This window comes from Panthera tigris, chromosome B1 (assembly GCF_018350195.1).
Source record: "Panthera tigris isolate Pti1 chromosome B1, P.tigris_Pti1_mat1.1, whole genome shotgun sequence".
NCBI lineage: Eukaryota > Metazoa > Chordata > Mammalia > Carnivora > Felidae > Panthera > Panthera tigris.
Genome location: NC_056663.1, coordinates 6,925,517 through 6,986,464, shown reverse-complemented (window position 1 = coordinate 6,986,464; position 60,948 = coordinate 6,925,517). Strand labels below are relative to the sequence as shown.

Genomic DNA, 60,948 nt, shown 5'->3' with positions numbered 1-60,948 from the left:
AGGACAGGGGCTCAAGCTCTGGGGAAAGGCGCTTTCCTTGCAAAGGCATGTGACTCTGTGAGTCCCAGATGCCAACAGACGTGGGTGTGCGAGCAGAGGAAATCACACTCACCAGGAATGCTGATACTTGGGTTCTAGACCCGACTCTAGTCAATAATTGTGTTGACGCTTTGTGCAACTCCTGATGAGTACAGGGGGCAAACGTGTCCTTCTAAACCCAAGCTCTTTGTGACAATCAATGAACTGTATTTGTAAGAACAAAAGTTAAAATTAGAATGTTCACATGAAGGGAAACCGAGAGCTATTTCTGTAAGTATAGTACCTCAGTAGACAAAGATGTGATTGCAGGAGGTTGGTCTCTCTCCTGTGATGAATTTATGGTGAGCCTGGAAAAGAAAAAAAGACCTATGAAGTCAACAAGATGAGAGTTTGGTGTAGGACTCTGGGAAAATGATGAATGTTCTCCCTGTCTTAGCCAAGGATCTGAGATTGTTAGCTGCACAGAGGGCTCTAATATAGAGGATCATAGGAAGTAAGTAAATAATTGATTTAGGACAATGGAAATAAATCCCCAAAGGAGTTGCTAGTGCCAGAAGGAAAGGAGGCTGGTGATGCTGATCAATCATCTTTTCTCTTTATTTGAAGCTACAGGAATAAAGACAAAAGGAAGACACGTGAGGAAGAGCCCATGAGGATTCTTGGATAAGAGGAAGTCAGTGGGAAGATCATTTCAAGGGGGTACTGTGGTAAGAATCATTAACCAAAGAATAAGAACCATTACCCCAGCCCAAATCGGGTGGTGGAGACCCCACTTATTTTTTCCCTTGGTCTAAACCCAAGGGCTGGGTTGACATTCAAGTGGTTGGAAACCAGGCACTTGGTGAGGCCTCTGATGAACAGTGATCCCAAATTGGACAATCAAGACACTCCCCTATTGCTTTTAGGGGAGCATGAGATGATCCCACTGGGATAGTGGAGGCTGAAAATTCTGTTTTATATCTCCAGGAATAAAAAGGAGGACATGAATCACAGTACATGGTTAAACAGACACATGGAGAGGAAGAAATGCTTCTATAAAGGTAAGGAGCCTGTCTGGTCCAAGGAAACATTAAGTACGAACATAAGTACAACTTTGAGAGGGGAAGGTGAATCAGCCAACTGCTGTCTGCTCTTCGCTAGGGGATGGAACTTCTGGAATCCACAGAATTGCAAAGACATAGAGTCTTGACCTTTAAAGGGCACAGCCATGCTTTGGCCCCCAGGACATATGAACATGGGTCTGAACACAGCAAATTGAAAGGAAGAAACTGACATCTGCCATTCCTCTTGGGGAAAAAAAAGGCAAAGTAGTACGGAAACAAACGTAAATTTTATCATCTTTTCAGGACCAGCATTTGGATGAAATATTTTCTGACTCCCTGAATATTTCAGGGTGATTTTCTCCTTTTCCCACGCAAGATAATCAGCCATGAAACCAAATCCTTTCAACACAGTTTTTCCCTTAAAATCTCAAAGGTGTCTTTCCCCGTCTGACATCTAGTGTGGACTAAAATACACGAGACAGGTCTGTTTTTGTTCTTTTGCAGGATGCCTGCTTTTTTGTAGTTTTTTTTTCCCTTTATTCCTCAAACATTTTATTTAAAAATGCAATTCTCATTTCATCTGAAAACTTCGTAAGCCCTACTAACTGGCTTATTCTGATAATTTTCTAATTTATAAACAATTTTAAAATTGTATTTTAACATTAGTTCTTTTAAAGAAGGGGAAGGTGGGTGGGGGGATGGGACAAATAGGCAAAGGAATTAAGAGTTCACTTATCACGATGAACATATGGGATTGCTGAATCACCTGCACACGAAACTATTATAACACTATATGTTAACTATACTGGAATTAAAATATTTTTAAATAAAAATATCAAGAATTTTTTTTTTATTTTAAAAATAAAGCTATGGAAAGTGGTGAACCATATGGTCAAAATCAATTGTAAATGTACTGAGGCAGGAAAGAATTTGACGATAAGACACTAACAATTGTTAGGGAATAAAACATTGAGCCCAGGGCTAAGCAAGCATGCAATAATAATTCAGTAAGAGTCACTTCATTCTGCTGGTTTCCCCCATATATTTCTCACTAAAAATTAATTTGCCTTTAAAAATCTTTTAATCAGGGGTGCCTGTGGCTCAGTCGGTTAGGCGTCTGACTCTTGGTTTTGGCTCAGGTCATGATCTCATGGTTCATGAGTTTGAGCCCCATGTAGGCTCCATGCTGACAGAACAGATCCTGCTTGGGATTCTCTCTCTCTCTCTCTCTCTCTCTCTCTCTCTCTCTCTCTCTCTCTCTCTCTGCCCCTCTCCTGCTTGCGTGCTCTGTCTCTTGCAAAAATAAACATTAAAAACATAAGTTAAAAAAATTTTTAATTATATTGTCATACGAACACTTCACATGCCTCTCAACAAATTTTAAGAGTACATTAATGTTGACTCTAGGTATAACGTTGTACAGCAGATCTCTAGAGTTGATTTATCGTGCTTAACCAAAACTTCATACCTATTGATCATTAATTAACCCCCATTTCTCCCTCCCTCCAACCTCCCATAGTTACCATTCCACATAATTTCTTCTTTGAAAAATTTCTGTTTTCCTTTCAGGGATCACATAGCCATGAGGTCGGCCCATTTGCCTTTCTGTGGTGCCTCATCTCCTCTGATAGCTTTCCTGCCTGTCTTTTTTCCCCCTCTGCCTGGAATGCCAACTCACATTTGACTCTCACACCATTAATTCAACTTCCAAAGTATCAACTTTGCGTTGCCACCATAAACTTTTCTTTACTCTTCCAATTCATTTTTTTTTTTTCATCTTAGCCTGCCATTCTATTTCACCTTGTTTGGTCCCTAGAGACCCTTGCTTCTAATTAGTAGATGCTAAGGCTTTTTGTTTTTTTTTTCAATATATGAGACAGAAATGTCATCTGATTCCTGCAGTGAATCTTTTCCTGAAACGGCTGTCTTGCTTATCTTCCCAATAATATTCCCATATCTTTATTTTGTAGGTTTTTTTTTCTTACACTTTGTGTTGATTTCAATTCTCTCTCTCCTGGAAAACAGGGGAATTCATTCAACAGCAATTCACTGAGCTTCTATTGTATGACAACACCATTCTAGGTCCTAAAAATAAAGAACCAACTGCACAAAACCCTGCCTGAATGAAACTTACACTCTCATGGGATAAATAAGTCAGTGCAAAGAGTAAACAGCGTCACTCACTATTCGAGAGCAGTGGAACCCTATTTCAGAGTCACCTGGATGGCCAATGGATGGGATTCCTGGCCGAATTCTATCTAGTACTTTGTTTCGTGAAATAGACTGAAATGGTAAATCCAAACTCTACGACTCGTCAGGAAGCAACACCACTTTGCCATGGTTATCATTATTATTATTATTATTATTATTATTATTATTATTGTTATTATTATTTTCAGTGGCCATCCTAGTGCATGGGAAGTGGCGTCTCTGTGGTTCGGATTGCATTTCCCTAATGATTAATGACGGTGAGCATTTTCCATGTGTTTGTTGGACATTTGCACTTTCCTCTCTGGAGAAATGTTTATTCAAGTTCTCTGCCCATTTTTATATTTGATGGTTTGTCTAATCATTATGCAATTGTATCAAGGTTTTTAATAGATAAAAATGTTTTACCACTCTCAAATGTTTTCAAATCCATGAGCAACTTTCATCTGTCCTTAAGGCCATCTTCTATTATGTGGGTACCATGCACGCCAGAATAATTATCTTCTGTATTGGGACAAACTGACATTCACTTCCTTTCAACCCTATGATTATAAGAACCAATGAGCCTATGACCAGATTAATGAGATTGTTCAATGAGCTTGATTTTCTAGTTGGTCTTCTGTTGGAATGGCATGTCTGATTCTCCAACGCTATTCACAAAATTCTTCCTTAAAGGTTGCATCCGAGTCTGTGACTTGGAAAACACAGATCTACATATAAAGGAAGAGGTGGGTAATAAACTCTGATACCATTCATTTATTTCTCTCCAAAATGAGCTAACTTTCCAACATAGCTCATAAAAGTTCCGAACTATACAGAAAACAATTTCCAAACTATAATTTCACGGCAATTTGAAAGCTGGCCGGGCTGCTAGAAAAAATATACCATCCACGTACCTTAAATCTTTTCTAAATCAGGTAAACCTCAACAGCAAAAAGAAAACATACTTTTCATGGTTTCACCTACCAAGGTGACTTTTAAAAAATGACCCATACATTTGGATATATACATGATAGAATCTGTATTAAACAGTAATTCTTGTATCTTGTAGCTACACTTTGTCCATCCACAGAGGTGGATTCAGAATTACAATCATTCATTGGAAGTCTTCAACTTAGCCTGTGTTCTTGGTGTGGAAGCCAGTCTTCTCAAGGATCAAATTGAGATGCTTGTGCTTTTTTTACAATGGGAAAATCCAGAGATGTGTTCAGAACAAATGCTCCAGAGAAAAAGTATTACAGATTTTGACAGATTTCTTATTTATGTTTGACCCTCACACATACCCATCTTGGTATCTCTTTCATGATTGCTTCAGTCAGTCAGCTATAGGGTGACCCTTTTGTTGGCAAAGACAGAAAAGGACCTTTTAGCTCCCAAATAATTCCTCCTTAACTCCTATTTTCATAGGTGTTTTTACAAGGTACAGAAAGGCCAGTGAATCAGGGTATCCTTTGTCAGGACCCACTGTACTGTCTTTGCTTAATCTTTCTAGTTCTGGAATGTCCAAAGTGACCTCCGGGTCCTCACCTCTTCTGTGCACCTACATGGCTCACTGGTACCCTTGCTCACGTCTAGAAGTCCCAGGCCACCACCTGACTTCTCATCAAAATCCATTTTCTGAGTAAGATGCGTGTTCAGATATTGTGGTGAATGGCTTAAGTCAGGTGGGAGGCCACCTAAATGAAATCATACATGCAGCTGTTATAAAAAAAATCAGGAAACTCTCCACACACCTAGTTAAAAAAAATCTCCAAGGTACATCATATAGAAAAGGCAAGTGCAGAGTAAAAAGTATAGTCTGTCATGATGTTTATCCAAGAAGGGGCATATAGACGCATCTCTGTTTATGTATACATGCAACATCTCTGGAAGGGTGGAGAAGAAACTGGTAACAGCTGTCATGAAAACCTGGGAGGGGGAAGAAGATGGGAAGACTTCCTTTTCATTTCTTGGTAAGTGAATTTTAAGGGAAATAAGCCCAAGTGATACTGGGACCTAAGTCAAGTAGGTGCAGAATGAGTGGTTGCAGGGATGCCTGGGGCGGGGGGTTGGGGGGGGTGGGGCTCAGTCAGTTAAGCGTCCGACTTCAGTTCAGGTCATGGTCTTGTGGTTGGTGAGTTCAAGCACCGCGTCAGGCTCTGTGCCGACAGCTACCTGGAGCCTGCTTCGGATTCTGTGTCTCCCTCTCTCTCTGCCCCTCCCCCATTCACACTCTATCTTTCTCTTTCTCTTTCAAAAATCAATAAACATTCAAAAAAGTTTTTTTTAAATGTTGAGGATTCCAAAAAGCATTAAAAAGAAAAAAAGAATTAGTAGCTGCGGTAACTGGACATTTTAGCATCATCGGTTACAAAAAGCTGTGTGGAGAGCTGTCCTTCAGGGCCGCCTCTAATGCTATCCTCCTTATAAAGACTCCCCTCAGGTGAGGCACAGCTTCCCCGCACAGGCCAGTATAGCCATCGGCAGCGGGGGGAGTCCCTGTGTCTCCTGCTAGGCTGCCCCCTCTTTTTTTTAAGTTTGTTTGAGAGAGAGAGAGAGAGAGAGAGAGAGAGAGAGAGAGAGAGAGAGAAAGGGGAGGAGGGAGGGGCAGAGAGAGAAAGACAGAGAGAGAGAATCCCAGGCAGGCCCCGTGCTGTTGGTCCACAGCCACAGCCCGATGCGGGGCTGGAACTCACCAACCTTGAGATCATGACCCGAGCCTGTATCAAGAGTCGGATGCTTAACCGACTGAGCCACCCGGGTGACCCTAGGATGCTTGCTCTTCAAGTCAAGACAGCTTCGCGGAATGAGAAAAGAGTCTACCCTCTTTACCCAGGGTAGACAACTTCCTGACTTTTAACACATCAGTTAGACTTGCCCCATTTAAAACAACAATACCGTACGTGGTATCTGGCTTAATTTTTTTTCATTCAGCACGTTTGTGAGGCACATCCATGTTGTAATCATCTGTGGGTGTTGTATGCTCGTCGCTGTGAGGGAATGCAGTATTTGCTTTATTACTGCACTGTAATACACTATTTGGGTTGTCTTCTGTCAATATTGACAACATTGACAACATTGTCTTCTGTCAACATTGACAGTTGCAATGATGAGGCTACACTGAACGTTCTCGTACGTGTCTCTCGGTGCACACGGGGCTGCGTCTGTTGGGGATACGCCTGGGAGTGCATTCGTGTGTCCAACTCACGCGTCCACACCGCCCAGACAAAAGCTTCTCAAAGGCAGGAAACGTGTTCGCACATCCCCACCTCTGTCACCCGGCGCAGCACCTGCTGCCTAGTAACCGCTCGCCACTCGTGATTCTCTTTCCAGGGCACCCTCGGTGTACCAGGTCATTGGTCAAGCCCCGCTTCTCCCAATACCAAGAAGCCTGTCTACTTTTAGGCAGAAAGAAAGAGTATCCAGTACCCTCTGCCCACAGCTTTACTCAGTAGACCAGATAAATGTGCTCATTCCTGATAAGCATTGTTCCCCCAAACCTATAAATGTCCCATTTTTGTGTCCTCTCCCCTCCACTCCACTGTTTCATCGGCTTTGCTTTCCTGCAGAGGAGAGGTGGGAGAGCCGAGGGAACCTCAGAACATGAAGGTCCTCTTTCTTTTTGCTGTTCTCTTCTATCTGGTCCAAGTTAACTCAGGTAAATGTCTCCTGGCCAGTGCAGAAGGCTGCTCCAGGCTAGTAGAGGGGACCAGGGAAGGTAGGGCAGGAATCCCGTGGATGAGTGTCCGTGTGGAGGGCTGGTGTGTCGGTGGGTTGTTAATGGGTGCAGGTGCGCCCCCTGGGGCTCAGCTCTGGATGTTTGGATCCTCCCTGTACAATACGGGTCCTATCACACAAGACAAAGGGGCACCTTTGCTCTGATACGAACTGGAAGCATTCACTGCAGTCTGGGGAAGGTTTCCAGAAGGAAATGACAGCCACATGAATTCACAGCTGGAAGGGACTGTGGATCTTCCGTGGCAGGACTGCACTCCACAGGGAGGGGAAAGCGAGCACCCAGGAAAGCCACAGAGTGTGGCTGTGCCCTCACCAGCTACGGTCTGGGCCGTCACTCACACCCATGCCAGTGTCCCTCCTGCTTCCCCAGGGCCTGTTCTCCATGACGACACTGACACAGAGCTGGTCAAGCACACACTCCTGGGAGAAATAATCAGTTACTGGAGCAGGTGAGACTAGAATGCACATCTCCAGCTCCCTAGGCTCATGGTTCTTCTAACCTTCACTGATGTGGGGCCCCTCTCTTCACCACGACAGAGCTGAGGCGACACAGGGTGGTGGGGTGGGCCCCCATTGTTGCTGAGATATTGCACCAGGCTGATTTGTAAATCGTGCAACACTGTGGGCATGTTGTGGGTTTTGTTTGGTTTTTTTAGTCATGACAAGCAGTATCTAATAAGAACTTTCCTTCAACCACTTGTTCCCAAATAAGAAGTGCTTCCTTTTTTTTTTTTTATTGAGATACAATTGATACGTGATGAGATACGAGTTTCGGGTGTACTGTACAATGAGTCCTTGTTTATATATGTTGTGAAATGACCACCGCCAGAAGCCTAGTTAACATCCCTCACTGCACACACTTACAATTTGTTTTTCTTGTGACAAAGAGAAAAAACTTTCCATACGGGGTGGTGGTGCTTAATGTACAAGTTCACAAGTCGTGGTGAAGAAAAAGGCTTTTTTTCCTTTTTTTCATTGGAAAATACGAAACTAAAAACGGGGCCACAAGCTGAGCATCAGAACTATTCTGCTCTTCCGAGAGGCCAAGACCCATGCCTCCATTATTCCATTCTGTTTTCTGAAGCTTCCTTTCCTTTCTCCGAATGTGCTACTCCTATCTGTCACCAGGAAGCTTGAGAGCCCTTTTATAAGAATAGAGGATAAAACACACACCCTCCTGGAAACATTCCGAGGTGTAGGTAGACTGTTCCTGTTTTAAAGCTAAGAAACCAAAACTCCATTAAACTGCCATTTGTCCAAAGACACTTCACTTTGGAAAAATACAGTAAATATTCAGGGTTGGGCTGTGGGCTGGGGTCTTCTTTTATTCTCTGGCTTATATGAATTCCATGTCTATTCTATTTACCACTAGGGGATATTCCACCTGGAATTAGAGATGTTATCTGCCTTACACAACACGGAACCTGCAGACTTTTTTTCTGCCATTTTGGTGAGAAAAAGGCCGAGATCTGCTCCAATCCCTGGAACAGGTGCTGTGTACCAAGTACAGGGGCAGAAATAAGTAATAAACCGGAGACGGTTGGCAAAAAAAGAGAACCCTGAGACCTCATGTGTCAGCTTCTGGAAGGCAGGAGGGCTCTTGAAGTATCTCAAGGGCTCAGAAGAATGTGTGGCTTATCGAAGGTGCTCAATAAAAGTTTGTTGAATGAATCCAGCAGCAAGGGTGAAGGTCTGATAAAAGAATTTTCCTAAAATCTTGTCCACTTTACCTTCTCTTGTTTTTTTCTTAAAGAGTCTCAGAAATTTGTCCTAGCATACCTCCTGCTTCTCTTCCCGGGAGTGTCTCTCACTGACCCACAGACAAGGGTGAACCAGAAACCATGCTCCAACTGATCTCATCCTCAGAGGGACAGGAATGCAGTCAACCTACTGGCCTCTTTCCCACCAAAGGCCATGTGCCTTCTCATCAAACCCAGCACCTGCCTCAACTTACATATTCCCAGGCCCTGACAAGCCTCATCCCCTTCTCCTAACCTCAAGTAATAATCACAACAGGTGATATGTAAATAGGAGTTTAGTTTGCAAGAACTAAACTCAACACTTACCCTTAGGTTATCCCACTTGATTAACCAACAACCTTACGGACTTATGTATGAGCAGCTCCATTTGGGGGATGGAAGGGAAATGAAAGCCAGAAGGTTAAGCAGATTGCCCAGGTCGGCATTTCCTAAGAGGGATTCTGACATGCCCAGCCCAGCAAACGCTCACTGCGCCGTGTTACTTCTAAAGAACCTATTTCTGAGCACCTGCGGCAAGGTAGAGCTTCTGTCCGCGAAGATTCCTACAACTCACAGCCCTTCGCTCTTCTCTGGATCCTGCTCACACGCGTTGTCTATACCACATCTCTGAGCCAGCCATCCCAAGAGTAGTGACTATTAATTACACGCAGGAAATGTCAGAAGATAATAAAGACAAATGTGCTGGTGTAGGAGACCCTGTGCCAAGCTTTTCCAGACTAATAGCTTAACAAGTTCCTTTGTTTGGGATTTCCTGCTCACAGCCTGAATCCAGTCTGCTCATGAATACACAGAACTTGAAGAGTTGCCTGGAAAATAAACTTAGGGGTTCCTTTCTCGATTCCCCGGTCAAGTTCCCATGAACATTTCATGTAATGCCTCGGGCCTCTCCCCAGGCTCTTCTAAACTCACCAGACAGACTTGTAGGAACCTCTCTTGACTACAGGCATCTCTTGACTCAGGGGGGACTGAGGACCTTTCTCCCCAGGGGGCTGAGGACCTTTTCCAGGCCTGGTGTCAATGCCTGCCTAGGAAGGATGTGGACTCCACAGTTAGATTTTGCTCCCGTGAAACACAGCAAAGCTTCATGCTTCAGAAGACGCACTCTGCCAAGAGCACCATCACTCTGTGCCCAAAACTTGGCCACCAGAGAGCACCCAAATAATAAATACATAAATGAAGGAACGGGCCAGTGCCCAGAACACTGGGGAACTGGGGTCTGGTTCCACCCCACGCACTGAGCAAGTACCATTAGCCAGCTAGTTTCTTTTCTTGGTCTCCTTTCCCTCAAAAATAAAATAAAGGAGCTGCCATAGACCTCTGAGACCCCATCACATCTCACCCCTGTCTGAGGGTAGAATTGTTACTTCACCCATGATCCTGGGGCGCGGGGTCTCCATCAAGTGAAGGACAGAGGACCCACCTCCCCTAACTTCCTCTGCAGTATTGTCACCGCAGAGCCTGATGGGAACCCACAGACGAGTCCAGGACTGGCCAGCAGGGGGGTTGCCCAAAGCCCTAAACCGGGCTGTTAACATTTTCCTAATGGAAACATTTTCTAGTGGACATTGGGCCTGGTCTGGCCTTCGGTGTGAAAAACGTTATCTTTTTTTTTTTTTTTAATTTATTTATTTTGAGAGAGAGAGAGAGAGAGAGAGAGAGCCCCAGAAGGGGAGGAGCACAGAGAGGGGGAGAGAGAATCCCAAGCAGGCTCTGCATCCTCAGCGTGGAGCCCCAGGTGGGCCTCTGAAATGTTGAACAAACTGCCTCATCTCCGCGGTACTTTTTGAAATTGAAATTGTTGTACACGCGCCTAAAGAGCTCTGGAATCGTTCTAGGATGATGTGAACCCCCACCAAACGCTATTTCGCAAAGCCAGAACCGGCCTTGGCAAGGCGGGCAGCCTGTCGATACCAGGACTGACCGCTAGAGGGCGCGCCGCCGCCCTCAAGGCGAGAGCAAACCCGGTTTTGATCAGGGGTCTGAGCTGCTCCAACAAAGCAGCAGGTGGGAATCCAACCCGGGCTGAGAACAAAGGGAGCCTGGATTGCCAACGCTTCTAGCCTGCATTTCTTGGCATTAAGTAATTATAGTGCCTCATGCATTTCTGCCCTAGAGTGCCACTGCAGGTCTGTGGGAGGCCTGCTCCGAGACTGCCTCCCCCAGGGTTTATAGGAGCCACTCGGGTAGGATTGTAAATGCACATACAAATAGAAAGGGGTGCTGGACTTCACTGCATCCTGCCTCTGGGTTCCAGATCTATTGCAACCTGGGGATTCACCTGCCCCGGCCTTGCTCTGAGGCACCTGCATCACACAGCCAGGGGCAGCCTGGAGGAGGTGTGGGCAGACCCAAGACGTTGGCATGCCTTTTCTCTTGGTGAAACTGGTGTTGGAAGCATGAACCCTCTACCCACACAAGGGGGAACTGAGTTTCCTGGTGGTTGGGGGCCCCAGGGAGCCAGCGGAAGGCAGAGGAACCAGCCTGTGTTGAACAGGGTCCAGTGTTTTATACTTGGCAGTTTTTTTGTTTTTTTGTTTTTTTTGTTTTTTTTTTTTGAGAGGGGAGAGAGAGAGTGTGAGCAGGGTAGGGGGAGGGAGGGGGTGGGGGAGAGAGGGAGAGAGGGAGAGAGGGAGAGAGGGAGGGAGAGAGGGAGAGAGAGAGACAGAGAGAGACAGAGAGAGACAGAGAGAGAGAGAGAGAGAGAGAGAGAGAGAGAGAGAGAGAGAGAGTCTTAAGCAGGCTCCACGCCCGGCACAGAGCCTGGATAAATGAATCCACGTGTCCAACACAGGTCATCTTCCGTCCACTGCCACCATCCTTTCTGATCCATGGGCTGAACGTGGGGCCACCAGGGGACCTGGACACCCACTGTGTTGCCACACCCTCCTCAGAGCCTGAAGTCTGCATCCTTGTCTCTTTTATCACCCCCCCCCCCCGGCTGGGGAGTGGCAAAGCCCTCACTGGCCCTGGAGCACGCTACATCACACATGTCCCCCTGGGGGGCAGCAGGAGTAAAGCAGCAGGGGTTGGAGGGGCAGAGTCCTCCTGGATCCTGAGTCTCCACAAGGAGCATTTGTCTACTGTCCCCTGTTCCTCGGTCATGGAATCTTAGACCAGAGATGTTGCCCAAGAGATCGTTTAACAAAAACCACGTCCTCTGAAAGGCAGCATGCTGGCATGGAAAGACTCCGGAATGAAGAATCAAGACAGCCGAGCTTGGTTTAGTTCAAGATATAGGCAGACTCTGAGCTCACCTCCTCCATGGAACACACCAAATTAATGTTGGGACCCGGAACAGATCCTTCTGCCTTGGGCACAGAAAAAAAAATAAAAAAGAAGAAGGAGGAGAAGGAGGAGAAGGAGGAGAAGGAGGAGAAGGAGGAGGAGGAGAAGGAGGAGAAGGAGAGGAAGAGGAAGAGGAAGAGGAAGCAGCAGCAGCAGCAGCAGCAGCAGCAGCAGCAGCAGCCATGGTTTAAAAGGGCAACTAGCAGGGCCCCTGGGTGGCTCAGTCAGTTAAGCAACCCATTCTTGATTTCGGCTCACGTTATGATCTCACAGTTTGTGAGTTCGAGCCCCATGTGGGGCTCTGTGCTGACAGCGTGGAGCCTGCTTGGAATTCTGTCTCCTCCTCTCTCTACCCCTCCCCAGCTCACTCTCTCTCTTTCTCAAAATAAATAAATAAACATTTAAAAAAAAAAAAAGCCACTAGCATAGAAAAGCACTAGAACTCTGCCAAGCAGTGCAGATAAGCTGCAGAGAAAGGTGAGAAGATTGTCTTATCACTACCTCTGGAGGTGAGAGACTGCCACCAGGTCTTGTGCTGTGACGTTACCATGCAGGGGGCGATGAGCATGCAAATGTCATTAAAAGTTTCTCAGACCAAACCCCCCACCCTCCCCCTGGGCAGAGTCAGGCAGCACAGCTCCTACGGATTGATTATCTACCATCCAAATATCACCTCCAGGGGAGGCACTGCAACATAAAGGATGGAACGGTTTTTACGGAACAAACAAAAACATCCTTTAAAATAGCCCTTTTGGAAAGCCACAGGCCATACAGTTAAGCAATAGTGTTGCAATAGCTCAACATATTAACATTCCTCTTTGGGGACTGCCTCCGGAATCCTCCAAAAAAAAAACTCAGAAAGAATCCAGTGCAGCACAATCATGAACTGAAGCAGCCAAGGAAACCCAAACCCCAGGGTTGGGGGGTGTCAGAAACCAGCCCGTGGTCCTGGGCTCCGTCCCTCACTGCCGGAGAAGGAAGCATCCGCCAGACTCAGACGCCCTGAAAGGCAGGCACGTCTACAAAGCCACCGGTGCTCAACACGGCCGGACACCAGGTGAACCTGTGCTTTCCAGGCTTCCTCCTCGCGGGACACCAGGTACGCAGTACCTGCGGGTTATTCCCTAGATGACGACACAGGAGACCATCACGGGTCTCACCTACAGGAAACACGTGCCCGCCCCAGCTAAGTCTGAGAATTCACCCAGGGGAGGGGCCCGTCTGGGAGGTGGAGATCACTCACGGCGGTCACCCAGACGAGGCCTCTGGGAGGGTACATAGAGCACCAGCTTGGGGCCTGGGGCATGCACAACTCGGGCTAGGTCTGCCTGGGATCCAGGTCCAGAATTCTAGTGCTAAATGCCAAGGAAGCCAGGTTTGTTCTCAAGGTCGGCCTGGCAGCACTTGGTGCTGGGTGCTCCCCGGGCTCCAGCTCCTGTGCTGAGTGCTTCACATGCTCTATCTCTGTTCATCTACCAGCAGGCTTCAGTGTGTTCATCAAACAGATGAGACGCTTACAGCTCAGAGGTGTGAAGCTACTCACCCAGAGCCACACAGCTCTAAGGGAGGAGGTTCTGCTCAGATCTGCCCGGGAGGCAGCAGGAGGAGGTAAATGCTCCCCACTTGAACGTCTCGGAGGCTTGCCTGAGGTCATGTAGCAAGTTGATGACGGGTTGATGGTGACCCTTTCCCCGCCCATTTTATAGGACGGAGGAAAGGATATCCTATAAAATATAGAGGAAGCAGCGTCCACACACAGTGCCCTTCTAGGGCTCCCTAACTTAATAAATAGTTGTGAGGATCAGGGTGGCCGTAGCAGTGACAGCAGAAGACCACGCGTTACCAAGGGCCTTTTAGAGTCGACGCTCGAGATTACCCGGGTTTTACAGAGGAAGAAACGGAAACTCGCCTGAGTGAAGACAACAGCCCAAGACCACACAGCTAGCGACGGGGCGGGAAGGGACGACAGCCCCTGCCTTGTCTCCTGCCCTTGGGGTGACTGTGAGGAAGGAGTCCGGGGCTCTGCCCGGGCTCCCGTATCTCTAGACGCGGGTAGAGGAGGAAGTGAGTCCTGGGCTTGACCCTGAACCGCCTCCCGCTCCCTGTCCCGTGGTAGCAGGAGGGCCCTCACCCTTCCACCCGAGCCCGGGGGAGGTTCGAATCCGGTGTTCGTGGCTCTCCGCTTGGAGCCCTGAACGGCGCTAGAGACGCGGAGACTGTGGCTCGAGCCGGCAGCAGAGGCCGTCGGAGGCCTTCTCTTACCTTGGGACCCCACGGGTGTGGGTGTCAGTGCAGGGGGAGGGTGGGGCTGATCACAAGGACCACCCGCCAGGGCAGCCCAGGCAGGGCTGCAGCTCTAGGGCGCCACCTGGCGGGTGGGAGGGGCCAGCCAGGTGAGCAGGGGGATGGGGCCTCCCACAGCTCCGGAAGCAGAGGGAAGGCAGTGACAGGAAATGACAGGAATTGAATGAGAGAAGGTGTCCGGTGCACGGGGAGGAAGGAAACGGAGGATGGACCCACCTCGTGGCCTCTGGAAGGCGGACTGGACCAGCCCGTACTGGAAGGTGGGGCGGGCTCAGGGGCGCTGTCCCCATTCCCGCATCCAGCCGGCTCTTTCCCTGCGGCACAGGTGGGCCACCGGCTACCCAGGACCCTCAGGCTCCCACAGGGTGGCCCCCTGAAGGCAGGGGGATTGCTGGAGCTGACGAAGCCCTGGAAGACTTTCCCTCATGGCTGTGCTTCCCCGTCCTTCTTGCTCTAATGAGCAGCTGCCCCTCTCCACCATCCCCTGCAGGTGAGCCAAGCCCGCAGGTGCCAGCAGGACCGGGAGGAGTGGCGGCAGGGTAACCGAGGCACCAGGGATGCGAATTCACACGGTGCCCTGTGCCCGGGAGCAGAGGCCAAGCCCTTTCCCAGCAGGCGGGGCCACGCGGGGAGGCGGGGAGGCTGGTGCCCGCCCAGAGCTCTGGGAATTCCCACCCTCCTGACCCACCGGGGGCAGAGTCACGGTGACTCACACACCCAGGTGTTCCGGGTGATGCTTCATGCTGGGTGTGGGGCCTGTCACAGGTGAGCTTGACTGAAGGAGCTGGAAAAGCCGCATATTTCACTTGATTCTTGTCACTGTCTTGCCCCAGGGAGGGCTGTGCAGATGGCCAGCAGTCACCAGGCGAGGTCTGTCCCTAAGGCAAGTGGGTGTCCGCACCCGCAAGAGATCATCTTGCTCTAGAGCTGTGCTTCCCAGCGCTGTGTCGGCAGCTTTTCAGACTTACTCACTGTGCCCCGGGCGCCCCCGGGAGCTGACTGGATCCCTGGCTGTTTCTGTGAAGGGACTGAGTGAAACCATTGTGCATTCAGAGCCGGGACCACCGCGGCCTCAAGCACGGGGGTCACGGCCGAGTCCTCCCAGCACACAGCTCTTCTGTGGCACATGGCCCCTGCTGCCGTCACCTGCACGCAGTAGGTGATGTCCCCTCTCTACAGGCACACAGAGAGGGGTGGTCGTGGACCCAAGGACCCTCCCCTTCACTGACGGTCCTGCAAACTCCCTAACACTCTCGCACAGGATTTTTTACCGATGTTTCTGGAAATCTTACCAGCGAAGGGCAAAAAATTAAAGTCTGGCAAATGAATGTTTTCCCCAGATTCCAGAAGGAAAGTCCCTCTGCTTAGATCCTTTAAAGAGCTGGTCCTTCCCCAGTGTGTTCTTCCCTTTCCAGCCTCAGGATCCTGCACCCAGGACGTCCTCCTTCAGCCCACCCTCATGCTCGCCTACAAGCCTACCTGCTCTCCACCCACCACCTCCTTCCATTCACTGAACACGCTGGAGCCACGCCCCAGCCCCCACCCCGGGCAGCCGGATGACAACCAGGAGTGTCCGGGAAGCTGGGAGGGGCTGGGATTTCCAGGGATGGTGTGGGTGGTCCCACACCTCAGGCTTGCTTCGTGTGCACCTGCAGGGTGAGAGCTCACAAGCTATCTCCTGGGATCCTGAACCAGTTAGATGGAATATCTGTGCAGGTCCCCCGGACAGGTGTGAGGTTTTGACGACAGTGCGGCCTTCACTCAGAGTGAGGAAGGAAATAGTTCCCTAATTGCTAAGATGTTTCTCATTTCCAGAAGAGTCAGGAACTCGTTGTTCAACAAAGGAGCATTTGGTTTCTGTCCTGAGGCTTGCTGGGATCCTGAAGGAGCACCACCACTCCCTTTGTGTCCCAGGAGGTAAAGCTAGATTCTTCCAGTGAAGATCCAATCAAATGGTCATGTCTTCCTGGAGCAGGGGAGGACAGTGGGCTGGAGAAGTTGGGAACTTCAAGAACAGCAAATAAAGTAGGGGATAGGAAAATGGTCAGCCGTCCAGCTTACTTGCCCATGTGGAAATAAAAATAGAAATAGGTTTCTCACACTAGAGAAAGAGATTTTCTCTTTGAAAGAGACTGTTTCCAAAGGATGAAGAAATGCCAATAACCATCTGTGAGCTCATACTTGTGTGCCAGATGGATAGAGCTGGAGGGATAAAAAAGAGAAGGTTGATTCATATCTCTGTTACATTATTCTTCATGAATCTTCCATGGATGTATCACTACAGAGCTATGTGGCCAGGTTTTTTGACAGAAGCAGGGCTGGGTGTTCTGGTCATACTGTCCCACGATAACCTTGGAGGCACCTGATGGCCGAAGAGGAAGGGTTTCCTGCCAGAAAATCCCCCTAGCTGGCTATAGGGGGTGGTCCTAAGAGTTAGAAACACCACAGCCTGTCAGGAAGAGACCTCTGATATGGAGAGACCCTGAGACACAAGACCACTGCATTGCCCTCAAAAGCAGAGGTAGAGAAACCACCAGGCAGGACAGACACACAGTGATAAAAACCAAGAACACAGTAACAGACAGATAATGGCAGACACAAGAACTCAGAGACAGAGATAAGAAGAGGCAGAGAGCCCTCTCTCTCTGCCCCTCCCCTGTTCACGCTCTGTTTCTCTCTGTCTCAGAAATAAATAAACGTTAAAAAAAATTTTTAAAGAAGAGGCAGAGAGAAAGTGAGAGCAAAGCAGAGGACTGAACTCAATCCTCAGAAACAGGGAAAAGAGATGAGGGAAAGATATAGGTGTTAGGGGACGGTATTAGGAAAACAGACAATTCCAGTTAGGCTGAAATGAAGGGTATTATCAGGGTACTCGTAATCGTTTTTGCTGGTTGAGAAAACGGGTGGCTTTGCAGTGGGTCTGCAGGCTGATACTTGGAGCGTCCACATCTCCCTGGGAAGAGGCCAATATTAACAGTCAGTAAAGTGATACTTTTAATAGAAACTTCAGGCAACCAAACAAGGCAGCCTGTGACACTGAGCACCAATTCTCTTGAAGAAAATCTAGTTCCAAAGAGGCTACATAACCAACTGGACAGAAGCAAATGTCGCCTCTTCGGAAAGCAGTGCACGCCTTCCTGCCCCACCCCCCCTCCGCCCCAGGGGCCTCTCCTGTTCATTATGAACACAATGGGCATGTGGTCCCCAAATATCAGTCTCCAGGAGAATTAAAATCCAGGCCATCATCAAAGTTACTTTTCTAAAATACGTACTGTGTGTGAAACCATCTAGATATTTTTGTTAATTCCCCTCCCCCTTTCCCCCACCGTTTTTATAGTTTGTTGTTGGGTGGACAAGTTCCGTAGCTGGGTGTGCAGGTCTGAGCAGGTGTCGTGAGCTATGCGTATGTGTGCATAAGTAGCGTGCTAAAGCCAAGAGCTGGCCCCAGGCCAGAGTGTTTCTTAAAGCATATATCTTGTGAAATGCTTAAAACAAAACACAAATATGATAAGTTTTGAGTCATGGTAGTTCAAATCAGAGGGCACATACATCCATGTCTTAGACTGTTTTTCCTGAGCTGGTAATGCCTTGCACTCGAAAGAATGAGAATCCAAACGCAGGCAATATAGAAAAACAGAAACCATGGGTACAGCAACCGTGAGAGGGTGGAGAGGGAGGGGACGGATGGAGAAAAGGAAGGAGAATCAAGGGGTCACAGAGATTGTGTCAGAGATGAGTTCCACCGGGTAAGAAGGGGTAGTGAGGCCCTGCACGCAGTAGAAAAAGGGAACGCTTTTCCAGCCATTATGTATATGGAACTGAGGAAATGTAAGACAAGTGTAGCTTCTATCTGAGCTAGAGAGAATTCTGTGTGTGTGTGTGTGCGTGTGTGCACGCATGCGTGCGTGCACACGAGTGTGCATGGGAGTATGCAAAGTGTGTTTTTCTGTAAAGGTTGTGGGAGGGAGGTGAGGTCTTCCAGATGTGTGGCAGAGAGAGGGAAGAACCCAGGCTTTGTTGCAAAGCACTGGTACCGCCTGTCCAGGCTCTAAGCTGGGGCTTTCGCGAGGTCCATACAGCAGAACTTGCAGGTACAGACTATGACACAGCATTTCACAAAGGGCACAGGGAGCCAAAAAAGGGCCAGTGTCCTTGACTCAAAACATAACCGAAGGTAAAAGAAGACCTTTGCTCTGTTATAGGAAACATCTCAAGGCAAGCTCAGACATAACTTAAGTGACTCCTTAAAGCCCATCCAAGCCAGGCATTTTGAAGAGGTGAGACAGGCCAGTGAAAGATAATGAATGCAGGTTCTGATTTAGGGGGCTTGTATTCTCCATAAAGAGATCTTTGGATACACCTTGATGTTCCCATGTAGCATTGTGGGCCCTAGTGGTTACATCATCGAATTTCTCTGGAGAAGTCAGGGATATGGATTTTTATACAGAATCTTTACTCCTTTAGATGTTGACAATTAATTGTCAGAACAAGTTGGGAGACTGTATTTCACCCATGGGTTTCCAATTCATTCGATGCAGATATCACTGTGACTCAGTTCAATGAGCTATGAAGATTTAGACTTGTAATAACCTCAGAAATTCATGATTCCCATGCCCTTGGCAGGCAGAGGGGAGGTGGAGGGTCCAGATGGGTAAACAACTAACCTAAACTTGCACAAAGCCTGGCACCAGAGCACAGGTCTCCAAAGTCTTGTATTGTTTATACTGTACCACACGGTAGTAGTTATCCATTGCACAACAGCACATGTCGAGTATCTGTGGGTTTCTGTGGGTTGTGGGAACTGTGTACAGTGTGGCTGGTTGCTTCTGGATCAGGACACTCAGGAAGTTGGGGTCAAGCTGTGAGTTCATCTGAAAGCTCATCAGAGAAGGATCCCCTTCTTCAGGCTCACTCACGTGGTTGTTGGCAGAAGTAAATTCCTTGAAAGCTGTGAGATTGAGGGTCTCTTGAGCTCCTCACTGGGTTGGCCAAAAGTTTCCCTCAGTTTCTTGCCAAATGGGCCTCTCTGTAGGGCAGCTGTAAATATGGCACCTGGCTTCCCTCAAAGTCAGAGAGAAGAGGGCACCCCAAATTCAACCCACAGTCTTTTTATAACCTGATCCCAGAAGTGGCATCCATCACTACTGCCTTATTCTGTGTGTTAGAAATGAGTCAACAAGGACAACCCACAAGGAAAGGGAAAGGATGACACAAGAGCATGAATTCTAGAAGGTAGGGAGGATTAGGGGCCTGCTGAGAGGCTGCCCACACCCTCATTGTCTCCCAAACGCATGCCAGGGGTCCACAAGCCATGGCCCACTGGCTAAATCCAGCTGCTACCTACCTGTTTTTGGAAATAAAGTTTTATTGGAACAAATCCACGCCCATCTGTTCGCATGTTGCTTATGGCGGCTTTTGCCCCACACCTGCAGAGCTGAGCAACTACCATAGAAACTGTATGATCAGCAAAACCTAATATTTTTTTTGTACTTTATAGCCCTTCACAGAAAAAGTTTTCTGTTTCCTAGTGTATGCAAGCATAAAACCTTTTTTTAAATATGGAAGAAGAGATTGATAGAGAGATGCCAACGTCATCATTAGCTTGAATTTCTCTCGATGCCCTGGCATCGTAAATGCCGCGGTGAACACTTCCACGAGGCACTTATCTGGGAATTCTCCAAACAGAAGCAGTCCTGTAGTCTGGGTCAAGCAGATGTGAAGTATGGCTTCCGTCACCCGGTCCTGTGGCATTCTTTTCCACCCCATGTATCAGCATACACCTTTCCATTGGAAACCCTCCTCATGAAACCTTTGGCCAAAAACACGGATATAAAACATAGTTATGTGTAAGTGCTGAATCACTAAACTGTACACCCGAAACTAACATTACGCTGTGTGTTAACCAACTGGAATTGGTGTGTTAACCAACCAACTTGAAAAACTCAAACAAACGTAGTGATAAGGACGTCAAGTAGTAGAGTGGCATAGTCATAATTCAGCATAATCCGTGAACCTGACCGATCTGGGCTCCAAACTTGAATTTTACCAAGTTACTTCATTCCTCTTAGCCCCACTTTCCTTATCCTTAAAATCTAGATTGTAATACTGACCTCACACGTTTTTCTCACAGAAAGGCATGAAAGCACCAGTCACAGTGTTAAGCACAAATAACAGTTCGATAGATGCCAATCGTTATGTGTGAAAACATTTGATGGTTTCCCATCGCCTCTTGCAATAGTTGTTAATAGATTTATTTCAAGTATCAGTTGTGATTAAATAATAGTGGCAGAAGTCCTATGTGTTTTTTTTCTTTTTTCTTTTTCTTTTATCTTTTTTTTTTTGTCAGCACAGAGCCTGACGTGGGGCTCGAACTCACAAAACCTGGAGATTATGACCTGAGCCAAAACCAAGAGTTAGACGCTTAACCAACTGAGCCACCCAGGTGCTCCAGGAGTCCTGTGTTTTTAAAAAAATTTCCATGGGGTCCCATCTCTTGCCTTTGGGGACATCTCTTCCTCCACCCCAGCCCCCAACACACTGAGGAGTTATAAGAGCCACCTACAACCTGAAAGTCCTTCCCGAGTCAGCGGCCAGCAGACCGTGTAGGCTGGTGGCAAGGGTTGGTATATGATGAGTTTTCAGTGGGGCTGAGCATGAAATGCAGTGAAAGAATCTGATTAGAGTGTAAAAGTATAAACAGAAAGTAATGCATCATCCACACTGCATTCCATTTGGAAAGAAAATATTGCTGTCAGATGGTAGGAGGGTAGGGTAGAGTCTTACATATGAATATTTGTGTACTTATTCCCTTCCTGATTTTGCCCTCAGGAGCCGGGAGACTCATCCCTCACCATGTTAGCTGTGATTTTAGACTCTGGGAAAGTCACACGGCGCCACATCACTGCTCAGGCTCCAAATTCCTGAACGAGTTTCAACCTGCTAAAAGGGTCATTATCTCTAGAGCCTGGCTCTCTCTCCAGAACGCGTCTCCCTTAATTCTCTCTGCTCGCAACTCAGGTAAACAGTGGCACCGATCACACTTCATTCTATGTGGAAAGAATTTCTTGAGACAGATGCCAGGAAGCAATAAATTAGGGAGCGATGGGTTGAGGGAATAGGAGGTCACGTGAACGTCGACCACCCGTTTGAGAAATTCGGTAATGAATGAAAGAAGAGGTAAGGTAATGGTTTAAGGAGAAAAGAAGGGTCAAATACAGGTTATTTTTAAATAAAGAATTGAGTGCAAGTGTGGACCATATGAAGGAGCCAGTGGAAAAGGAGAGGAAGAGAGTGGCATAAGAGAAAAAGGGTTTATGCAATAGTCTATGGCTAAAAGAGGTAGAATTCAGAGAACAGAGAAAGAAAGTGCCACGGAAGAGAGAAACCCTTCCTCTTAAACAAGGTAGAGAAGCCAGAATAAGTGAAGATACAAAAATTTGAGGGAAAGTCTAGAACGTGGTGACCCGTTGAAGAGAGGATTGGTCCCCGTGTCCTTCTACCCCCGTATGTTGAAACACTTGGTGAAAGAGAGAATTAATTTGTAGAGCCCTGTATATGTCTTCTCCATTGTTTACTAAAAGCGTGCCCCCTGAACCATCTGGGTGTTTTCTTAGGCAGAAAGGATATCATCCAGTCATCTAAACTGCCAGGAGGAATATGAGCAAAACCCAAACAAAACAAGAACACGCGGCATCCATTCAGAAAACATATTTTTTTTCCCTTTGCTGGCAGGAGTCGATGTGGGAGCATCCACAAGTGGGAAGAGCCCACCCATCAAGCCCCAGCCTGAACTTAAGGCGAAGGTGCGTTCGGTGAGCCAGAGAACTTGCCTGCAGCGAACCTCCAGCACCGCACGCAGGAGGTGCTGCAGGAGGGCTCACCTTTGGAGGCAACGTCACCTTCTGACTCTACTCTCCAGAGACATCCCACCGCACCACACAGTGCCTCTCATCTTTCCCGTTTTCTTCCTGTAATATTCTCAGACAGAGTCAGGTAAACCTGACACTCACTCGCAGGAATTTCCATAGAGCCCCTGGGCAGAGAAAAGAAGCAGTGCTCTGCTGAGACCTTCCTCTGGACTGCATCTGGTTTCTCGAGAACCACTCTGTCACTGGGGTGTAGAGGAGCAAGGGACCTGGGGAAGGTCCCCTGGACATCAGGAGGCTCATCTCACAGTGGCTGAGCTCCCACAGCCATCACATGACACCATTTGCGAGTAGATGATGTAAATGGTTTCAACACCCAAGGTTTTTAGGGAGTCACCCCGGCCCATTGGCCCTATTGTATGCACGGCATTCTCCGCCTTTCCCCCCAGCCTTTATTGAAGGAGCTACGGGGTGGTCAGCACGTTTGAGACTTTAAATCTGAGATCTAGTCTTTCATGAATTCATGGCATGTCTGCCAAATCAAATGCAAAACTGTCCACAGACACATCCACTTGACTTTGACCAGACTAGACTATTCACTGCTCCCTGGCTTACTCTATGCTTTGCTGCCTCTGTGGTGGCTCCTGGGGAGAAGAGTTGTGTCTGAGTCTCTGCTCCAGCCCATGAACCCGATGGAGTCCTGTGACTCCTGGGGAGTCCCTCAGGCCCAACTCTTATCCCTTCTTGGCCCCTTTGCTTTTCTACCGATATCCCCCCTTTTTTCCTATAGTGGATGAAGTACAATATCAAATAAAGTGTTCACAATACAGGGGTGTTTGTAGGAAGCTACACAGTGTTTGTTCATGTCTGGGAAATGCAAAAATGCCAAGAACACTTGTTGGCTGAAGATGATACAAAATATTTGTCCACACCCAAGTGGTTTGGTGAAGACAAGTCAGTTAGCCTGTGTGAAATAAAGCCCGAGCTTCCCCTGGCCCACTTCCTGGTGGTGAGAAGTAGCTCTCTGACTTGGGTTTGGAGGGGAGACAGTAAAGCTGGAGGCAAAGCTCAGATACCCTCAGGTGCTCTGCAAACGTATCAAGGCACAAAGCAGGGGAAATGAGACTTCATTCTAAGCTGACCTCCCTGGGGGCCTAATTCACTGGCAAAACAAAGTACTTCCATGGATGGTCTCCAACTGGAGGCCTACAGTTTGCTACCTTTCTGGAAAGAAAGGTAACCTATGGTCACATAGTTGGGAAAAGGTTTTATTTTTCCTGGTTCCGTGTTCACATTATTTTAGGATAATCAAGCTAAAATTGCAGCAATGAATTGGAATGCTAGAAACCATCTCACGTACACCTATTGTAAGGGTTAAATTGTAGTGTAGGGCTAATGCTTAGCTTGAGAAATAACAGCTTTGTTCTGACACTGAAGGTCAAAAGATAACAGCCTTGCTTTTACTCTTATAAATCAGGCTTTACCAATGAAGGAAACAAAAGTTCAAAGAAAAGAGCATCAAAGGCAAGGTCAAGGAGATCCACTGGTTGTAACTTAGAGGCAGAAAGTCTAAAATAATCACCTCATTAGGCAACTGTTTCTAACTCACCTGGGAACTGTTTCTCTCTTTTGTTCCCAGGTAATGATAAAATGATGTGATCGGCTTTAAAAACTCTGTACTCCTGCTGTTCAGAGCCTCACTCTTATCAGGAGTGTTGGTCTGATTGGCCGGCCTTGCCTCTCATTGTAATAAACTTTGTTGTGACTGTCACTGTGCCCGTAGCATTCTGTTTCAGGAGTCGTGTGGATACAACACTATCATGGAAGCATACATGAACATGAGAACTGTTAGGATGTCCTTGGAACCACAGTAGAGGGGATGGCCATCTTGCCAGCACAACCCAACAAAAAGCCCCTAGTAGCGTGCCAGAACGAATTGGAGGTCAACCAATCACCGAGTGACAGCGCGACCTGACACGAAAAAGGCCCACCCGGACCTAAACCCGAAACTGCTGCAGCTTAAAAACCCCACCCCACCACACCTGGGGGCGACTCCCCTGACTCCTCTCTCTCTCTCCCTGAGTCACGGAACCTCACCCGAGACCTTAGTTCCCAAATAAAGCCTTTGACTGCTAAAATTTTTCAGCCTCTGACTCCTATCTTTACCCTGCCTTATGCCTGACCCTAACAAGAACGATCAAGAGACCACAACAAGTTGGCATCGACTCGCAACCCCATACCACCATCTCAAAGATGCAATCTATGCTCAATCTTGAGATGTGGCTGAGGTATACAGGAGGGCTGTGTATAGCAAAGTGTTATTCTCACTGGTGACAATACAGTAATATCACAAGGAGAGGAATTAACAGAACTTTAATATTGTATGGTTTAGAGCATGGACTGTGAAGACCAACTAGACCAAGTCAAAGTCCAAGTAGAGACACTGAGATAAATGTAAGAATCTCAAATCGTGCGAATGTAATATAGATGGTTGGTCATAGAAGAGAGCTGAGAAGCCAAATGTATGATGAGTCACCTCAGTATTTGCAACAGCAGAAAGGCACTACTGTCCCTAGGGCCAGAGGGAACAAAGGAGGAAGGAGCTGATGTTCCCAAAGCCTGGATTATGGAGCACTCCACAGACGCTGGGGTCAGGGTGGACCTGCCTGGTGGAAGCTGGGACCAGGGATGAAGTGCCCCCCCATCTTCTGCTAAGGCATCCCTTTGGCCAATCCATATGGTATGTGGAGGGCAGGAGTTCCTGGAAAATGTATGCAGTTCCCTGCAGTTCATAGTATGGCCGTTTACTACGTGGGTGGGTTGAGACAAGTCAACCTACCTCTCTGTGCCTCAGTGTCCTCAACTGTAAGACTGGGATAATGCCTTTCTTTGCCTGTGTAACTTATCCAACAGTGGTCATGACAAGATGAAAATGGCTATAAAGGACGGTGGCTGGCCCTCCATCTTAGACTGTGATAAGATAAAGAAAGGAGTGGATATTCTGGATTCCCTTGCTGGGAGCCCATGCCATAATCTTTAAGCTGCCTTAATATTGCTAACCATCCTCTCATTGGTTATTCTTCCTGTGGGCCACATGGGTGATACTTGAGTCCCATGGTGACTTTCAGTCAATTTCACAGCATGAACTCAGAGGCCTTTCGCTGTGGACTAGCGGGACACACATTACTCTCTGTGCTTACTGCTGAGGTACGGAGATGCTCAGAGAACCAAGAAACCTGCTCAAGGAAACCCAAATAAGAAGTGAAAGGGCTGATAGTTAAACCAGTAACTTCTCTCTTCAAACCCAGTGTTCTGCCCTCCACCTAGTGCTGCCTCCATACCCAAAACTTGCATCAACCACATCTCTGCTCCATATTTTCAAAATAGAATAAAAAAAAAAAAACAGATTAGTGGAAAGACTAACACAAAAGTTTAAGTAATTGACGTCTCTCTTCCTCAACCTTATCAGCATTCGGAAACTTCTGTTAGAGGGAGAGAAAATCCAGCTTGTCCAGCACACCACTGTGTGGGGTCTACATTTCCAAGCTCTGTGACTTGAGGCCCTAGGGCCAGGGTGTGGCACCAGCTCCTTCTAGTGTGTCAGACACCACAGGCACATATTCATTATCCGGTGGGACATGTGTAACTGCTAGTACTTGAGAGGCCAAAAGTACTTTTGACATTAAAAAAAAAAAAAAAAAAAGTATAATAAGCCACAAAAAAGACAAACTGCAGTTACCAGCAGAGGAAAAGTGAAGAACCTTGTCTAACTCTTCTGGTGTTTGAATTTTTACCACAAACACACATAACTTTCATAAACGTTCTCAAAATTCATTTGGTAGTGGGGAGGGTGCTACTGCCATAGCTCTTCCCCCAAGCCCCTGCTTCCAAATTAGCTGATGAGGAATAATGGCTTTCATTCCCAAAGAACCTCTTATAAAATAGTGGCATTGCCTTAGAAATGCCTTCCAGTCTTGGAAGGAACCAGTTAGACCAAGGGTTCACTGTGGAGGTCTGTGTTCCTTGTGGAAAAGTAAATCATTCCCGGTGACCTGATGCTCGGATGACTCTGGCCCTGCACCTGGGCTGAGAGCAGGTATTGCTTCTCTACAATAGAGAAGCCACCCACCCCACCCTCCTTTTTATCCTGTGTAAGCCTGAGAAAGGCTGTCTGTACAGCCACCACCCACCCTGACCCACACTCACTTCCTTCCCCATTTAAAAATATCTGCTTTGAAACTGGTGCAGCCACTCTGGAAAACATTATGGAGGTTCCTCAAAAAATTAAAAACAGAACTACCCTATGACCCAGCAATTGCACTACTAGGTATTTATCCAAGGGATACAGATATGCTGTTTTGCAGGGGCACCTGCACCCTAATGTTTACAGCAGCACTATCAACAATAACCAAAGTATGGAAAGAGCCAAATGTCCATCGACGGACGAATGGATAAAGAATACATATATATATGAAATCTTGCCATTTGCAACTACGTGGATGGAACTAGAGGGTATTATGCTAAGCAAAATTAGTCAGTCAGAGAAAGACAAATATCATATGACTTCACTCATATGAGGACTTCAAGAGACAAAACAGATGGATATAAGGGAAGGGAAGCAAAAATAATATCAAAACAGGGAGGGGGACAAAACAGAAGAGACTTTTCAATATGGAGAACAAACAGAGGGTTACTGGAGGGGTTGTGGGAGGGGGGATGGGCTAAATGGGTAAGGGGCACTAAGGAATCTACTCCTGAAATCTTTGTTGCACTATATGCTAACTTGGATGTAAATTAAAAAAAGAAAAGAAAAGAAAAAATATTAAAAAAATAAAAATAAAAAGATGAAGTGTCTACAAGTCCAAACTGTTTTTAAATTATCTAAACCTGCCTTTTACTCTAAATTACCTTTCTTCCACCTTTCCACAGCCCTATGCTGGAGCCCTTACTATGACACTTATCAGAACTCCCCCGTCTATGGCTTATGTGACCCCAAGCACGTGGCACTTGTCTGTATCAATAGGAGGGGTTCAGAGTGTGTTTACAGAACCCGATGAGTGCACCAAGATCCCAAATACACAGTCCCAGAACTAATATACCCCGGGACCTCAGTGGATCTGTTTTAAGTGCATTCGCACAATGCAACAGCCAGGCAATGTCATGGTGACTTCAGGTCCCAATTAAATAGTCTATTGACAAATATAACCCATTGATGGATTCCTTAATATTTAAGTCTAATCATTAAAAAAAAAATTGGCCCTTTAGACATCAAATTAATATCCAGGAGAAATCACCTGATCTCTGGACTTCCTTGAATGCTCTTGAGCCATGAATAACTAGAAGTCTTAAATGTGCCTTCCCATGGCCCTCATTTGTATAGGGAGTGTCATCAACAAGGAAGAGGTGCCAGTCCACCGAATACATCATCCCAGCATTTTCCTTCTCTGAGGAGGGAAAATGAGACACCTTGACTCATGAATTTGACAGTTTTCAGATAATGATGACGTGTAAGCCGTGTTTCACCCAAGTTATTGTCCTGCATCACACGCCAAGGAGCATAGGGTCAGGGACTCTGGAAAGTGCCCCATTTCTCCTCCCTCTCCTATCTGGAAGCTGATCCCATTCTATCTCAATTTCAGGCATACCTGTGCAGGCTTAGGATGTGACCCAACCTGAGTTTACACCTAGATTCTGAATATGTCCAAAGCTGGACTGCTTTGGTCCCAGGTGAGCTTCAGATTCACCCAGGGCTTTAAGAAGAAAGTTCATAAATACCACAGTGGGGACAAGGCAGCTTCAGACTACATGCCCTAGGATGGCTCCCAAGAGGAGGGGGTCTTTCTCACCCATAGCTATAACCAGCTCTGAGCCAGACCTGGACCTGATGCCTAGAGGGCATCAGGATGGCTGTGTGCTCACATCAAGTTTGCTTCACCCTTTAGGTTTGCAATTAACTTGGGGTGAGTGGGCGTGGTCTGTGGGGTAAGAGACACTGGCATGAAGCATCAGGAAACACGTCATATTGTCATCACTGTACTATTACAGGAATTGCAGCCGTTGCTTACTTGTACCTATGGCTGTGTCCTGCAATCCTTATAAAGTGGACGAACACACCTTCCCACCCAGTCTCACCGTGCTGCGAAGCCTGCCGGCCATGAGAATCTATTATCTCCTCTTCGTGTTGCCCTTCCTGTTCTTGATGCCTGTTCCAGGTAAGATGGGTCGGGCGGTGATCGGGTTGAAACAGTTGCAAAGAGGTCAGTCCCTCCCCATCCTCCAGGGAACTTTAGACCAAGGAGATTTGTTGTATGGGAACAGACATCACCATTTTTTTTTCTGTTGAGAATCATCAGGGACCTTGAAACAGTTTTCTCAGTCTTTTCTGATCCACTCCTCAGAGACTACATAGCTCACAAAGACCACTCCTTCATGGAAAGATGGTTTTACTTGTTCATGAGACATAAAGAGAATGATACAAAAACCTTTAACACCAACAGGAAAGATTGATTTAATCTGAACTCAGAAGCACAGACTCCCAGTTACTAGCTTGCTGGTTCCAAGTAGAGTCTTTGGGCCTCTTGAGACCCAGGGGACCACGACCACCCCGGCCCTTGGGTGCTCCCAGTAGCCACACCCCTTCCACATGGCCACCTCGGTGGTCCTCGGCTGAGCTGTGGCCCATAGAAGCCCAGTTGACTGGTTGCTTAGTCCTTCCCCTACTTTACTTCTCATTTTATAGAAAAAAAAAAGGGGGGTAATAAAAAAAAAAAGATACCCTAAAATAAAAGAAAAACAAACAATTCCCTTGAGTGACCAATAGTGATTGGAATAGTATTTTATTTAAAAAGGAAATTACAAATTGGCATCTACCAAATCCTAACCAGTATCTTTATACCATGTGTTTTCTCATTTCTTAATCGGAAGAAATGTGTATGTTCACCCCATGAGGTATACAACTAGGATTATAACTGAATTCACTTTCCAACTACCCGACCCTAAATAGAAGTGTATATTGAAGGCAGGAGAGGCTGGGGGGGCAGGGGGTTGGGGCTTGGGCGGGGGGGGGGGGGGGAAGTACAAGAAAGGTAGCAGACCAGTTATTTGGGGAATTCCAAAAGCCCTGTGCTTGGACCAAGCCTTCCATGTGTCCTGTTTTTTTGCTACAGGAAATGGAGGAATTATAAGCCTCCTGCAGAAGCAGTTTTGCAGTTTGAGAAGCGGCCGGTGTGCTCTGCTAACCTGCCTTCCAAAGGAGGAGCAAATAGGCCGATGCTCTCTCAGCGGCCGAAAGTGCTGCCGAAGAAAGAAATAAAAAATCCAGAAACGCGATGGGAGTGTTGTAAAGTGTTGTGAGATGCCTCCTGGAAGTTTGTAGAAGCAAAATCAAATTAAATATTTTTCTCAAAACAATTAGGAGCTTGATTTTTTTTAAAATTCTGGTTATTGTGGTAATTGTTACCAAACTGATAGCTTAGAAAGTGTTACTGGACTCACCTTTAATTCAAACACAGGAAAATCTGGAGGAATCCCCCAGGGGACCTGAGCTTATTTTCCAAGGGTTATCAGATTTGATTCCCTTTTTTGCAAATTATGTATCCCAGTGAAACTGGACTGCCTGTTTTCCCTGAAATATTTCCTTTGCCTTCCTGTCACCGGTGCCTCTGCTCTGGCTGACCACGTCGCTGGCATGCAATCACCCTTCTGCAAACTTCAACCCATCCCCCCCGCCCCCCACCCTAGGCCATTGCAGATCCTGCCTCCTTCTTAAAAAGAGTGCCTCTTTCCAGAAAGAATAGGAGATTTCCTCTGATTCACTGCAGGGTTCTGACCCAGTGCTCCTTCAATGAATCTTGCTTGATCTCTGCATCCTATACATTTGCATATTTCCAATCTCCATATTTGGTTGCATCACTCTTTAAGGGCAAGGACATTGTCTTACTCCTGTCTGGAGCCTCATAAAGTGCCTGGAGCACAACAGCTGCTCAGACGGTTTAGTGAAGTACATTCCAGTGGCTTGAAGTTGCTATGGTTTGAACAGTGTTCTCCCGACGGATGGTTGGAACACATGGTTCCAGGAGATGGAGAAGCAGGCCCATCTTCCCCATCACCAGCCCTATACAAAGGCAAGAGAACCCGGCTGTCAGGAAGAGGGGAGCAGACTCCTGCAGAGAAGAGCCTGGATCCCACTTCCCATCAAAAAAGGATGAACAGCTGTGGGAACTGCCCTCCTACAGGATGCAGCTGGGTAAGCAGACAGAGATGCCAGACTGCTGTTCCAGACGCTGGACAGTCAGCAGTGTGAGACTGTGGCTGCGGAGGCCGGTGAGAGTCTCCAGTCTCCTGCGGGAAGCAGGTTCCAGGCCAAAGCACAGGGAAGAAGAAGCCAAGCAGACCAGAGATGGATCAAAGTTCAGGCAGCCCAAGACCCCTGCATTCCTGGCATGGAGAACCAGAAAGGGGCATCTGGATGAGGACAGAGCTCCCAAGTGCAGAAGAGGACTGTCTTGAATCTTGGCCAGAGTGCCGGGCTCAGCACCTTGGAGTTAAATTTGGCAAGCTCAGAGGAAAACAAAAATACCCAACAGGGATTGGATGCACAATTCTAGGAACACACACCAGTCTGGAACACGTGCATTCCCACCAGCAGGGTGGAGACAGTCCTCACAAAGGGATGGCATTTGTAGTCCTCCTCTGGAGCCCTAGTGTGAACTGTTCTGGAATTACTCTGGGTGGTAATGATATGTCAATGCAGGTGCACCAATTTGGCCAGATGTGGATGAGGAGGCTGTGTGAGTGTGAAGACAGGGGAGATGTGTGAAATTTCTGTACCTTCTGCTCAGTTTTCTATGAGCCTAAAACTGCTCTAAAAAATAAAGTCTATTTTAAAAATAAGGTAAAAATTTCTAAGCAACAAAAAGCTAACAAAATTTCTCACCAGAAAACCTGCACTATTATTTTTTTTTCTTTAGGCAGAAGAATAATGCCAGATGGAAATTTGGCTCTACATGATCAGCTAAGATTCTATGTCAAATGAAGAGACCGTCAGCTCCTTAAAAAATAAGATAAGAAGGTCACCTGGGTGGCTCAGTCGGTTAAGCGGCCAACTTCGGCTCAGGTCATGATCTTGGGGTTCATGGGTAAACCCCGCATCGGGCTCTGTGCTGACAGCTCAGAGCCTGGAGCCTGCTTTGGATTCTGTGTCTCCCTCTCCCTCTGCCTTTACTCCACTCATGCTCTCTCTTTCTCTCTCCCAAAAATAAATAAATATTAAAAAAAATTTTTTAATATGATAAGATACACGCTGTCTATAAGAAACTTATGTGAGATATCAAATGGAAAGACAAAGATAGATTAAAAATAAAAGAATGGAAACAGGCTAAGGAAACATTGATCTAAAGAAAACAGAATTAACTATGTTGGCTAATTGCCTATAAATCAAAGTAGATTTTAGAAGGAGTATTACCAGGAATAAAAGGGGATATTTTTCCCAGTCATAAAGTGCTTAATTCACCAATAACATATATTACATAATATAATACTAAATTAGAATGCTCTTCATAACAAAATCCCAAAAGTCTTAAAGGAAAACTGATATAAAGGGGAGGAGAAATTGACACATTAGCAATTACTAGTAGATACTGTGACATTTCATTTGTAGTGAAAAGAAAAAGCAGAAAAAAGTATCAGTAATAATATATAGAAGACATGAACAGTATCATGCAGTGTGACCTAACTGAAATTTATAGGACACTCTGCAATAATCACAGAATCCTCTAAAATGTTATATAATACAGCCCATACTGGGCTATAACACAAGTCTTAAAAATCAAAACAATTTAAAATTATTCAATGTATACCATAGAGAGACACACACTGTGTCTGTCCACAGTAGAATTTACAAAGGTATCAGTAACTGAAAGATATCTGGAAAAATGCTCAAAAAATGCGGAAATTAATCAACATGCTTCTAGTGGGTAAAAAGAAATCACATGGGAAGTTAGAAAATATTTTAAACCCATCAAGAATGAAAACAACGTACCAAAATTTGTGGGAATGTAGCTTAAACAGTGCTCAGAGAGAAATTTATAGCATCGAATGCTTTTATTTTATTTATTTATTTTTTTAACGTTTTTTATTTATTTTTGAGACAGAGAGAGACAGAGCATGAACGGGGGAGGAGCAGAGAGAGAGGGAGACACAGAATCGGAAGCAGGCTCCAGGCTCTGAGCCATCAGCCCAGAGCCCGACGTGGGGCTCGAACTCACCGACCGCGAGATCGTGACCTGAGCTGAAGTCGGCCGCTTAACCGACTGAGCCACCCAGGCACCCCATAGCATCGAATGCTTTTATTTTTTTATTTTTATTTTTTTTTTTTAATGTTTATTTATTTTTGAGACAGAGAGAGACAGAGCATGAATGGGGGAGGGTCAGAGAGAGGGAGACACAGAATCTGAAACAGGCTCCGGGCTCTGAGCTGTCAGCACAGAGCCCGATGCGGGGCTCGAACTCAAGGACCGCGAGATCGTGACCTGAGCCGAAGTCGGCGCTCAACCGACTGAGCCACCCAGGCGCCCCAAATGCTTTTAATATAGACATGACTAAAGCCCACAAATTAACAATGTGAATGAATTTCTACCCTAAGGAACTAGAACAAAGGGAGGTAAAACCAAAGTAAAAAGGATAAAGGTGAATAAAATGGACACATAGTAAAAAAAAAAAATTTTTAATCTTCTCTTTGAGAAGATCGTAACATCGTTAGCACCAAAGTAGGTTCATTAAAGGGGGAAAGAAATAGAAGTAAATCACAGGATGCCTCAGATATACACACTCCCTTAAGGCAGACAGGAAAACGTGAAAGAACATTTGGGCATCTCCGCGTGATGTGGACAGAGTCTCCACCAGGTGGCAGTAATTCACACCTTCATCATTACCTCCTGCAAGGTCAGGCCACAGCCTCTTTGATTTCTCCTGCATTTAAGATATGCTGGGGTACCTGGGTGGCTCAGTTGGTTAAACGTCAGGCTTCAGCTCAGGTCATGATCTCACAGTTCATGAGTTTGACCCTGTGCGGGGTTCTGTGCTGATAGCTGGGAGCCTGGAGCCTGCTTCAGATTCTGTGTCTCCCTCTCTCTGCCCCTCCCCTGCTTGACTCTGTATCTCTCTCTCTCAAAACTAAATAAATATTGAAAAATTGAAAAAGGAAATAAGATATGCTGCCAAAAGCAGCTGTATATTCAATGCAATCACTATGTAAATTCCAATGGTCATTTGTACTTTTTCTTTGGAAAATGTCTATTTGGGTCCTTTGTCCATTTTTAAATCAGGTTATGTGTAATTTTACTATCAAGTTGTATGTTTTCCTTACAAATTTTGGATGTTAACCCCTTATCACATATGTGGTTTGCAAACATTCTTTCCCAACCTGTAGGTTGCCTTTTCCTTTTGTTGTTTCCTTTGTTCTGTGTGGTCATTAGACACATGAAACGATGCTCAACGTCACTAATCATCAGGAAAATGCAAAAACACAATGAGATATCTCCTCACACATGCTAAAATGGCTAGCATAAAAAAATAAAAACAGATGTTGGCAAGGATTTAGAGAAAAGGGAACTCTGGTAAACTATTGGTGGGAATGTAAATTGATATGGCCGCTATGGAAAACAGTACATGGGTTCCAAGAAAGAAAGGAAAGGAAAGGAAAGGAAAGGAAAGGAAAGGAAAGGAAAGGAAAGGAAAGGAAAGGAAAGGAAAGGAAAGAGGGAAGGAAGGAAGGAAGGAAGGAAGGAAGGAAGGAAGGAAGGAAGAAAAGGAAGGAAGAAAAGGAAGGAAGGAAGAAAAGAAAGGAAGGAAGAAAAGAAAGAAAGAAAGAAAGAAAGAAAGAAAGAAAGAAAGAAAGAAAGAAAAAGAAAAAGGAAGGAAGAAAAAGAAAGGAAGGAAGGATGGAGGGAAGGAAGGAAGGAAGGATGGAGGGAAGGAAGGAAGGAAGGATGGAGGGAAGGAAGGAAGGAAGGAAGGAAGGAAGGACAGAAGAAAGGAAGGAAGGCAGGCAGTCAGGCAGACTATATGATCTAGCAATCCCACTTCTGAGTATATACTAAGGGAAACAAAACCAGGACCTTGAAGAGATATCTGCACCCTCATACTCACTGCAGCATTATTTACAATAACCAAGATATGGAAACAACCTAAGCATCTGTCAATGGATAAATGGATAAAGAATTGTGATATACATACAATGGAATATTAACCAGCCATTAGAAAGAAGGAAATCCTGTCGTTTGAGACAACAGGGACAACAATGAAGGCAAAATGCTAAGTGAAATAAGGCAGACACAGAAAGGAAAAAGACCTGCATGCTGTCACTGATACGTAGAATCTAAAAGAGTCGAATACGTAGAAGCAGAGAGTAGGATGGTGATTACAGGGGCAGAAAGTTATGTAAGACAAATTGGTCTAGCGATCTTGTGTGCAGCATATGAGTCTAGTTCATAATTTTATATTGAACCCTGGAAATTTGCTAAGAGAGTAGATTTCAGGTGCTCTCACCATACACCTGAGAGATGGTAACTATGTGAGGAGATATGTTAATTAGCTTGACTGTAGCCATCATTTCTCTACATGCATATAGCAAATTATTTTCTATACCTTAAATATATACAATTTTTATTTTAAAAATTAATGGAAGCATAGACTGAGGAGTATGAAATGGTGTTAGTAAATACAGATTTCCCAGCTTACTGAAAAATATGGTCTGCAGCAGTCACGTGTGTTTTTATGATCCGATGAATAATTCGGTCTTATTTCCAACTTTATCAAGTGAGTATTTTTTAAAATATTTAACATTTATTTATTTTTGAGAGACAGAGCATGCGCAGGGGAGGGGCAGAGAGAGAGGGAGACACAGAATCCAAAGCAGGCTCCAGGCTCTGAGCTGTCAGCACAGAGCTCAGTGCAGGGCTCAAACCCATGAACCATGAGATCACGACCTGAGCCGAAGTTGGAGGCTTAACCAACTAAGCCACCCAGGCGCCCCTCAGGTAAGTATTAATGAGGAATTTGGTTGGCTCCAGCAAAGCTTTTGGAGACATATGTAATATGGAGGAAAAGGAAAATAAACACTAAATGGATCTATGCTTTGAAAATAAAAGTTTAGTTTTTCATTAGGAAGCTGTATAGACACCATCAGGGACTCAGACCCATGAGACGTTGAGAGAAAGAAAGGTCCTTTTCTCTACCTTCTGAGGTTCTTAGCTGGGACCTAGGAAAGTAAATTTGTCTGACAAAAAATAGATTGACCTAATGGGACACCCGGGTGGCTCAGTCGGTTGAGTGCCTGATTTCATTTCAGCTTGAGTCATGATCTCACGGTTCATGGGATCAAGCCCTGCACTGACAGCATGGAGCCTGCTTGGGACTCTCTCTCTCCCTCTCTCTCTGCCCCTCCTCTGCTTTCTCTCTCTCTCAAAATAAATATAACTTAAAAAAAAAGATAGATTGATGTGAGAAAAATATAATTTATTAACATGTAGCATATGCATACATGTGGGAGAAACTCAGTGATGAGTAACTCTGAGGGGAGATTAGAACCTGGGGCTTATAGAGCATCATAGCAGAGAACAATAATGCAGAGAAGTGAGAAGACAAAGGAAAAGGAGTTTAGGATTTTAGGGTGCAACGTGGGAAGGTAAGTAACTATGTTATGTTAGCCAGGTTTGTTATGTGGGTGCCTCTCAGCTGTCTCTGGGCAGGTAAATGTCTGGAGTCCTCAGTACAAGTCTAGGCTTGCTTTCGGGCAAATGGTAGGGGAGAGCAGAGAGTTGTGGGCTTTTGTTTTGACATCTGCTATTTCTCAATTGCCTTCAGCTTAAAATAATCTTTATGTCTAAGTGGCATATTTGGGGTGGCATGTTCTGACGTCCTACGGGGACAGACAACGGCAGGAAAGGGATGCCAGAGGGACAGTCTGGAGGAGGAGGTGATGGAAAATGGGGGTCATGTCCCTTGCTAATTTTCTGTTTCTGGCAGTGACTCACACATCTGCCCCATCCATTGTTTCCAGCATTCACAAGACTTTGTCACATACAATGGCCTTTGGGGTTTGGGATCTGAGCAGATGAACAAGGCAAGTACCACACTGAGCCAGAAGGAGCTGGTGCAGGAACGCGGATCCAGACGTGGTGAGGGACGCTGGCAGCCTGAGATCAGGTACAGTATCAGTTGAGCACAAGCACCCTGGGAACCTAAGAAATACTGGAAAGGGATTTACCGACCTGCATTTCTGAGGGCTGGAGATTCTGGTGTGTGATTCAGATGCAAAAGGAAAGGCTGATGCCAGGAGGTTGGGGGATTTGGCTTTGTGCCAGTTTCATGAACTTACTGGGATGTTACTTGCGGAGTGCTAAGCACAGTTCTGGGCACAGAGAAGGGGGTTGACGGATTGTAGCTATTGTATTACTCTCATTATCATTATCACGATGATTATCACGATGGTTACCAGATAAAGGAGTAAAAAATGCATGAGTTATTTAAAAGCTTTAAAGCTCTCTTTTCTCATCTTTTTAAAAAAATTCTTTTCTTAATATTTCTTTCTTTCTTTAATTTCTTTATTTATTTTGAGAGAAAGAGAGCACAAGCAGGGGAGGGGCAGAGAGAGGGAGACAGACAATCTGAAGCAGGCTCCAGGCTCTGAGCTGTCGGCACAAAACCCGACACAGGGCTCGAACCCACGAGCCGTGAGGTCATGACCTAAGCCAAAGTCAGACGCTTAGCCGACTGAGCCACCGAGGCACCCCTCTTTTCTCATCTTGTAGGGTAGATATCCTATAGTGTTGTTACAACTATAGAGACCAGAGGAAACATATATTAATTTTAAAGACTGCAGTCAATTCTTTTTTACTGAGTCTGCTCAGCCACCTCTTACAGAATTGGCCCTAAAAAAAGAAAATCCTCCTTGGGATGGACAGGGAAGGACGATGGAGGCATTATGTGTGTAGAGTGGATGGTTGTGTAAATGAGCAAACAGAAATAGGAAGGATCGCTCTACTGTTCCCACCAGAGGCCACTGCCAGGGCTCCAGGAAGCAGCTGGGAGGGGTGTGGCTCAGGTGTTCCAGAAGACAGGCGGGGCTCGTTCTTGAGTGGCCCCGTCATCTTTATTCCAGGAGGTCAAACTCAACTCCAGCCTGTAACCAGGGCAGCAGAGCTGGTCTCAAATGATGTGGGAAAACCATTTGAAACAATGAATTGTTACCTGGCAACGTTGCCTGCACTCTGCTTCTGCACATGGCAAACTGTGTATTCCAGACACGTTCTGCCAGGCCCATGCCAGCTCCCACCAAGAGGTGCAGTCTGAGTCCCCCTGCCCTGGGACCCCTCAGGCCTTTGTGACTGTGTCAGCTGAGGGAGCTGTCAAAGCAGTGAGGGGCCACTGAGGGGGCCCTGAGGTCACAAAGCCACACCTGGCTTTCCCTTTCCCAGGACACATGCCATGGGAGTCCCAAGGCCCTGTGTGACAAGGCTGGCTGCAAAGTGTGGCTTGAGAGACCACGTGGAGAAACAGATGCCCAACAGGCTCCAGCTCCACCAGTCCCTGCGAGGAGCCTCCCAGCCCAGGTGCCAGGTGTGTGCACGAGCCACGAGATGGTTCTGACCTCATCTGCCTGCCAACTCGTGAGCATTTCTTAGCTCCAGACACCCAGCTGATCCTGCTTTATCTCTAGGACCATGAGAGAGAATGATGAAATAATAATTTCTGAAGTTTATTTATGTATTTTGAAAGAGAGAGCGCAAACAGGGGAGGGGCAGAGAAGGGGGGGAGAGAGAATACTGAGCAGGCTCCATGCTGTCAGCACAGAGACAAACGTGGGGCTTGAACCCACAAACCACGAGATCACGACCTGGGTCAAAATCAGGAATCGAACACTCAGACAACAGAATCACCCAGGTGCCCCAAAATAACAACTTTTAAAAGAGCTAGGTTTGGGGCTGATTTGTTTTGCAGCAATAGATAACAGGACACCTCTCCTTCCCCTCTTTACACCCACGTCCCAACCGTGTAATGCATCAATGGTGACATTTTTCCACTCTTTGCTGAGATGCCTCCATGTGGCCTCAGAATCTTTCTCAACACAGCCCTCCTGAAAGATTTGGTCATTGTGGCCAACCAAGCTCTTTGATTTTCCCGGACTGGAAGGCCTTTCACTTATCTTCCAGCTATGACATTCTATTAATTAGACTGTCACCTTCCAAGCAAAGTGAGAAATTCACAAACTACAGGAAAATATATCCTAACAGTGTTAATAAACACTAATAGAGAACATCTGTCATAAACTCATGCCTTCACGAATACTAAGCGGCAACAAGGGGCCAGAAACTCTGATAGGCGGCAGGAATGGAGACAGATGGCCATCAGCCAAGAAAGGTCTAATCTTATGATCAGCAGCATATTGCGTTGCGTCTAAGCCTGCACTGTCTATTACAGTAGACACTAGCTGCAGGCAGCCACTTAAATATAAGCTTTAGTTAAAAGTTAACAGAATTTAAAATTCAGATCCTCAGTCATACCTGCTCAAATGCTCAGTGTGGCCAATGGCTGCCATGTTGGACCCCACAGACGTAGAATACTCCCATCATGGCAGAATGTCCTGTGGGATAGCACTGGTCCCACTGGTCTCATCCCAATCCTCTCCCAGTGAGACACAACAGGGGGGCAGAGTTACAGAACGTAAAGAATATGGAAACTCCATGTTCTTTTGCAGAAAGGCCTGCATCGTGCCCTTGAATGCTTATATTTACACAGCATTTATAAGTTGGCATCCCACTTTCCCTACTTGGAGAAAAGCTTCCTTGAATAAGTGGTTTGGATTCTCAGTGCAAACCCACTACTCCATTTCCTATGGTTTTTTGTTGTTGTTTTTGTCAAGGTAACTTATGTCTGAAACTATGAAGTCTTAGTTTAGTACTTAAAAATTATATGTTGTGAGCATACAAGGTGTAGACCAAAGATCCAACACCTGGGTTTATTTAGTGAGCTACAGACAAAATAATGGAGGGTTGCCACCTTGTTGTAGATTGTACACACTTTTATATTTATTCACACAAAAGCCCATGATGCGTCTGCTAATGTCCCCTCGTCTGAGGGTCCCTGTGCTACTTGGTGCTTTCCCGACACATATGAAAGGAAGTGAAATCACACCCTCAGAATCGTCCCCCCGTCCCCCAGAGCTTCATCACCTGATGGGCCACATTAAGCTTTATCAATCTCTTCCTCATCCCCACAAAAATTACTCTGCGACAACTTGAAAGGTATCTTACAGATCATACTTTCAAACATTAAGCTTAAAACCCTTCAGTAGCTTTCCTTACCCCAGGCATGAAATCAAAACCTGCATTTTTTTTCCCCTATGTTCCCTGGCATTCAAGATTTCCCTTGACTTCCAAAATCCTCATTCTACTTCTAGTTTAAATTTTTCATTTTTTGCTCCCAGTTCTGAATCACTGTTCATGAACAGCCACAAGCCTGTCCTCCTTTTCATCTCCTGGGCCACAGTTGTCATCTTGATCTAAAACCTCAGATGCCTTGGGTGCCTGGGTGGCTCAGTCGGTTAAATGTCCGACTTCAGCTCAGATCACAATCTCACAGCTTGTGGGCCTGAGTCCAGCATCGGGCTTTGTGTTGACAGCTCAGAGCCTGGAGCCTGCTTTGGATTCTGTGTCTCCCCCTCTCTCTGCCCCTCCCATGCTCATGCTCTGTCTCTCTCTGTCTCTCAATAATAAATAAACATTAAACAAATTTTTTTTTAAACCTCAGATGCCTCACATCCCTTTTATTCTTTATTTTCAGCCCGTTTTAGTATCGATTGGCCTTGGTCTGATTTTTTTTTAATGTTTATTTATTTTTGACAGAGAGAGAGACAGAGCATGAGCAGGGGAGGGGTAGAGAGAGAGGGAGACACAGAATCCAAAACAGGCTCCAGGCTCTGAGCTGCCAGCACTGAGCCCGACGTGGGGCTCGAACTCACAGAGTGTGAGATCATGACCTGAGCTAAAGTCAGATGCCTAACCGACTGAGCCACCCAGGTGTCCCATTGGTCTGATTTTAAATGTGATTTGGCTCTACTGTTTACCAGACTTTTATCATCTTCTTTGTGGGCATTTTCATTTTCTCTAAAGTTTGAGGTTTTACCCTATAAAATCTATTAATGTTTTATTTAAGTCATAACATTCCTACGTGTCTTCTTAGGACTCTCACATGGGAGGAATACCTTTCTGGTTTCAGTAGCAAGAAGAGGGTGGCGTTTCTATGTGAATCATGAACTAATGGGCTCACGCTCCAGTCTAAAGCGAACCTTTCTATTTTGGTCCACTTCTTTCTCTTCCTTTCTCATGGATGACACTGTCCCCTGCTGTCCCTCTTGTCCCCTCTATTGAATCCATAAAAACTAAAAACAAACACACCGTTTCTTTGACATTACGTCACTGATCAGCTGCTACTTCTTGTCTTTGCTTAGTTTCTCAGCAAAGCCCTTTGGAAGGAGTGTCTAGTCTGTCTCCACCTCCTTCCCTCCTCCTCTGGGGGCCTGACACCACTCAGGTCTGGCTCGTGTCCCTCCTCTCACCAAATGGCTCCGGTCAATAAGGGATCACAATGCGTCCCACGCGATCTCGCTCAGCCCTCCCTTGGCGCCTTGTTGATCTGACCCCTAGTTATGCGGCAAAGGGCAGCTGCTCTTAGGCATCCCTGCCTGGAAGGACAGCCAGCAGACAGCTTGGGAAGTGTGGAGGAGACAACTGGAAGGTAGGTGGTGTTCAGGAGAGAGCCATCAGCGGCCAAAGAAGGGGTGGGAATTATGCATAATATTTAGAGAATTAATAAAAAGGATGGCTTTCAGTGTACAGGTGTAGGAGACAGGACAAAAGCTTGCAGCCTATCCTTTTCTTTTTTCTTCTATTAGTATTGCTATTATTAGTATCATTATAAAAGTACTGTCACTGGGGCCAGTAAAAGTAAAAAGCCTCAGAGCTACTATGTAGATTTAAGTGTGACTTATTTATTTATTTATTTACTTTTAATGTTTATTTATTTGTGACAGAGAGAGAGAGACAGAGCATGAGCGGGGGAGGGGCAGAAAGAGAGGGAGACACGGAATCCAAAGCAGGCTCCAGGCTCTGAGCTGTCAGCACAGAGCCCGACACTGGGCTGGAACTCACGGACTGTGAGATCATGACCTAAGCCAAAGTCGCTCAACCGACTGAGCCACCCAGGCACCCCTATTTATTTATTTTTAATGTTTATTTATTTTTAAAAGAGAGAGAGAGAGTATGAGCAAGGAAGGGGCAGAGAGAGAGAGAGAGACAGAATCTGAAGCAGGCTCCAAGCTCGGAGCTGTCAACACAGAGCCCAACGTGGGGCTGGAATCCATGAGCCGTGAGATCATGACCTGAGCTGAAGATGGACACTGAACCGAACGAGCCACCCAGGCACCCCTAGTGTGACTTATTTAAACAGACTGCTACAGACACTCATCCTATTTTTAGGTCCATATCACTGAACTAACATAGATCTCTACTTGGTGAAAGGTTCAAATGCGGATCAAAGGATTCAAAAGTAGAACCATTTTATTGCTAAGTTGTTTTCTGGACACACACAAAATGTCAGAAACAGATTTAGTTCTTTCAGATGGTGGAGAGGTGGGTCAGTGAAGGCCACTTTGGTGGCACCCAGTGAATGGGGACAGGAGTTGATGGATGTGCTCAGAAGAGATGCTCTAGGATAAGGTGAGTTAATGGGTCCTCATCAGACCCTCAGATTATGCCCGGGCCAAAATATTAAAGAAGACACTCATTGGTACCCCAACCTTTTTCTAAAAAAGGATTTGATGTGATCTTAGTGAGATGGGGTTGGCGATGGTGGATCAATTTGTACCACCAAGAAGGGAAGCAAGAGAGCCCTCCTGGGTCTCCTCCCAGATTAATAATTATCTGTAATAATGATATCAACATTAGTATAGGATTGTGAATGGTGTATGGCTAGAAGGGAAAGTGTGTTTCCCCTTAGTATAAAACCAGAAGAGCGTAGTAATTAAGTTGATAGCATTACTTCCAAACGTACAGAGGGGTGCTATCTTGTACTCATGGGTGAAGGATGAGGGGCAAAGATAAGCTGAGGTCTGAACAGTCTCCGTGACCCAGGAGCCCCTTGTGGTTGGCAATGTGCCCCTGGCCATTTCCAGAGCACTGAAGAGAGAGCAATGTACAGAGGACCATCAGCTTTGAGGCTTTTCCTAACTTTCAGCCAAGAAAAGTGCGCTTGTTAACAAAGAGGTTTTCTTAGAGGGAAAGTAGCAATATCCCAGATTGCCTGGGGCTGTCCCAGTTTATGCCTGTTGTCCTAGCATCATTTAGGAATAAATGCCTTGAATTCTAACAAGTGTCCCAGTTTGGATGATGAATTATTTGACCAACTTGCTCAGGGAGCACCAGCCTGATGTGTGCCTCAATTTCCTTGCTGATCGATGACAGTAATTTAGAAAACCTTTAAGCAGAACTCCTCAGTCATTCTCTCCCTCTCCCTCTTTGTCTCCCCTCACACACACACACACACACACACACACACACACACGTTTATCTCCCTATAGCTACATTCCTTCATCTGGCAAATGCTGTCATGCTTTCTTCAGCAGGAAAGACTGTAAAATGAGTTCAAAGAGCTCAAATCCAGGCTCTATCACTAGCTGTACAACCAACCTGCATTTATTTGCTTAAAGAAAATGTCTATCTCATATGGCAGTTGTGCGAACTAAGATATCATTTTTAAGATTCCTAGCACATAATAGTTATTCAAGAAAAATTTGTCCCATTCTTTTACAGGAGTAAAGGTCAAAGGAGGCTTAATATTAGCTTTTTAATTATGCAAACTTATTAAGCAATAGATGTGTTTAGTAAGTGAAATCCAGGGGCTCCTGGGTGGCTCAGTCGGTTAAGCATCCAACTTCAGCTCAGGTCATGATCTCACGGTCTGTTGGTTCGAACCCTGTGTCGGGGTCTGTGCTGACAGCTCAGAGCCTGGAGCCTGCTTCAGATTCTGTCTCCCTCTCTCTCTGTCCCTTCTCATCGCGTGCTCTGTATCCTCCCCATCCCCGCCTCAGAAAATAAACATTAAAAAAATTTTTAATTTAACAAGTGAAGTCCAAAGAGGAGCTGTGTGCATGTACCTAAAATTCCAGGTTCTTTCTCAAGACCGTCTTTCTTCCATGCCAAAAATGGCCAAAGTTTCACTACAAGCTTCTAGTTCCACAGGCTTAACAAAAGTGCAATTTAATCAAAATGCAAGTTTTAAATTGCAGCCCTTTTCGGAGACATTCCAGATGTTGAAGGAAGGAAACTAATGTCTTGTGCTAGGAGAGTGGCACTCTGTCAGCATCAAGTGTACGGAAGGAGAAGCTGGAGCTTGAAAAGGTTATTTCAAGATCACTCAGCTAATAAGTGGCAGAGCAAAGATGGACCCACCACTGTCCGACCCCAAAGCTCTTTAAATATTACACAAAATTCCTTTTTGTTTCTATTCCCCCAAAGATTACTGCTTGCTTCAGAGTTTGAATGATCTCTCTGATGTCTGCTCCCAGTAGCCAACTATCTTTTGATTACCCTACAATAGTGACCAGTGGTAGATACGCAGAGAAGTCTGGTTCCCTGTGTCCCCTTCTGTGCCCGTCTGTCCTTTCTTCCTCTCTCTTTCTCTCTCCCTTATTTTCTCCCTCCATCCTGTTATTCATTCATCTATGTATTGGTTCTTCCATACAAGCACACATTCATTGAAACACATACTTGACTGCCCTTTCTATACCAGCATACTGTTCAAGGACTTGTTACTTTAGAAGGACTCGTTACTTTAGAAGTTCACGTTCAGTGAAAAAGAGAGACGTATAAACAGTACGAAGCAAAACTAGGAAGGGGAAAGGGAAGAAATGGAGAGGAATTTCAATGTTTTACCTTGGATACTCAAGTCAGTACTACTCCTTTGCCACAAGGACACAGTGGTGCAGTATCTGTATTAAGAAATACTTTGGGGGAACAGCATGGAAGCTTTTTGTGTGTCTCACTTCCGTGAAATACAGCCAGACCAACACTAAACCATCCTACACACCTAGAAAACCGATTGGAGGATTAACACAACAATCTGCACGACCTGAACCACAGAATTCAGTAGGTACACGGAGTGGACAGGTGAACCTGGGGAGAGAGAAGCCGGTGGCAGGCAGGGAGCCGCCTTTGCAGGTGGAGAGAGGATGGAGACTGGGGCGGGGGTTGAATATGGAAAGGCACCCCTCCCCAAAAGCAGCTGGAGAGAAAGTGGAAAATTGGAAACAGCCGCAGGGACTAAACTAAAAAGAGAGAAAGGAGAAAGGAGAGAGTTTCAATTCCATTAAGACCGTAAACAAGGGGAGCACAAAGCCTGCAACTCCACAGCTCCATACCTGGCAGTGCTCTGGTGGGAAGGGAGAATCCCCAGGAACAGAGTGGGGTCCGCGAGGTTCTCGGGCCACACGGGGAAAAGCAGTTCCACTGCTGGAAGGGCATTTGGGAGAGACTGTTGAAGCCACCTGGTCCCAGCAGACCCCGGAAGGCGGCCACATTCGCCGGTGCTGGGGCAAGGTCGTTAAGGGTGAAGCCAGGAGCCGGATGTGTGTTGGGATTTTCCATAATCCCTGAGACACTGCTGCTACACTGTCTCGTGAACTTTTTCTGGGATGGGCTGGCACCTGGCCGCAGTCTTGGGGCAGCAACAGCAGCAGGGTCCAGCCGGGGTTCCTGGGGGCAGCCGATATTCGGCCACTGCTCTTTCGGCCATTGCCCGGTGAGACCCTCCCGCAGAGGGGCAGAACAGGGCAAAGCCGCAGTCCTTCAGAAGTAAGGGGCCGGGGAAAACAGCCGCATCTGAGACAAAACTGGGGAGAGAGGTACTGCCTGGGGTCTGGTCACGTACTGCCTGGGGTCTGGTCACGAAGAGTGGAAAAGTGGGAAGTGGATGAAAGCTGAAGGCAGAGGATGGGTGCGGGATTGGTGATCCGGGAGAACAGACTGGGCGGCTGGGTGGCGCCATTTTTACCACTCCCGCGCATGCGCTACCACTCCCGCGCATGCGCATACACACCTACAAGCCCTGCAACACTCCACCCCAGTAGGTTAGCAGCGCCATCTAGTGGAGAGCAGAGCCATTACACTGAGCCCTGCCCAACTGGGCCAACCTCGCTCCTCAAGAACACAAGTCTCACCGCTGGCTTAGTTTATGGACTATAAAGAGCTACATAGACTGACTTCTAGGGGAAAACGAAGCAATTTCAGTCCTAATTCAATCTGTTAACAGTCCTACTTCATCTATTCAATTTTCTTTTTTTTTCTTTTTCTTTTTCCTTTTTCTCTTTTACAATTCTTTTTCTTTAAATACAGAAAGAGAATTCATTTTTATTTTCAATTTTTATTAAAAATATCTTTCTTTAATTTTTATTACTATATTTTTTACTTTTGTGTAAGTTTTTTGAAATTCTACTTTACTTGCATCATTTTATTTTAGTCTACTTCAGTGTATTCACCTTTTCAAATTTTTCAAACAGTTTCCTTTTTTCTTTATTTTTATTTTTTCCTCTTTTTTGTTTCTTTTTCTTGAATGCAGAAAGAGAAAAACTTTGTTTTTACTTTCAATTTTTATTAAAATATTTTTATTTATTTTATTACTAAATTTTTTGCTTTTATGTAAATTTTTTCAAATGCTATTTTACTTCCATCATTTTATTTTCGTCTACTACAATGTATTCCCTTTTTCAAATTTTCAAATGATTTCTTTTTTCTTTTTCCTTTTTTAAATCTTTTCTTTTTCGTTTCTTTTCTTATTTCTTAAATACAGAAAAAGAAAAAGTTCATATTTATTTTTAATTTTTATTAAAAATATTTTCTTTAATATTTTTCTACTATATTCTTTACTTTTGTATATATTTTTTCAAATTCTCTTTTACCCCCATCATCTCATTTTAGTCTACTTCAGTGTATTCATTTTGTCAAATTCTCAAACGACTTCCATTTTTTTCTCCCCTCCCCTTTTTTTTCTCTAATCTGTCAAACCATTTTCAACACTCAGACCAAAACATATGTGGGATCTAGCATCATCAATTTGATTTTTGTTTGTGTGTGTGTGTTTGATTTTTAATTTTAATATTTTTTCATTTTATTTTTTTATTTCAATTTTTCTACCTGATTAAATTCCTATTCTCCCTTCAAAATGACAAAACAAAGGAATTCACCCCAAAAGAAAGAGCACGAAGAAACGACAGCCAGGGATTTAACCAACACAGATACAAGCAAGATGTCTGAAACAGAATTTAGAATCACGATAATAAGAATACTAGCTGGAGTTGAAAATAGATTATAATCCCTTTCGGCAGAGATAAAAGAAGTAAAAAAAGGTCAGAATGAAATTAAAAATGCTATAACTGAGCTGCAATCACAGATGGATGCAGTGGTGGCAAGGTTGGACAAGGCAGAACAGAGAATCAGCGATACAGAGGACAAACATAGAGAATAACGCAGCAGAAAAAATGAGAGAGATTAAGGCAAAAGAGCACGATTTAAGAATTAGAGAAATCAGTGACTCATTAAAAAGGAACATCAGAATCATAGGGGTCCCAGAAGAGGAAGAGAGAGAAATACGGGTAGAAGGGTTATGTGAGCAAATCATAGCAGAAAACTTCCCTAATCAGGGGAAAGACACAGACATCAAAATCCAGGAAGCACAGAGGACCCCATTAGATACAACAAAAACCAACCATCAACAAGGCATATCACAGTCAAATTCACAAAATACTCAGGCAAGGAGAAAATCATGAAAGCAGCAAAGGAAAAAAGTCCCTAACATATAAGGGAAGACAGATCAGGTTTGCATCAGACCATCCACAGAAACTTGGCAGGCCAGAAAAGAGTGGCAGGACATATTCAGTGTGCTGAATCAGAGAAATATGCAGCCAAGAATTCTTTATCCAGCAAGACTGTCATTCAAAATAGAAGAAGAGATAAAAGTTTCCCAGACAAACAAAAATTAAAGGAGTTTGTGACCACTAAACCAGCCCTGCAAGAAATTTTAAGGGGGACTTTCTGAGGGGAGAAAAGATGAAAAAAAAAAAAATATATATATACCAAAAGCAACAAAAGATTAGAAAGGACCAGAGAACACCACCAGAAACTCCAACTCTACAAGCATTATAATGGCAATAAATTCATATCTTTCAGTACTCACTCTAAATGTCAGTGGACTCAGTGATCCAATCAAAACACATAGGGTAACAGAATGGATAAGAAAACAAGATCCATCTATATGCTGTTTACAAGAGACCCACTTGAGACCTAAAGACACCTTCAGATTGAAAATAAGGGGATGGAGAACCATCTATCATGCCTAATGGTCAACAAAAGAAAGCTGGAGTAACCATACTTATATCAGACAATCTAGACTTTAAAATGAAGACTGTATCAAGAGATGCAGAAGGGCATTATATCATAATCCAGGGGTCTATCCACCAAGAAGACCTAACAATTGTAAACATTTATGTGCCAAATGTGGAAGAACCCAAACATACAAATCAATTTATCACAAACATAAAGAAACTCATCGAGGGGCGCCTGGGTGGCTCAGTCGGTTGAGCGTCCGACGTCGGCTCAGGTCATGGTCTCATGGTTTGTGAGTTCAAGCCCCACGTCGGGCTCTGTGCTGACAGCTCAGAGCCTGGAGCCTGCTTCGGATTCTGTGTCTCCCTCTCTCTCTGACCCTCCCCCATTCATGCCCTGTCTCTCTCTGTCTCAAAAATAAATAAACATAAAAAAAAAAGAAAGAAACTCATTGATAGTAATATCATAATAGTAGGAGACTTCAACACCCCACTCACAGCAATGGACAGATCATCTCATCCAAAAACCAATAAGAAAACAATGGCTTTGAATGACACACTGGACCAGATGGACTTAATAGATATATTCAGAACATTTCATCCTAAAGCAGCTGAATATACATTCTGCTCCAGTGCACATGGAACGTTCTCCAGAATAGACCATATACTGGGACACAAATCAGCCCTAAGTAAGTACAAAAAGATCAAGATCATACCGTGCATATTTCAGACCACATCGCTATGAAACTCAAAATCAACCACAAGGCAAAATTTGGAAAGGTAACAAATAGTTGGAGACTGAAGAACATCCTACTAGAGAATGAAAGGGCTAACCAAGCAGTTAAAGAGGAAATTAAAAAGTATATGGAAGTCAATGAACATGATAACACCACAACGCTAAACCTCTGGGATGCAGCAAAGGCGGTCATAAGAGGAAAGTATATAGCAATCCAGGCCTTCCTAAAGAAGGAAGAAAGATCTCAGATACACAACCTAAACTTACGCCTTAAGGAGCTGGAAAAAGAACAGCAAATAAAACCCCAAACCAGCAGAAGACAGGAAATAATAAAGATTAGAGCAGAAATTAATGCTGTCAAAACCAAAAAACCAGTAGAACAGATCAATAAAACCAGACGCTGGTTCTTTGAAAGAATTAACAAAATTGATAAATCCCTAGCCAGTTTGATCAAAAAGTAAAAGGAAAGGACCCAAATAAATAAAATCAAGAATGAAAGAGGAGAGATCACAACCTACACAGCAGAAATAAAAACAATAATAAGAGAATATTATGAGCAATTATATGCCAATAAAATGGACAATCTGGAAGAAATGGACAAATTCCTAGAAACATATGCACTACCAAAACTGAAACAGGAAGAAATAGAAAATTTTAACAGACCCATAACCAGTAAGGAAATCAAATTAGTAATGAAAAATCTGCCAAAAAACAAGAGTCCAGGGCCAGATGGCTTTCCAGGGGAATTCTACCAAACATTTAAGGAAGAATTAACATCTATTCTCTTGAAACTGTTCCAAAAAATAGAAATGGAAGGAAAATTTCCAAACTCTTTCTATGAAGCCAGCATTACCTTGATTCCAAAACCAGACAGAGACCTCACTAAAAAGGAGAACTATAGACCAATTTCCCTGATGAACATGGATGTAAAAATCCTCAACAAGATATTAGCCAACCGGATCCAACAATACATTAAAAAAATTATTCACCACAACCAAGTGGGATTTATACCTGGGATGTAGGTCTGGCTCAATATGCACAAAAAATCAACATGATTCATCACATCAATAAAAGAAAGGACAAGAACCACAGGATCCTCTCAATCGATGCAGGGAAAGCATTTGACAAAATACAACATCCTTTCTTGATAAAAACCCTCAAGAAAGTAGGGATAGAAGGAGCATACCTCGAGATCATAAAAGCCATATAGGAACGACCCAACACTAATATCCTCCTCAATGGGGAAAAACTGACAGCTTTCTCTGTAAGGTCAGGAACAAGACAGGGATGTCCACTCTCACCACTGTTATTCAACATAGTATTGGAAGGCTTAGCCTCTGCAATCAGACAACACAAAGAAATAAAAGGCATCCAAATCAGCCAGGAGGAGGTCAAATGTTCACTCTTTGCACATGACATGACACTCTATATAGAAAACCCAAAAGATTCCACCAAACAAACTGCTAGAATTGATTCATGAATTCAGCAAAGTTTCAGGATATAAAATCAATGCACAGAAATTGGTTGCATTCCTATACACCAACAATGAAGCAGCAGAAAGAGAAATCAAGGAATCGATCCCATTACAGTTGCACAAAAAACCATAGAATACCTAGGAATACATCTAACTAAAGAGGTGAAAAATCTGTACACTGAAAAGTGTAGAAAGCTTATGAAAGAAATTGAAGAAGACACACACAAAAAAAAAAAAATGGAAAAAGATTCCATGTTCCAGATAGGAAGAACAAATATTGTTAAAACGTTGATACTACCCAAAGCAATCTACATATTCAATGCAATCCCTATCAAAGTAACACCAGCATTCTTCACAGAGCTAGAAAAAATAATCCTAAAATTGGTATGGAACCAGAAAAGACCCTGAATAGCCAAAGCAATCTTGAAAAAGAAAACCAAAGCAGAAGGCATCACAATCCCAGACTTCAAGCTATACTACAAAGCTGTAATCATCCAGACAGTATGGTCCTGACACAAGAACAGACACTCAGATCAATGGAACAGAATAGAGTACCCAGAAATGGACCCACAAGTATATGGCCAACTAATCTTTGACAAAGCAGGGAAGAATATCCAATGGAATAAAGACAGTATCTTCAACAAGTGGTGCTGGGAACACTGGACAACGACAGGCAGAAGAATGAACCTGGACCACTTTCTGACACCATACACAAAAATAAACTCAAAATGGATGAAAGACCTCAATGTAAGACAGGAAGCCATCAAAATCTTCAAGGAGAAAGCAGGCAAAAACCTCTTTGATCTTGGCCGCAGCAACTTCTTATTCAACACGTCTCTGGAGGCAAGGGAAACAAAAGCAAAAATGAACTACTGGGACCTCATCAAAATAAGAACTTCTGCGCAGGAAGGAAACAATCAGCAAAACTAAAAGGCAACTGACAGAATGGGAGAAGATATTTGCAAATGACATATCAGATCAAGGGTTAGTATCCAAAATCTATAAAGAACTTATCAAACTCAACACCCAAAAGACAAATAATCCAGTGAAGAAACGGGCAAAAGACATGAAGAGACACTTCTCCAAGGAAGACATCCCACTGGCCAACTGACACATGAAAAAATGCTCAACATCACTCATCATCAGGGAAACACAAATCAAAACCACAATGAGATACCACCTCACACCTGTCAGAATGGCTAGTATTAACAACTCAGGCAGCAACAGTTGTTGGCGAGGCTGTGGATGTCTTTTGCATTGTTGGTGGCAATGCAAGCTGGTGCAGCCACTCTGGAAAACACTATGGAAGTTCCTCAGAAAACTAAAACTAGAACTATGCTACAACCCAGCAATTGCACCACTAGGCATTTACCCACGAGATACAGGTATGCTGTTTCGAAGGGACACATGCACCCCCATGTTTATAGCAACACTATCAACAATAGCCAAAGTATAGAAAGAGCCCAAATGTCCATCGATGGATGAATGGATAAAGAAGATGTGGTGTATATATACAATGGAGTATTACTTGGCAATCAAAAACAATGAAATCTTGCCATTTGCAACTACATGGATGGAACTGGAGGGTATTATGCTAAGTGAAATTAGTCAGAGAAAGACAAAAATCATACGACTTCACTCATATGAGGACTTTAAGAGACAAAACAGATGAACATAAGGGAAGGGAAGCAAAAATAATATAAAAATAGGGAGGGGGACAAAACAGAAGAGACTCATAAATATGGAGAACAAACTGAGGGTTGCTGGAGGGGTTGTGGGAGCAGGGATGGGCTAAATGGGTAAGGGGCATTAAGGAATCTACTCCTGAAATCATTGTTTCACTATATGCTAACTAATTTGGATGTAAAATTAAAATTAAATTTAAAAAAAGAAAGAGAAATACTTTGGGGGCGCCTGGGTGGCTCAGTCGCTTAATTGTCCGACTTCGGCTCAGGTCATGATCTCGCAGTTTGTGAGTTCGAGCCCCACGTTGGGCTCTGTGCTGACAGCTCAACTATTGGAACCTCCTTTAGATTCTGTGTCTCCCCCTCTCTCTGCCCCTCCCATGCTTTTGCTCTGTCTCTCTCTCAATAATAAATAAACATTAAAAAAAATTAAAAAGAAATACTTTGGCCCCTAAAGTCTCATCTCATTTGATCTATGCAAGAACTTGGCATTGTAAGAGCGTGCCTGGCTAGAAAGGATCAACTCTATCTTTTAAATGGGTAGCATAAAAAGAAATTATTTGGAGTAAAAAAGCAGAGATGATCATTTCCATTTACAATTCCTTCTCCTTTTTTAACTTCTAAAAAGGGAACCTCTCTTTGTATTCGTAAAGGAAAGCTGACAGGTGTAAAAGACCTGCAATAAAGGTGAATGAGTAGATAGATGATTTGCTAAAAAAAAAAAAAATCCGTGTTTTAGTGATTTTGTTCTAAAGAAAAAAAAAAAAAGGCACCAAACCTCAGAGTCCTAAGCAGAAATAGAAATCAACTAGAAAATGTTGACTTTTTGTAAAGGTCTTGCTTTTCACCAGGAGGAAATGGATCCGTAACCATGTGTCCATGGATGAAACATTCTCAAGTCACACCCAGGCCTTAATGGGACATGTTTACTAGGAATAGAAGCTTTTTCTCTCTAGCTGAGCTTTCTACTCTTTCCCCAGGTCACCAGCCCCCACTGATGTGCACCGAAGAGACACCGTCAGACTTTGCGAGTTCCTCTTAGAATCCCAAGAGTTAATTTCCCATCATGAGGCTACTGTTCCTTCTGTTTCTCCTCCTTGTGTGTCTTATCCAGACGACATCAGGTAAGCTGTGGCTCCTGTTGGTAGGATGATATGACAGATGGCCTTGGAGAAGAATAGGACCAAATTGATTCATAATCCAATGATGCATCGAAGTCTGTAACAACGGAGTAATTTCACAGCTGAAAGAAGCATACATATACTACACACTCCCTTTTACGAATAACGAAAAGGGAAATTTAAGAAAATTTAAAAGAGTTTCCCAAGATTGCTCTTAACTGGTTGATAGCAAGCCCATAACTAGTAATTGACAATAGATAATATTTACAGGGACTTTACAGCTTACAAATTATTTCCATGTGAATAACAACAACACTAATAATAATAGCAGATAATATTGACACTTCCTCTTTACCAAACATCACAACAAAAACTTTTCTTGTCCTGTCCCACGTGTACCTCCTAACACTATTTCTGGGTAGGTATTCCCTGTCTTGCAAATGAGATTAAGAAATGAAGTAACTTGTTCAAAGTCATTCAGATTGTATGTAGTGGAGCCTTTGACTCAAGCTCACGAGGGTTCGGTTCCAGACAATGTTTTCATTAAATATTCAACAATCCCAGGGAATACATTTACTTACTGCATTATATAGAAACATCAAATACTTTTTAGTTTGAGTGTGTCCCATGCAATATTTGGAATATACTTATGCTAGTATGTTATTTCAAAGTCGACTGGATGCCCTACATCTTACCTGGCACCCCAGTGCATATGTCAGCACGTGCTGCGTTATGCTGTGGTCTGAATCATGGCTTCTGAAGAGTCATGGTTCAATTCTTGCTCAAATGATACAAGTCCATCCTGGCCGCAGGGGTGCTCTGTTCACTGTCGCTGCTCAGACCTGAGGGAGCAGCCACCACCATAGATATTGCTGGTTGCTGGGCCAAAGAAAAGAGCTCGGAGGAATCTGACGTTGTCAATGAAAGGCTCCAGCCCTAACAGGACACATCACTTCTGATTAAAATTTATTAACTGAGCAAGTCTTCTGGCGCCACCCCATCACACAAAAGATAAATCCTGCTTTGGGTCAAGAAAATAGAGAGACAGACCTGTCTCTCTGAACAGCCTAATGGAGATAAACAGTTGGATGTAGATATATATACAGATGTAGATATGAATATATATTTGTATTTATATAAGTGATATTAATTATAAATATATATGAACACAACATATTCACATACATTCATTCATATTTATTTATAAGTGTAGGTATTATATGTACAATTTATAAATTACATATATATGTGTGTGTGTGTATATATATATATATATATATATTTTTTTTTTTTTTTTTTTTTTTACCTTGCCTTCTTATGAAAAACTAGGAGAATCTATGCCTCCCAAAGGAAAACTATGGATCTGGGGGAACAAGAACCAGAAGTGAGGTCTCCTAATTCTGGACCCAGTATGCCTTCCATCACAGCACGGCGCTTTTAAAAGCCATCACCCCTGATGGAAATTCTTCTTACTCATAGCTTCCTGCTTGTCATTCTCTTTCTTGCTCCCTTGACTTTAGGCATCATTCGAGTTCTCGCTACTCTCAAGTTGCTTCCTGAATTGCTATAGTCAACCAACTTGATGGCCTATCATTTTTTTTGTAGCTTAACTTACAGGAGCCCGAGAAGGCAGGTGCTCACTGCGTGCCATGGCGGTGCCATTTAAAATGTCACAGTGCACAAAATGACTCTCATTGCATGGGAGATGGGAGGCAGAATATTCAGCACTGAGGATGCTCACTTTCTGTCCAAAGCTTTTTGTCTATTTTGTGCTATGTGCTTGTAAGATTTTGCCCTTTTGAAAAAGAGGACAGCTCCTTAGGAAGCTTTCATGAAGAACATGTAGAGTATATCCCTAATCTCAGAGCACAGCCAAGTCACTTGCTCTCCCTGATCTGAAGTTCCTTCATCTGAAAAAGAAAGACACTATAGTGCAGAAGTCAGTAAGCATTATTTGGTAAAGGACCATGTAATAAATAAATCTTTTAGGCTTCTGGGCCATGAGGTCTGTCATGACAACTCATCTCTGCCACGAAAAGCAACCATAGACAATATCTAAATGAACGGGTGGGAATGTCTTCCTATTTATGGACACTAGAATTTGAGTTTCATATAATTTTCATATATCGTGAAGTATTTTTCTTCTTCTGAAGTTTTGTCTACAGTTCAAAAAAAAAAAAAAGTGCAAAACCAACCATAGGCTGATAGGTCACGCTAAAGCAGGTAGAGGCCAGTTTTGTCCCTACAGACTGTAGGCTGCAGATCCTTGCTATACAAGATGGCTTCCTGTAGCTTTGGTTAAACATGCTTTCCTGTTTTGTTTCTTCTCACCTCTCCTTCCGTTATAGGGCATGAAAAAAGGGGGAAATCCCTTGAATGTAAAAAACTGGGTGGTGTCTGCAAGCACCAGAAAACCCACGGATGTTCCATCCTGCCTGCAGAATGCAAAAGTCGGAACAAACACTGCTGTAGAATCTAGCTGCGACCCGGAAGTTCTTCAGAGCCACACGACAGACTCACCACCAATGACTTCTGCTGAATAAAAGCACCTGCACTCACGTGGGCCCTGTGTTGGCTCTTTGCAAGGCACGCTTAAGTGGCGGGTCATTGAACTGGTGGAGGGGAGGGGTTTGTGGGATTTAAGTTCTAAACTTGGTCCCCACCACTCGTTACCTCACTGACTTTGGACAAGGCCTTTCCTTTTCTGTGTCTCAGCTTCTGCACCTGTCACTATTCAAATGGTTCTACAAGCCACCTATAATCTGTGCATGTATGTCTATTAATCGATGGATTGAGAGTAAGAGCTTGAGGGGCATGTGTGTGTGTGTGCATGTGCATGTGTGCTCGTGCATATGTGTATGTATTGATGATATATAGGAAAAGTTGCTGAGGTTTTGTTCTCATTTTCATACCCCTTAAGGACTCTTGGGTACAAAGGAATGGCTCCCGTTAGTTATTGAAGAGCCAAGGATATAAATTAATCAGAAGGTCTAAAGGTGAAGAAAGATCAAAGTTGGTACCCAGGCATCAAGCCATGGAATTGGAACCCAGAGATTACAGAAACCAACCCATGGTTTCACAGAGAACCAAGACTTAGCAAGGTAGTGATTATTTTCTTCTCTCCAAAGATGTCTTTCCAAATACAGTAGTGGGATTCCTTTAGACTCATTTTCTTAGAACCCAAGGAATGGTTTTCTGCACAGAGCAGATTTGGAATGTGTAGCAGAATTCTGCTGATTGGAAGGGGACATACCACCGTCAGTAGTCACTATCTCCCGTTTTAAAACAGAATACAATTTGTCATTTGTTCTCTTAGTAACTTTCTTTTGGTAGCAAATCAAAGTTTCTGACACTGCTGCTGGGGACACAAAGTTGTAAAGCTACTTTGGAAGTTCATTTGGCGGTTTCTTGTAAAGTTGAACGTACCCTGGCCATACCACTCCTCAATCCCACTCCTGGGTATTTACCCAGGAGAAATGGAAACGTATGTTGTTACTAAAATCCTGTATGATCCTGTATGCAAATGTTGATAGCAGCTTAATTTATGTTTGCCAAAAATGGGAAACAACACAGATGTCCTTCAACTAGTGGATTAACTGCAGTTCATCACAGAATGGAATACTATGCAGCAATAGAAGGGAACAAATGATTGATTCCTGCAAACACATGAATGAACCTCATCCATGAGGTCTTCTACTGAGTTAGAGAAGCCAGATAGAAAGACTACAGGTTATTTTATTCCATCTATATAGCACTCTTGAGCAGCAAAACTATAGGGTGAGAAGCCAGATCTGCAGTGGCCAAGGGTTAGATGTTACAGGGGGGATGACAATCAGGTAGTATGAGGGAGTTGGGGGTGATAAGACTGTTCCCTATAGACATAAGGTAGTGGATACTTGACTCTGCATTTGAAAATCCCTTAGAATGTTACACCACGAAGTTTGATTTTTATTATATATAAATTTTAGGGGCACCTGGGTGGCTCAGTTAGTTAGGCGTCTGACTCTCGATTTTGGCTCAGGCCATGATCTCATGTTCAAGCCCCGAGTCAGGCTCTGTGCTGACAGTGAGGAATCTGCTTGGGATTCTCTCTCCCTCTCTCTCTGCACCCCTCCTACTGCTCCCGTGTGCACGTACGTGGCGAGTACCCAAGGGAGACCTGAAAGAGCTCCCAGTGGCCAACCTGAAACAACTTCATAAAAAAAAAAATGAAGTGTTGAATTATAACCCAAACATAAAACAAATAGCCATAGGACCATATTGGTGTGAGTCAGTCCCTCTTCCCCACCTCCATTTAACATTTTTTGACGTTTCCCTAAAACTTAGAAGATAAAATTTCTTCAGGGTCTAAAGCCCTCTATCCATTGGCTGTACATTCTCTAGCTTCATTTCCTCACATTCTGGCTCTCAAACCACCTCCTAATATAACTCCAGGCATGTTTGTATTATAGTGACCTTGAGTATCTTGCTCTGTGCACATTGGAACCCACACCACTTCTCCTTCAACTTCCCCTCACTGATTCTTACCCCATTTTTTTAAGACCCAGCTCATATATGGCATTCACCGGGAAGACATCTTTGAACCACCCAACTCGGCTATGATTTCCACGTCTGTGAGTTTTCTTAGCAGAACATGCCTTGAATCCACACCTCCAGGCCCCAGTACACCAGTCCCTTTCCCAGTACAGAGTAGGTGCTGAGAAATAGTAACAAAATAAAGGAATCCACGAATGAAGAAAATGGCATCATAAAGCCTCAGCCTTCAATTTAATCCTGGGTAGATACATGCAGCGTGAATTCTTCAGGTCACTTAATTCAGGGTAGATTCATTAAACACGAATCCTTCCATTCACTTCATTCTTAAACAACAGAAGCTCCTTCCAGGGCAGAGCCCTGGCATACGAAAAATACAATTTCTTTTCCTCCTCAAGCATACGCTTGTATGTGAGTCACAGAAACGAGACATCTCACCGTGCCTATAGCCTGTAGAAAGAGCAGAAATGACTTATTCTTGGAAGAAAGACTCAAGCCCCCCATGCAGGGGAAGAAGTCATTCAGCCTTCCCTAGGGACCCCCAAACTTTATTGCTAAAGAATGTATATCATCATCTGCACCGTCTCTTCTCTGCCTCGTGGCTCTGCCTTGCTTGTTACACAGGAGGACAATGTCAGTCTGTAAGAGCTTGTTAAGAACAGAAATTTTGCGATGTAATTTGGAGGCTGAGATAAAAGACTTCAAATACTCCTCCTGGGGTGACATTACCACAGAGCAGCAAGTGTGCCCCCCAGAGGTCTGTTATGGGATTGTCAATGTCCTTTGGAAGCAGTACCTTGATACTTGGGTTTTTTGAAAGATTTTTTTCTCAGTGTTTGATTTTCGAGAGAGCACAAGACTGGGAAGGGCAGAGAGAGATGGGGAACAGAGGATCCAAAGCAGGCTCTGCGCTGACAGCACAGACCCCAATGTGGGGCTGGAACTCATGAACCGGGAGGTCATGACCTGAGCCAAGGTCAGACATGCAACCGACTGAGCTGCCCAGGCACCCCTAAAACTTTGGTTTTTGTCTTCCTAGGACAGGATTTCACTGAGAATAAGATAATCCTACAGTCCCTAGTCTGAAGAAGGAAGATCTACATACATCTTTGGTCAAATATAAAAATGTACTCACACAGTATGCTCCAAGGTGTTTAAGGAACATGACGAGCCCTCAAGTTCACCCACAATTCCCAGGCTTAGAATCCCTGTATTCAGGTTTTATCAGATATGTCTTAAAACTAAAATTAAAGATTTAAAAATTCAAGTCCCTATAAGAAAGGACCCAGAATAATCAGGGGGCACTGGCTAAGGTAAGAGGTTTCCAGAAGAGGAACAAAAAAAATCCTCCCTGACTCAAAGCCAGGCCTGAAGAAGTCTTCTTGTCCTGCCTCTTAAAAGATGAGAGAGAGAACGCTTTCACTCAGCCCTGAGAAAGAAGGGCCCCCATGGTCCCTATAGTCCAGCCTGCCCAGCATGGGTCACTAGCAGAAGTCAGCAACTTTGGAACCCAGGCTACAGATGTCATGGGGCCTCAAACTAGTGACAGGGCCATGCACACCCTTTGTGGAAAAACTCGATGGTGGGTGGTAAATTCTCTCCCTGATTTCTCCCCATTTGTGGGTCTCAGCCCTATTTCTACTTTCTTCAACCTGTCCCCTTCTACTCAGTATTTAGAACTGAGCTGTCAGCAGAGAGCTTTCCTAAACCTGCTTATCATGGGCTCTTGCACCCTGACTTCATGCCACATGGTCGAGGCTATCACGAAAGGCCCCCTGCCCATCCTGTCTTCATCAGAGCAGCTGTCACCACAGCAGCTCTGACATTGAGGCCACCCATCCCTGGAAACAGTTGTATCTCTTTACCCTAGTGCTGTAGCCAAGAGTCATGCTGTTAGAAGTCCTGTAATTCTCTCCTTATTCTTCCCCCAAAGACATTCCCTCACAGCCCACTATAATGTATTTTTTCTCTTCTCTGATTATGGGCATCTGGGTGGCTCAGTTGTTTAAGCATTGGATTCGTGATCTCAGCTCAGGTCATGATCTCACAGTTTATGGGTTCGAGCCCCACGTTGGGCTCTGTGCCATCAGAGCCCTGTTTGGGATTCTGTCTCTCCCTCTCTCTGCCCCTCTCCTACTAACTCTGTCTCTGTCTCTCTCTGTCTCAAAATAAACACACTTAAAAAAAAAAAAAAACAGCCCATTGAGGAAACGGAGGTTGGGTCACTACTGTGAGTGATGCACTGAAATCAGTCATCATGCCCAGTGGGTCCACAGTCAACAGACTTTGTTGACCCAAAGCAAACAAAAGGAGGGCAGTGGCTGGGGGCACACAGCCCTCCCCAGTTCCTGTCCCCTGGTGCTCCGAAAGGCACAGAAGCCCCGAGCAGTAAGACACAGACATGGAATATTTGGGTGGATTTATTTATATAAAGATAGAATATTGGAGGAGGAGGAGAAAAGTAGTGACAGAGGATGGGGGGGGGGGGGAGGACCACAAAGCACCACGTGGCTGTCTTTCTGGGGGAAGCAAGTTCAAACCCTCAGTGACCTGCCAAACCCTCATGATGCTCACCCACATAGGCCAATCTTCTCCCCCCGCCCCCACCAAATCCAAGTAGCTGTAGTACTCTGTAAAGCACCTGAGCTGTTCAGTGATACTCAGCACTTCTGTGGTGTCAGGAATGAACACCAGGCAGGAAGTGAGGTGCCCCCTCCCCCTCTCTTTATTCTTACCACCACTTGCTCAAGGTGTGGAGCAAAATACACTTCAAGTTTCTTCCAAAATGCCATGGTTATAAATACATGAACTGCCTCCTTCTAGAAAACCTCTAAGGGTCCTCTTTGCCAGCTCTCAGAGGCAGTCACTAAACGCAATACCCAGAGAATGAGGATGGTGAATTCTAGTTCAAACACACCTCAGCGGGTGGAGGCTTCAAGAAAGGAGAGCCTATTTGTATGAATGACATCAGATTGGACAAGAGAGCAGGTCACAGTTTAAGGAGATGCCGAAGAGGGTTTACCTGGAGCTACTTGCGAGATGAAGAAGACGACGAAGATGAGAAGGGAAAACAGTCTCATAGCGCCGAGTCAGTGGAGGCCTCCTCAGAAGCTCCTGGAAAGGAAAAGACAAATGGCAGGTGTAATAAGGTTGAATAAAAAATAGTTTAAAGTCTCCTCATTTATAAGTCTGATCAGGGTGACTAAACACGGAAGAGAATGTCCATTGTGATCAGAGCACTGACAATGTCCACTCACTGGACAATGAACGCCCGTGAAATAAACAAGCGTAATGATTACCAATGATTTGGTGCAGAGCTGGGGGAATTTCTTTTGTGAGCGCTTGATGAATCAAGGCCTGAGGAAGAACAGTCATGGTAGTGGTCATAAAATCAAAACGGCTAGGATCGATGGAGAATTTACTCTATGAAAAACCTGGGGTGGTTTGTAGAATTTTTTTTCTCCAATTATTCTCATGGAACTAGTATAATCTGCTCCTTCAGCTCCGAGTACAAATACAGTCACACGAAGTCCTTATATTCTTCCACTAATCTCTCAAGTGCTCAGTAGAATGAAAACCATCACCTACGTCGCCAGACTCTGTTCTCCCTGAAGAGGTGGTCCCTCTGTTCTCCAAAGAGCTGAAATCTAGGCTCTGCTCAGCCATGTCCTGTGTTCTTAATAAGGACTGGTCCTGTCTACTCTGACCAGTGAAAGTCTACTGTCCCAGTGATTACCCTGCTGATT

At 44.7% G+C, this 60,948-nt stretch overlaps 2 protein-coding genes and 1 long non-coding RNA gene across 3 annotated transcripts; all 3 read left to right on the top strand.

The window, feature by feature from the left end:
• Positions 1-6,872: 6,872 nt before the first annotated feature.
• LOC102963302 (sperm-associated antigen 11-like) lies at positions 6,873-8,570 on the top strand. The gene is made up of 2 exons (XM_007089247.2): positions 6,873-6,927; positions 8,380-8,570. The coding sequence occupies exons 1-2, from the start codon at positions 6,873-6,875 to the stop codon at positions 8,568-8,570; spliced, it is 246 nt and encodes an 81-aa protein (XP_007089309.1).
• A 7,656-nt stretch (positions 8,571-16,226) lies between these two features.
• LOC122237599 lies at positions 16,227-23,631 on the top strand. Its single transcript, XR_006216175.1, has 3 exons — positions 16,227-16,273; positions 21,185-21,373; positions 22,088-23,631. It is a non-coding gene; the product is annotated as an uncharacterized LOC122237599 (long non-coding RNA).
• Positions 23,632-28,290: 4,659 nt separating this feature from the next.
• Positions 28,291-29,593, top strand: LOC102953810 (beta-defensin 103A). The gene is made up of 2 exons (XM_007089217.3): positions 28,291-28,433; positions 29,388-29,593. The coding sequence occupies exons 1-2, from the start codon at positions 28,295-28,297 to the stop codon at positions 29,531-29,533; spliced, it is 285 nt and encodes a 94-aa protein (XP_007089279.2). The 5' UTR covers positions 28,291-28,294; the 3' UTR covers positions 29,534-29,593.
• Positions 29,594-60,948: the final 31,355 nt, after the last annotated feature.

Coding starts and splice junctions, on each gene's coding strand:
- LOC102953810 (XM_007089217.3), top strand. CDS start 28,295: ATGGCTGTGTCCTGCAATCCTTATAAAGTGGACGAACACACCTTCCCA. Junction 28,434..29,387: donor GTTCTTGATGCCTGTTCCAG/GTAAGATGGGTC, acceptor TTTTTGCTACAG/GAAATGGAGGAATTATAAGC.
- LOC102963302 (XM_007089247.2), top strand. CDS start 6,873: ATGAAGGTCCTCTTTCTTTTTGCTGTTCTCTTCTATCTGGTCCAAGTT. Junction 6,928..8,379: donor TCTGGTCCAAGTTAACTCAG/GTAAATGTCTCC, acceptor ATTTACCACTAG/GGGATATTCCACCTGGAATT.